Source organism: Hordeum vulgare, chromosome 3H (genome assembly GCF_904849725.1).
Source record: "Hordeum vulgare subsp. vulgare chromosome 3H, MorexV3_pseudomolecules_assembly, whole genome shotgun sequence".
NCBI classification, from domain to species: Eukaryota; Viridiplantae; Streptophyta; class Magnoliopsida; order Poales; family Poaceae; genus Hordeum; species Hordeum vulgare.
The window spans coordinates 604,254,837-604,326,383 of NC_058520.1; the positions used below are offsets into that span (position 1 = coordinate 604,254,837).

Below are 71,547 nucleotides of genomic sequence, written 5' to 3' on the forward strand. Positions count from 1 at the left end.
GCAGACATGGCCTCGGAACACGTGAGACCGAAAGGTCGAGCATGAATCGTATAGTTGATATGATTAGCATAGGGATGCTTACCACTGAAACTATTCTCGACTCACGTGATGATCGGACTTGAGATAGTGGATTTGGATCATGTACCACTCAAATGACTAGAGAGATGTACTTTTTGAGTGGGAGTTCTTAAGTAATATGATTAATTGAACTAATTGTCATGAACATAGTCTAATGGTCTTTGCGAATTACGATGTAGCTTGCGCTATAGCTCTACTGTTTTTTTATGTTCCTAGAGAAAATTTAGTTGAAAATTGATAGTAGCAACCTTTGCAGACTGAGTCTGTAAAACCGAGGATTGTCCTCGTTGCTGCGCAGAAGGCTTATGTCCTTAATGCACCACTCGGTGTGCTGCACCTCGAGCGTCGTCTGTGGATGCTGTGAACATCCGACATACACGTTTCTGATGACTACACGATAGTTCAGTGCAAAGTACTTAATGTCTTAGAAGCAAGGCACCGAAAACGTTTTAAAACGTCACGGAACATAAGTGATGTTCTAAAGAGATGAAATTGTGATTTCATGCTTGTGCCCTTGTTAAGAGGTACGAGACCTCCAACAAGATTCTTTGACCACAAAGTAAAGGAGAAAAGCTCAATCGTTGAGCGTGTGCTCAGATTATCTGAGTACGACAATCACTCGAATCAAGTGGGAGCTAATCTTCTAGATGAGATAGTGATGGTTCTCCATAATCACTGCCACCAAGCTTTGAGAGCTTCGTGATGAACTATAACATATCAAGGATAGATACAATGATCCTTGAGCGATTCGCGACGTTTGACACTGCGAAAGTAGAAATCAAGAAGGAGCATCAATAGTTGATGGTTTGAAAAACCACTAAGTTTCAAGAAAGGGGAGGGCTAGAAGGGATACTTCGTGAAACGGCAAAACAGTTGCTGCGCTAATGAAGAGACCCAAGATTGAACCCAAACCCGAGTCTAAGTGCTTCTGTAATAAGGGGAACAGTCACTGAGGCGGAGCAACTCTAGATACTTGGGAGATAAGAAGGCTGGCAAAAGTCGAGAGAAGTATATTTGATATACATAATGTTGATGTGTACTTTACTAGTACTCCTAGTAGCACGAGGGTATTGGATACCGGTTCGGTTGCTAAGTGATTAGTAACGCGAAATGAAAGCTACGGCATAAGCGGAGACTAGCTAAAGGCGAGGTGACGATACGTGTTGGAAGTGTTTCCAAGGTTGATATGATCAAACGTCACACGCCCCCTCTACCATCGGGATTGGTGTTAAACCTAAATAATTGTTATTTGGTGCTTGCGTTAAGCATGAACATGATTGGATCGTGTTTATTGCAATACGATCATTCATTCAAAGAGAATAATGGTTACTCTATTTGCTTGAATAATCACCTTCAATGGTTTATTGAATCTCGATTGTAGTGTTACACATTGGTGCCAAAAGATACGAGTTAAATGATGATAGTACCACTTACTTGTGGCACTGCCGCTTGAGTCATGTTAGTATATAAATTGCATGAAGAGGCTCCATGCTGATGGATCTTTACTCACCTGATTTCGAATCACTAGTGACATGCAAATCATACCACATGAGCAAGGCCTTGTTTTCATTGAGATGAAACAAGATAGTAACTTGTTGGAAATGATACATTTTGATGTATGCAGTCCAGTGAGTGCTGAGGCACGCAGTGGATATCATTATGTTCTTACTTCACTGACGACTTGAGTAGATACAGGAGTATTTACTTAATGAATCACAAGTCTGAAATATTGAAAAGTTCAATTCTGTTTCAGAGTGAAGTTCATCGTAACAAGAGGATAAACTGTCTACGATATGATCATAGAAATGAACATCTGAGTTGCGAGTTTTTGGTACACAGTTAAGACAATGTGGAAATTGTTTCACAGTTCGTGCCACCTGGAACATCATGGTGTGATGATGTGTCTGAACGTCATAGCCACGCACTATTTAGTATGGTGCATGCTGTGATGTCTCTTATCGAATTACCACTATCGTTTATGGGTTATGCATTAGAGACAACCACATTCACTTTAAATAGGGCACCGCGTATTTCCGTTGAGATGACACAGTATAGACTGAGGTTTAGAGAAATCTAAACTGTCGTTTCTTGAAAGTTTGGGGCTTCGAAACTTATGTGAAAAAGTTTCAGTCTGATAAGCTCGAACCCAAAGCGGATAAATGCATCTTCATAGGATATCCAAAACAGTTGGGTACATCTCCTATCTCAGATCCAAAAGCAAAGTGTTTGCTTCTAGAAACGGATCCTTTCTCGAGAAAAGGTTTCTCTCGAAAGAATTGAGTGGGAGGGTAGTAGAACTTGATGAGGTTATTAAAACCATCACTTCAACCAGTGTGTAGCAGGGCATAGGAAGTTGTTCCTGTGGCGCCTACACTAATTGAAGTGGAAGCTGATGATGGTGATCATTGAGCTTCAAATCAAGTTACTACAAACCTCGTAGGTCGACAAGGTCGCGTACTGCTGCAGAGTAGTACGGTAACCCTGTCTTGGAGGTCATGTTGTTGAGCAACAGTGAACCTACGAGTTATGGAGAAAGCGATGGTGGGCCCAGATTCCGACAAATGGCTGGAAGCCATGAAATCCGAGAGAGGATCCATGTGTGAAAACAAAGTGTAGACTTTGGTAGAACTACTTGATGGTCATGGGACTATTGGGTAAAATGGATCTTTAAAAGAAGACAGACGATGATGGTGATAAGTCACTATTAAGAAAAGCTCGACTTGTCGCAAAGATGTTTTCGACAAGATCAAACAGTTGACTATGATGAGTCTTTCTCACTCGTAGCGATGCTAAAGGTCTGTTAGAATTATGTTAGTTGTTGATGCATTATTTATGAAATATTGCACGTAGGATGTCAAAACATTGTTTCCTCGACGGTTTCCTTGAGCAAACATTGTATGTGATACAACCAGGAGGTTTTGTCGATCCTAAAGACACTAGCAAGTATGCAAGCTCCAGCGATCCTTCAATGGACTGGTGCAAGAATCTCGGAATTGGAATATATATACTTTGATGAGATGATCAAAGATTTTGGGTTTGTACAAGGTTTATGAGAAACTTGTATTTCCAAAGAAGTGAGTGGGAGCACTATAGAATTTCTGATAGGTATATGTGGTTGACATATTGTGGATCAGAAGTAATGTAGAATTTCTGTAAAGCATACAAGGTTGTTTGAAAGAAGTTTTCAAAGGAGTACCTGGATTACGCTACTTGAACGTTGAGCATCAAAGATCTATGGAGATAGATCGAAAGCGCTTAATAGAAGTTTCAACAAGATGCATGCCTTGACAAGTTTTTGAAAGAGTTCAAAATAGACTAGCAAAGAAGGAGTTCTTGGTTGCGTTGTGAGGTGTGAATTTGAGTAAGACTCAAAACCCGACCACGGCAGAATAAAGAGAATAGACGAAGGTCGTCTTCTATGCCTTAGCCGTAGAATCTAAAGTATGCCATGCTGTGTACCACACCTGAAGTGTGCCTTGACTCAAAGTATGTTGAGAGGTACAGAGAGTGATCCATGATTGAATCACTAGAAGCGGTCAAAATTTATCCTTAGTAACTAATGGACTAAGGAATTTTTCTCGATTATGGAGGTGGTTAAAGAGTTCGTCGTAAAGGGTTACGTCGATGCAAGCTTTGACACTAATCCGAATAACTATGAGTAGTGAAACGGATTCATATAGTAGAGTAGATATTTGGAACATTTCCGAATAGCACGTAGTAGCAGCATCTATAAGATGACATAAAGATTTGTAAAGAACGCACGGATCTGAAAGTTTCAGAACCGTTGACTAAAACCTCACTCACGAGCAAGACGTGATCAGACCCCATAACTATATGGGTGTTGGATTCGTTGGAATCACATGGTTATGTGAACTAGATTATTGACTCTAGTGCAAGTGGGAGACTGTTGGAAATATGCCCTAGAGGCAATAATAAATTAGTTATTATTATATTTCTTAGTTCATGATAATCGTTTATTATCCATGCTATAATTGTATTGATTGGAAACACAATACTTGTGTGGATACATAGACAAAACACTGTCCCTAGTAAGCCTCTAGTTGACTAGCTCGTTGATCAAAGATGGTCAAGGTTTCCTGGCCATAGGCAAGTGTTGTCACTTGATAACGGGATCACATCATTAGGAGAATCATGTGATGGACTAGACCCAAACTAATAGACGTAGCATGTTGATCGTGTCATTTTGTTGCTACTGTTTTCTGCGTGTCAAGTATTTATTCCTATGACCATGAGATCATATAACTCACTGACACCGGAGGAATGCTTTGTGTGTATCAAACGTCGCAACGTAACTGGGTGACTATAAAGATGCTCTACAGGTATCTCCGAAGGTGTTAGTTGAGTTAGTATGGATCAAGACTGGGATTTGTCACTCCGTGTGACGGAGAGGTATCTCGGGGCCCACTCGGTAATACAACATCACACACAAGCCTTGCAAGCAATGTAACTTAGTGTAAGTTGCGGGATCTTGTATTACGGAACGAGTAAAGAGACTTGCCGGTAAACGAGATTGAAATAGGTATGCGGATACTGACGATCGAATCTCGGGCAAGTAACATACCGAAGGACAAAGGGAATGACATACGGGATTATACGAATCCTTGGCACTGAGGTTCAAACGATAAGATCTTCGTAGAATATGTAGGATCCAATATGGGCATCCAGGTCCCGCTGTTGGATATTGACCGAGGAGTCTCTCGGGTCATGTCTACATAGTTCTCGAACCCGCAGGGTCTGCACACTTAAGGTTCGACGTTGTTTTATGCGTATTTGAGTTATATGGTTGGTTACCGAATGTTGTTCGGAGTCCCGGATGAGATCACGGACGTCACGAGGGTTTCCGGAATGGTCCGGAAACGAAGATTGATATATAGGATGACCTCGTTTGGTTACCGGAAGGTTTTCGTGCATTACCGGAAAAGTTTCGGGCTCATCGGTAGTGTACCGGGAGTGCCGGGAGGGGTGCCGGGGACCATCGGGAGGGGTGTCACGCCCCAAGGGGTCTCATGGGCTATGGGAAGAGATAAACCAGCCCCTAGTGGGCTGGAATAAGTTCCCACTAAGGCCCATAAGGTTTGAGAAGGAAAAAACACAAGGTGGAAAGAGTTTCCAAGTGGGAAGGTGGAATCCTACTCCAAGTAGGATTGGAGTAGGACTCCTCCACCTCCAATTTCGGCCAAACCTTTAGGTTTTGAGGCTGCCTCCTCCCCTCCCTCCCACCTATATATACGGAGGTTTTAGGGCTGATTTGAGACGACTTTCTCACGGCTGCCCGACCACATACCTCCATAGTTTTTCCTCTAGATCGCGTTTCTGCGGAGCTCGGGCGGAGCCCTGCTGAGACAAGATCATCACCAACCTCCGGAGCGCCGTCACGCTGCCGGAGAACTCTTCTACCTCTCCGTCTCTCTTGCTGGATCAAGAAGGCCGAGATCATCGTCGAGTTGTACGTGTGCTGAACGCGGAGGTGCCGTCCGTTCGGTACTAGATCGTGGGACTGATCGCGGGATTGTTCGCGGGGCGGATCGAGGGACGTGAGGACGTTCCACTACATCAACCGCGTTCACTAACGCTTCTGCTGTACGATCTACAAGGGTACGTAGATCACTCATCCCCTCTCGTAGATGGACATCACCATGATAGGTCTTCGTGCGCGTAGGAAAATTTTTGTTTCCCATGCGACGTTCCCCAACACTTTTTCCAGTATTTGCATCGCGCTGCCGCGCCGTCCATCACCGGCCGCGGCCGGCCACCAACAGCGTGCCATAGCCGGGCGATGGCAAAGAGATGCAGGGCAGGGGACAAGGGGTGAGGTCGACGCCACAAGGGAGCGCACGGTCGACATGTGGTGGTGAACCGGCCGGCCAGCCGATGGCCGACTGGTGCCCTTCACGGCATTGTCTCTTTTCCGATGCTGCGGCGCCGGCCATTGGTGGCCGATTACCTAAGGTTTTGGTCTTTACGACCCCGAACATTAGCAATCGCTCGCCGCCGGTCTCATGAGGTGGGGAACCGGCGGCAATTTTCTTACTTTAAAGCTGACGCCTTTACGACCCCGGACATCAGCAACTGCTCGCCGCCGGCCGGTCTCTCTCATCGCCACCGCGCGCCGAGTTAAGTGACGTTTGGACCGAGCATCATGTCAAGTCGGCCGTCTACAGAGCAGCAAAGGGCCTTGATCTAGGCAAAGGCCCATGCCCAACAGCAGGATCAGCGAGGGTGAGGGGGAGAGGTGTTAGAGGGACATCGACCGGCAAGCATCGCCATTGCTGCCATCAGGATGAGCCAATCCTGCCTTCTGATGCTGGGAATATCAGCTACTTCATGTCCCTCTGGTAGTCATGAGCAGAGTCCCCTGTTTGTACTAGTACAAACAGAAAACCATAGGTATGTATGAAATCATACGTACCTATTGTTTTCCAGCATCAGCATCTACTGGGTCAGCAAACTAGCGTGGTTGTATATGTATGTTATGTATGTATTTACATATAAAATGAAGAATGGAGTAAACTCAAGAGCTAGTAATACTGATGCCCCAAGATCTAAGTGTTGTTTGTTTGTTTGTTGCAGACTTGCAGTAGTCTTCCATAATTGAGTTCCTAATTGACAATTCACTTTGTTTCCAACAGTTCAAGCCATTAGGGATTGCTATCGTTTTCTGGGGACAATCAAAGGCAACGTTAAACTACAACCCTGTGATAATGATGAGGTCCTTGATTTTGATGGCACGAAAATGGAGTTCCAGAAGTGCAATTACGAAGTTGGTACATTGAAATTAACAAGATTTGTCAAGAGGGGGGGTCAGAAATTCAAAGGATTGGGCTATGAACTACCATTTTGTCAGTGCTTTGCAACATCCAGCAGCTATGCAAGTGGAAAATTACTTCCATTCAGAGTGTGTGGTCGTTTCTGCAGTGGATGGCTCATTGGACAAATGACTGGATACCAAGAAAAGCATAGAACTGTTCGATGAAGGCGATATGCGCCCTATCCTAAGAAATATGCTCAGGTGAGTTTTGCCTTAAACTCTGCTATATATGCCTTCCGTTTTCTACACAATTGTTAAATTTCTTGTTGTTGCCCAGCCAACTTGTAGGTCTTGTGCAAAGCATAATTGCCCAGAAAAAGTGTCCCACGGATCTTTCAATGGAAGACTTGTATATCAAGCGGCTTTCTGGTGATATACCTAAGCTACACGTGTTGATACTTAATGGTAGGTGTCTTCTTAAAACAGGAAAACTTTATATGCGTGGATGTTTGGCACTGATTTCACTACACATTAAAATTAACATAAAAAGTTGGTTTTCAGTTTTTGAACAGATATATGATGAAACAATTTAATCATGTGCACCTTGTTATAAAAGGTCATGAATTTATGTTTGAAACAAGCATGGTTGTTAAGAACAACTATAAGATGTATGCCTTAATATTTTGTGCTACGCAAAATAATTAAATTGGTTCAACCTAAACGATGAATATTGTGCTAGCTATTCAAAACATGTGCATTTTGGTCTTTTTGTTAGGACACATATGGTCATTTTGATGGTAGCCTGGCTTGCAGCAGGCTCTGTAACACAGCTTTGGGCATTTACATGTTTTAGCACCAAACCGTGTACGAGTACATTACATTTTGTAGCATTGCCACAATCCATATTTCTTTTTTTACAGTTCCTGCACATTTCTTGTAGTGGAAAAGAGAGGGAGGGGGGGGGGGGGTAAAGATTATTGGAGTATATCCAAATAAATGCAGATGTGCATTTGCCATGTGCAAGTACTATATGCACTTGTATTGAGTTTGTACAGATAAATGTTGTCCTGTGCAGAAAAAGACAAGGATGAACAGATAAAAATAATAACTCCCAGTTTGTTTGAACACAACATAATGCAGATATTTGCACAAAAACGAGTAATGCGCATAGCACCCAAACTAGCTCGACGATTGTGAGGTTTTGTTACGATGCAAAAGAAGAAAAGGAAAATCATGTGGGTGTGGTGTTTGTTCAAGTGCCGTTTTAGTATGTTCTTTTTCTTTTGGTATTCTACGATGATACATGTACTAGTAAAATTCATAATTTTTGCTTCTTGATTTTTTTGGTTTATCGTAGTTGAAAACTCGAGCACTATAGCCGAGGAGCAGGCTTGGAAAAATGTAAGGGGGATTGTTAAAGAGTGGTTTCTCAGGCATGATGTCGATCCAAGCTCGGGCAGTGCAGACTTCATCTCATGTATTAGGAGTCGGACAAGAAACACACAAGCTCTCTTGGAGGACCACCCGGTGGAGTGGGATAACATGAAAAAAGGCCTATTTCTCGCGGAAACTTACTCGTACTCCCAGCAAGTGTCTCGTAGGATCAATTCATCAGAACTGAAGTGGCCTGTGGAAGCAGATGGAGTAACTACTCCACGGTTGCTGTCGGATTTACTTTTTCATGGAAGGAAATACGCGATGTACAACAAGGAATATGCAAATGACTACGTGAGGCTGCTGAGGAACAGCTACAAGCACTTCAACGCGCTGCCAAAACACATTAAGGTGCGTGATTTAAACTGCCTTCATTTCAGCTGAAGTAGAGTAGTGTTTATAGTGTTAATTGTAGCATCCAAATGGTGAACGGAGTCATCCTAAGTTGGAGGAGGAGCTTGAGTGACAAGAGATTGGATATTAGAAATTCAGCTGAATGTTGTTTTGTTGCAGGAATTGCTTGGAGGCAATACGGATGGACTCCTACGTCAGATCGAAGAGTGGTCGCCTCGTATCTGGCACATCCTGTATGTGGCACTTCACATGCTCTGAGCTCGCTGTAAGTAGAAGACCATGAATATCATACAACATACTGTACTAAAAATTTCTGTATCTATCTGATCACAAGCCCTGAAATGTATGTACTCACTCTGTTTTTATCCATATACACAGGATGTGTGGTTGCTGACCAAGAAGCCGGGTTGGTGCATGGAATGGAGATGAAATTAAGAGTAGCTTAACTAATTATAGACTAGATCGCACTGGTTATTGTAATCCTATCTATCTATCTATCAATAGATCTAGTACTTTGTCTTTATTTGGCGGGCTGGTAAACAGACAAACACACAAATGGCCAAACAAACAAACTAGAGGAGGATTCTGCTGCCCAGCTTGGCGCGACCAACACCAATGTCTTGTACTGGGATATCTCCATCTCCTGGCAATCGTTCCTTGATTGATGGTGCGACATCGTACCGGGGCATCTTCTAAGCAACGATGAATGAATGTATTGGTGTTGGGGGGTTGAAAATGAAACCAGGAATTGTGTTTGTTTCGTGTCTCAGTTTGAATCAACCTGCAACTGTCTGTCGCAAACACCTGCTCCTGCTCACTCTTGAGGTTCCAACGCAACGGGCACAAGTAGGGAGGGAGATATTCAGCGTAACAGCTACCTACACTGCTGCTGAGATACGATTAGGCGCTTATGGAAGTTGGAACTGAATTTTTTTGAACTAAAGCAGCCACGACACATATTTTGGGACGGAGAGAGTACTTCAATGCTTGTTCTGCTGTCTAAGTCTACATACATATACTACCACTTGAGCATTGTGTGCTGCGTTCAGAGGTACTATTTGGTAAACAGGCATGGAGGAATACTCCCTCTGTTCAAAGCTCACATTCTCATTTCTCAAGCATGGAAGATACTCCCCCTGTAAACTAATATAAAACCGTGTAGATCAAGCATGGAAGGTAGTACTCCCTCCGTCCCAAAATTCTTGTCTTAGGTTTGTTTAGAAATGGATGTATCAAAATACTAAAACGTGACTAGATACATTCATATCTAGACAAATCTAAGACAAGAATTTTGGGACGGAGGAAGTACTATTTTGGTACTTGCCTGGCTGGCTTGCTGTTTGGGACAGCAAGTGACTTTTCAACATGAATCAAGTGATTGATCCTTTCACTCCAACATACATCCATTGCATAATACTAGTATATTGCTACTCAGACAGGTCCAAAAAAGACCTGCTCATTATGTGACCACTATCTTACTATTATTGATGGCAAGTACAAAAAACAAACCAAGCATCACACATACGTACTAGTGAATAACATTACAACAGGGGATGTCCACTAATTTAAAAACATGAGCCAATCATCATCCACAATGTCAGACTGCTGAGCTGGGCTAGTTATGTATGTAATACAATCTTCGTAATACTTCCGTCTTGCTGTTATATGAGAAAACAACGGCTCATTTCAGGCCAAAAGGGACAAATCTAGTTTTTTCCTTGCTCAATCGTAGGGTCTAAAGGGAACAAATCCACCCTGCAAAGTGGCACGCACATAAGTTACTGGGTTTTTTTATCTCGGGAGAGAATTAACCTTACTTTAACAATAAATACATTTATTAGCATACCTTTTTGTCCAACTTCAACTGATCTGCTATCTCCACCTTCTTCTTAGCATAGTCAGCCATGTTCATTGATTTATGCTGAAACAAGGGATCCAATTATATAACAACAACAATCATGACCACATATAAATTCATAGAGAATTTTTTTCAAAACGAAAATAAAACAAAATCATAGAGGATTCATTGAGACAATACCCTAGTGAAAGATAACTCATTAAACACAGCCCGAGCCTTTTCCTCTTCATCCTACACAAAGGCCTTATCAATGTCAACAACCTATTGCAGTTAGGTATGTATCACCATGTCAAACATACATGTACAATATCCTACTTACAGTCCGCTTAATGCCACCCTCCAGGGCAATAGAGTAAATCTACAAAGGAAAACAGATGAAATTAAACATTTGGCTATATGTTGCACATTCCATTTTCACAACATAAAATCACAGTTAGTGGCTATACCGTTTGTTGCATTGTTACAAAGAGGCATGCGCCCCCATTGAGTTCAGCACGTAGTTTTGGTTTGTGCACATGGAAATTGTCAGACTCATATACTTCCCTCACAGCATCTTTGTAAGTTCTCTGAAATATTTGTGAAACCGTAAGAAACACGCAAAATCACAAAAGCATGTCAGCCGTGCTCTATTGCACAAACGTTTTGATGTAGTAGGATGCTAACATATCCTTTATAGACAAGCCTCCAGATCTCAAAATAGAGGAGATCTATGTCCTTGAGGGACGCATCCATTTTCAGCTCCATAATGTACTCCTGAATCAAATGGACCAGATTGTGAGTACCACCAGCAAATAACACCACCTCAATTAGCAGAAGACAACATATCCTACATCATAAGCATAACCAGCTAAATCTGCAGTCATATGAGGAATGCCGGTTGCAATCCTCAATGCTTGCCTCCATGCTCTAGTATCCCATTTTATCCACTGAAGTGAAAAGAAGTTAATGATCATGTGTATGTATATGACTAATTTTGTAATTTTCTGTGGGGCATACTTACATCCTTAGTCCTGTGATCCAGATGCAAATAATCTGCAATCCACTGTTACAAGAAGAAATCTATCACTTTAAAAACATTCCAGCCACTCGTAGTATTTTTCATTCCAACAGCTTGATCACATAATGCATACCTTGATTTTCTTTGAAATTTCTGCATAGTACTTGACATAAGCATCATCAATTTTATATGTATGATAACGCGAGCGGTACTCATCGTGATAGCCGTACAGGATTTCACTCGTATCAGGCAGCTACGAAAAAGAAAGGGACAAGAATCAGATGACACGTCTGAAAAGGCACAAAAGTGCAGATACTTAATGGCTACAGTGTAGTGAGACGACATACTGTCTCTAGAAGTAACTGACTAAAGATCCACATTTTTTCCTTCTACTATAGTCTAGCTTGCTAAAAAATAGTAATGTATAACTAAATGACCTTTAACAAGTTAATCCACTGAGACACGGTCGTGATATAATTCAGAAGCAATTCAAACGTCAACTAACTTCAGCAGCCAAATTTAACGGCACAAAATCAAAGAGATAAGAAATTTGAAAATAGTAATGTTTGTCAAAACATATAAGGTAACATAGCTTTGAACCTTGGACTGCTCCCCGCAGTCACAGAAATCATGATATTTTTATCTTCTAATGCTAAACCTCAGCTTTAAAACTAAGGCAATCAAGGAGGTTCAAGAACTAAGTGGGATACCCTTCCTAGCATTTCGCCCCGAGTTAAGGTTACATATGAAACGGCTAAGAACCGACCGATTTTAAGGGATCACTCATTAAAATCAGCAGGAAGGCTTGCCCAAAGTTTGAATAAACACAAAAAACTGGCCACCTTTTCGAATCCAACACCACAAGTACTAAGCATCCATCAGTAGCCACAAAGCAAGGGCTCAATCATCATCATCATCATCCTCTATTAAGAATAAGCTGTCGAAAACAGTTTTAACTCATACCATAAACCCATGGCTCAATATTCTATACTAACGTTGCAGCTGTTGTTGGAGCCACTGAAGCAAAATGAACTACCTCACTGATTGCCGGTTTTCACGGTGTGTTTCGAAATGGTTTCTGAACACCCATGGTTATGATAACGAAACTAGTCAATCGGATGACCAAATGTAGATATAGACAGTACACTTACAAAATTGCGAGGAACAATCCGTTGGTAGTCATTCAATTCAATGTTCTGGATGTCATCAAGATGGGTGTACCACTCAAAATTTTCATCATTCTCTAATGCCTCAAAGTATGACTCGCGGAGAAGTTCCTCATCAGTGTATTCTTCTGGTTCCTTGAGTTCACGTGCGCGCTCTGGATTTACAACCTACACACAGATGATAAAAACACGAGATAAAATCACCCACGCAAACCAAACCAGAAGACTGAATCAGCTACTATGGCACACAGGTATAAAGTTTAAGATGCACGGTGACTGATTGATAGGGCATGTAGGTACCTTGTAATGAGCGATGCGATAGCGTGCAAAGCGCGCTTTTATCTTGTGCCGTTCCTCCCATGTCAGATAAAGTGGCAGGTCAGTAGGATAATCGTCCTCCGTCTGAATATTGGCAAGCAAAAGTTGAGAATACTTGGCACGGTCTTCGTCGCTGATAAGGAAGTGCGGCCCGAAACGCTGCTCGCTTTCTTCTTGTGCCGGCTCTGTGTTCAGCAGAAGATCATAATCTTGGCCCGCTTGGAAGGTGTCCTCCATGTCTGTCGCATGAGAAATCTGATCTTGCCCCCCTTGGATGATGCCCTCCATATCTGTCGCATGAGGAATCGGATCTTGACCCCCTTGGATGGTGTCCTCCATGTCTCCATGGCCTTCCTCGCTGATAAGGACGTCCGGCCCGTATCTTTCTCCTTCTGCCGAATCTGTTCTGAGCAGCAGCTCCATGTCTGTCGCATGAGAAATCGAACCTTGGTGCCCTTGGATGGCATCCTCCATGTCTGCCGCGTGGTCGTGGGCAGTTGCAGGAGATGGGGGCAGGTGCTTGCGGCGCCTCTTCTCCCCTGTCCACGCCTTGTTTGTTCCATCGTCGCCCTGCATGTCGATCCAAGGAAGGATACGGCCGCGGGACGGGGGACGAGGTCGAGCTGGGCGGCGGCGTCGATCTGCTGGAGTAGGGGACGTGGCGGGAGGCGACTGTAGCCGGCAGAGGACGGGGTCGGGGGGATGGGAGGCGACTGTAGCCGGCAGAGGACGGGGTCGGGGGGATGGGAGGCGACTGTAGCCGGCAGAGGACGGGGTCGGGGGGATGGGAGGCAGCGGTGGCGGGGGGTGGGTGGCGACGGCGGCGGCGTGAAACCCTAGGCGCTTGTCGAGACGGTAGGGGCAGACGACGTGGTCGGGGTTCGGGGAGGGGCGGCGGTGTGGAGGACCGACGGGGATGGGAGTCAGCGGCGGCGGCGGCGGCGGCGGGAGGAGGCGGCGGCGGCGGGAGGAGACGGCGGTGCAACCCAAGGTAGACACTTGTCGAGAGATGGAAGGGAGAAGCAGAGCGTGCGGGCTCGAATATGGCTTTGCCTAACTGGTTGCGCGCGCAAGGCGCCGTCGCATTCGCCTGTGGATCAGCGCCACGCGGGCCCACTTGAATCACTCTGTTTCGATTTCTTTCTTTTATTCAGCGCATACGAGAGGAATACATGCATATCGTATCTGTTGTACTACCTACGCGAGCCTCGCCATAGATACGAGTTGCGCGCCGCCCCCAAAGCTGCAGATCGATGTTGCTGCAATTGCTGGCTGCTGCACCCGTCGTCGCTGCAAGGGACGTCTCTTGCAGCTGGCCGTTCTCGTCGGCGGTGCCTCCTCTAAGCACCCATCATTCTGCGATGCGGAGCGGCGGTGTGGTAAGCTGCGGGGGCATCCATCGTGCTGCGAGCAGTGGGGCTTCCTCCCCGGCGACGCAGCAACACGGTTAGGGCGGTACGTGCTTGTAGAAGGTGTGGTGATGCAAGCGCTGATGTACAACGCCGACGACATCGGTGCCCCCCCACCGCGCCCCACCAAGCGTTTCATCTCGGCGCCGGTGTTGCGATCGAGCTTCGTCGGAGTTGCAACGGGCTTTGCCAGAGTCGTCGGCAAACAATACGGCAAACAAATTCCACACAGTAGCATATACATTTGACGAGAGACAGAGACAATACATCTTGGCCAAATATATAGTTACAAGCACGTTCTGAAGTGCAAGTAGAAATACATCAGCTAAGTAAGAAACTACTCCCTTCGTTTCAAAATATAAGTCTTTCGACAAGTTCCATTAGCGGACTACAGACATACATTAGAATGTTGATTTATTTATTTTGCTCTGTATATAGATTTCTAGTAAAATATCTTAAAAGACTTATACTCCTTCCGTTTTAAAATTCCTGTCTTAGATTTGTCTAGATATGAATGTATCTAGTCACGTTTTACTATTTCGATACATCCATTTCTAGACTAATTTAAGACAGGAATTTTAGGACGGAAGGAGTATTTAGGAACGGAGGGAGTATTGCAGAAAACAAATTCTTGTACACAGGGGAAGACTGGTTGCAAGAGTTACTGGACACTGAAAATGAGGACACTCGCGCAAAGATCCTTGTTACTACTCCGGCGATGCTGGCATTTGCAGTTAAGGAAAGGAGAGGTTCAGTGCAGTTTGTGCGGAAGTACGAGGAGGAGCTAAAAATTGCTATGTCTACTGATGCACTGTCAGATGGGAAAGGAACAACTCTTCTGCCTGATTCAGCGACGCGGAGGCCTGAAGCCACTGGTCGCCACCAATACAAGGTACTGTCAAGCTAAATATACAGATGCCGCTTTTTTTTTTTGAAATAAAAGGGTTGCCTCCCTGCCTCATTTTATTGAAAATGAAGCAGACATCTACAGATGCCGCTTTTGTGACAGAGACGGGAGAAGGAGCTGCGGGTGCGGTCGCTCCGGATTACCGTGGCCTGTTTATCCCGTCGGCATGCATAAAATTGCCGGCAAGTAACAGTACGGATTTTTAAGTAATAGAACGTCCCTTTTCAAAAAAAAATTAACAGTATGGAGACAGCTGAGGACAGCTTGGATTGCCGTTTTCCAGCGGATTACACGTGTAAAACATACAACTGTAAGAAAAAGCGAGCGATCTACTTGAGACATCGTTTTGACGTTGAAAACTTCACACCCGGTTTCGCTTTATAATTGTATTCAGCTCGTAACCCACCGGTTTACAAAACACTGCTCAAGTCATCGTTTTCTTCCGTATTCCCAGTCTCGCTCGATCAATTGACTGGCCAAAGCGCCACAACGGCTCGCCGGAGCACGCCGAGGACATTGCCGTTCGCCGAAGGCACCACCGCCAACCTCTGCCGTCGTTGCCTCCTGCCGTGATGGCTTCATCACCGCGGTCCGTCATCGACGTCCAGCGTCCGCCTCTGCTACCATTGATGCCTGCACCCCGTCGAGCTCCGGGCCGCCGCCGCCATGTCCGCGACGTCGCCGGAGCGTCACCAAAGCTCCTTTGCGCGCCACCGCGGAAGCGCCTCCGTGCGCCGCCACTACGTCTTGTCACCGCCGCCGCCGGATTCCGCGTCCGGCGCGGCGTCGTTCTACCACAGGGGAGGGCGAGGGATAACGGGGCTGTCGGGGCATCTAGCTGGCTAGCTGGTCCCTGGTGCGAGAGGTATGCAGGGCTAGAGATTCCTGGCGTCGCCGGAAGTGCAGGATTCCTGGTGCGAGTTGCGGCAAGGACGGCCATGGAGGATGGTGGTCGTCGGCTGCCTGTCTTTTTGGAGTTCCTGACAGACAAACCGAGGAACCAAGCGCACCGTACACATATGGAATATATCCGGTTGTATTATACTAATCTCCAGTAATATACAGGGGTAATCCTATACAGATGTAAAACTTCTACAGGGATTCCAAGCGCGACCCAAGGGAGTACGCGAGGTCCACCAGGCGTCGCCCCCGCGTCGGGCGACTCGAGTGGATCCAATCGCTGCGGCCGCTCGGGTCGCCGTCTCGTCTTTTGCTTCCCTTCATGGCTGCTGGAGGACGCCTTGGGCTAAGCCCATTTGGTCGACGGTGGCGGCATTGGCTTGGGCGGCGGTGTGGGTCGCGTGTCAGCCTGGACACGGTCCGGTCCGGTCCGGTCCGCCGTTTGGACCGGTAGCCGTCGGTCCGCCGGACCGGACAGAGCAGTGCGGCAGTCCCCTTTTCCTGCACCGGACCATCGGAGGTAAAGCTCGGGCCAGACAAAGAGGACCGACCATGGCGGCGGCGACAGACGACTCTGGCGAGCTCATGGTAACGATGGAGACAACTAGATGGTCAAGATTTTCGACGGTTCACACATAGCAGCGATGAGACGATGTGGCGCCGGTTAGGGCGCAACTGTTAGCCGCGCATGTTTGTTCTTGCAAGTTTTCTGTTACATGCAAGTAATTTCACGCGTGCATGAGCCCACGATTTTGTGTGTGCGGGCCTTTCCTTGATTAGCGGATCAATTTTAACGTGGAAATAATCGTGGATGACGCTTAGGTTAACGGATCAAACCTCGTTTCCTTTGCTGTTTCTGTTTTGTGTTCGACGGAATGTTTTGTGTTCGACGGAATAAAAGGAAAGGAAAATCATCCACGATTTTTTACATGCAGGCAGCCACACAACCACCATCACCGTCCTCATCATCGCCGCAACTAATGATGAAAATTCTTACTGACGAAACTGAACTTTTAACAGGACAGTCACGCCTGACGAAACTGAGTGTTTCTGAAACTTTGACAATAACTTTTAACTGACACTGCGGTCATCGCAGGAACGACATATGGTGTGTGTGCGTGTGCGTCGACCCCGACCGTCGCTTCCTTGGGTGTGCATCTATCGACTACGTGTTGGGTCATCCATCCGATAACCTCGCCGTCATGGACGTAGAGCCACTCGCTGAACGGGCTGCACTCGGCAAACTACAAGTATACAACAACATGTATGTGTAGCCGTCGTGCGCAGTGATGTAGAGATAGACAGGCGAATGAGGTTTGACTGGTTGACGCGGCCCATGATGCTCACCTCCATGCAATGCCCACGTCGTCGGAATGGAGCGAGGAGAGGAGGAGGCGTCTATGTTAACGAGGAGGGGGAATCGAGCGAAGAGGAGGAGACATCGAGCGAGGGCCGAGAGAAGACACCAGATCGACCCTTGTTGCGCTCGGTCCGCTCGTTCGGCCTGGTTGAAGACCGGACCGGACCAAACTTTTTTCGGTCTGGATTACTAGGCCCGGACCGGCCTGTTTTGTTGTTGGGCCTGGACCGAGCGGGCCAAGACCGAACGGGCCGCGAGCGGGCTAAAAGGCCGGCTCGGTACGTCCAGGCTGAGTCGCGTGGCGGCGGATCTCATCGCTCCGATCCTTGTAGAGAATTCTCGACTTGGAGCGGCGGCTCCGGTATGCATGGCGACGACGCCCTCGGTTGGCGGCGTTCGCGGATGGTGGACGGATGGCATCTTGACTGCGTGGGCGATGAGTTGTCGGTGGATCTCCTCCCCGCTGCAGGCTCTCTTATGTCGCACTTGGTGGCTTGTGGTCCCGAAAGTCGGCCTCGGTGCGTTCGTGGGGCTGGTAGAGGTGATATCGGATCGCAGAAAACTCTGGATGATTAGCTCATCCCGACGGTGGCGACGACCGAGGTCTCCGTTCTCCTCCATGCAAGCGTCGTCGAGGTCTCTTCCCTTCACCCCAACCCCATGCCCGAGTGAAGACCAAAAATCTCCTAAGATTGGAGGGTGGCGACACTACGTGTGTCATGCCCTTCTTGGAGGTGTCGTCTGGGGCGTTCGGGTGCTTGGTTAGAGGAACTGCAGGAGGGGATGAGACGAGTGGTAGCAGGTGGTGTTCATGAAGGATGAGCGGCGTGGCATTGGGCATGTCAACAACGACGGGTCTCGATGACATGGAGCAGCCAGGTCTCAGCGATGGGTGCGCAATGATGGACAAGCGCAGGACGGCGGCGGCGTGTGATGTCGTGGTGCCAACGACGACAACTAGGCCTGGCAAGGTCAATGCGTCAGTACATCTCTAAAGATGAATTGGTGTAAGATGACGACGACGGCGTATGAGAATGCGTTGAACCGGTGTGTGGGGGGGGGGGGGGGGAGAAGAACGTGGTGGTGGGGGGGAGGCATCGGGCGGGGCAAGGCGGGAACGGTGAAAATCGGGGACGAACACGGCGGCGCGAGTCCGTAGTGGTAGAGGACGTTCCGGTCCTCGGCGCCAAAATTTCCCCATCCTTCCGCACCCGTGGGCACCGCCAATTGGGCCGTGGCACGGACCACGTCGTGGATCTGCCTCCCACTCATGGATCCGTCTGGTGAGCCTCTATCTCCGGAGCTTACCGTCGATGATATGTCATCCTCTCCTCCATGGCAGTCTGGTGAGTATCCACTCTCGACGTCAACTCTGCACATCCACTACCTTCAACGCGCGTGACCTCTTGTGGTATGCTTCATGCAATTTGGAGTTGTTAATTTTGCAGGAGGGAGGAGCGCGGGAGGACGTCCGTCGGCCACGCCGGCATGCAGTCTTGGGCGAACGTGGGTTACAGACTTGCAGTTTGTGGCTGAAACCGGGACTAAAAAGCTCTCCTATATAACTGCCTATTGTCCCGGTGCCAGCCACCGTCGGGGAGAAGGAAAGATTAGCGCTGCCACACAGCTGACCCTGACACTGAACGCTCGTCGTCGTCGCCACCGCTCGGTGCCCCGTTGCCGACCAACACCGCGCCACCCCAACCCCGTGCCCTATTACACGCCGCCCACGTCCCGATGCTGACACCCACACTCAACGTCTCCACCGTCAGCTACTCCGACCTCCTCCTCCATGCCTTCGCGATCTGCCACTCCGACTTCCTCCGTCGTCGGCCACTCTGACCTCCTCCTCCACGCCTCCGCCGTCGGCCACTCCGACCTCCTCTGCCTCGCCCATGAGGTTATTTTTCTAGGGTTCATCCGAAAATTGAGGGTTCCATGATTTTTCTAGGGTTCATTTGAAAATTGGGGGTTCTAGGATTTTTCTAGGTTTGATCGTTTGCACGTTAGATTATTATGTGTAATCACAATACTAAATCATTTGAATTCCAATAGAAATTTGTACTAGAAATTTGTACGTGCTTTGCACTGGGAAAATATATATGCTTTTATTCCAATAGAACAAGTTATTGGCTGATGTTTAGTGAATCTTTTTGCTGATGTTTTGTATTAGATTGTTTTATTAGTAGATTTAATCTGAATATTTTTAGAATTAATTAAATTTAGGTTTTAAACAAAATAGTGCAGTTTTAGTTCTTTATAGGCTCGGTGATGGTTTCTTTTTGTTTTAATTGTCTTAAGTTGTCCTAATTATTATTTACCTCAATTTTTTTATTAAATCATGAAAAATGCTCAAAAAAAGTTTGTTATGTATTCAAAACATGTTAACATCTTATTTAGAAATGCTAAAGTTTATTAAATATGAGTACTACTATATAGTTAAAAAATTATTAAATATGAGTAGCATAATAAATTGATAATTACTGTATAGATTTTTTGTATAATTAAGTAGTACTATCTAGGTCAACGCATCTCTTTAATTCTAATTTCAATATTATTATGATGCTTGATTATTATCTGATTGAATTCTATTCTCGTTTGCGTCAGAAACAGGGAACTAATTTATGCGCAGACAAAATGACGCAGAGATGAACAAAAACATCAGGTACATAAACACCATCCACAAGTTTTCATGTATATTCTCATCTAACGTATCATGCCAAAAAAAAATACTTGCAGTGGATACATGAAGACGTACTTCCATTGTTATATGCACTCAATTTCAAATAGACGGACTACTCAGCAGTCAGCACCCGTGTGTTTTCTTACCTGCTTGCGCGGCTCAGCCGTAGAAATAGTGCAGAGACATGAAGACCACAGGGATGCGGTCGCAGGAAGCCAAAGGAATTGTGGGTGGTACGTAGATTGCTTTCGCCTTGGGATTCATGTATCTGTATTCTGTATTCGTCCTGCATCTAGTTTCCTGTATCTGTATTGTGGGTGGTACTTAGATTGCTTTTGCAGGCGACGGCCGCAGCAGAGGAGTCCAGGAAAACAACGTCTGAAAGGTAATACACGTACGGACGCTAACTTCTAACCTGACTTAAACTAGTATATATATGATCAAGGCTGCTCACCAACGAATATGATCGAATCAAATCAAGCAGAGAAGAACAACATTACGCTTCTCCAGCATGGGCGTGGCGTCGTCGATTCTCCGATGTTGCGGCAACGTAGGGAAGATCCTCCACATGGTGCTGGCCAGCCTTCCTGACCCGGCCAACTGCGCCCGCTGCCGCGCCGACGGCCACGTCTCCCATCCATGGCGCTCCGCCGTGCGCCACCATGCCCCCCAAGCGCGCCGGCTACCCTGGATCGCGCTCTGGGACACCTTGGTCATCGCCCCCTACAGCGGCCACACCCACTTCCTCCCCAACAACGCCACCTGCGTCGGGTCCACCGACCAATGGCTCGCCCTCGGCCTCGGACATCGCCGCACCAGTGACAATAAGCAGTCGAGTTACTACGCCGTGCGCAACTATGTCCTCCACAACCCTTTCTCAAACAGGACCCTGCCGCTGCCCGAGCTTGACGCCGTCGTCATCGTCCAGGACAGGCCTCTAATCCGCAAGTTCCTCATGCGCTCGACCATCGACGACTTCATCGCTGTCATCACCAACAATAGAAAGCATCCGCTCATTGTGTTCCAGCGAGGGAAGGGTGTGTGGTCACCCGAGCCATGGGAAACTCTATATGCCTACATCATTGACATCGCGTTTCTTGAGGACAAACTATATGCCCTCACCATGTTCGACGACCTCCTCCCCCTTTATCTCGAATTGGATCGAGACGGAAGGCCCGAGGTTACAATGGGTGCACGAGTCATCAAGCTAACGCTCCGCGATGAGGAGCACGTCGAAGATGATGGCAATGACCAGAATGAAGGTGATGAAGATGAGGAAGAGAAAGAGAAGAAAGCAGACAACGGTGGTGAAGAGGTGGAGGAACATAACAGTGGTGAAGAGGATGATGGAGATGACGGAAATAACCAGAATGAAGGTGAGGAAGAAGAGGAAGATGAAGAGGAGGAAGAAGACAATAGCAGTGAAGATGAGGAAGAAGATAATGACTTGACCAATATCAACTGCTCAGTGCAATACATACCAAACGCCCAGCCTGATGGTGTCACCTTAATTAGTCGGCACCTCATCGAGTCGAATGGGAAGCTACTCTTGGTAAAGCATCATCGGCACTTCCATCCAGATACTTTCTGGGTCACTCTACAAGTGGATGTTTTTGAATCAGACTTCAGCACACATGCTTGGGTGCCACTGATAGGAGGGCTAGGCGGCGGTCGAGCACTCTTCATTAGCATGACATTCTCCAAAGCTGTCCCGGCGCCTAATGGAGAGGTGGAGGAAGATGTGATTTATTTTATGGACACGGACGATGTGTTCAACATGAAGTCCGGTACTTCTAGCCCATCAAAGTTTGGTGGGAATTGTATTGGGGCAACATGGCTATTTCCTCCCGAGTCGGAGCTTTGACATGCGAAAATTTTATGTTACAATGTTGCAACATATCTAAGATTAGATGTCGGAAACAATATGTTTTCAAGTATTTTCTCTCATAACCTATCATATGAGAAAAATGTTTTTAGTTATACGTAATTTTTATCGATGTTGGCCACACTATGAATAAAGTTTAGCGAGTTTTCTTAGAAAACATTTACAACCAGCAATAATGTGTGCTCAATTGCAGGTCCATCTACATGGTTGCCTCAATTGCAGGTCCATCTACATGGGGACACAACCGACTAAGACTGCCCTTCTCTCCCTGTTTTGTCGCTTCATTTTTTAGCTTTCTGTTTCCTATTGAATTATTTTACTATTAGTTTTTTGTTTATTGTTGCATTTAAAAATCTTTCACTTATTTATTTTAGGAATCATGAAAGTAAAAGAATTGTTTACTGTTGGTAATAAGAGTTGTTTCGTCCAACAAATTGAATGTTATTATAGAGTACACCTCCCAAAATGCTCCTTTTTTGTTAAAAACTTGTACTCGTAGCCCAAAAATATTCATGGCACTAGTTTTTTAAGATTACGAGTCAGTGTTGTTAACTAATTCTTTTATTTAGATGCATGGATATTTTCCATGAGCTATAAGAACAAACATTTTTTCGGAGATTGTGGAAACAAACAAAAAATATCTGGGGGTCACATAGTATGTCATCTGAACTATCAAACAATTCTTGTGAACTACAGAACAAATTCCGTGAACGTGGGAATACATCTAGTGTACATGAACATTCTTTAAATGCTTTGGGACTATTTTTGTTAGATGCAAACCATACATTTTATGAATAAGAACAATACTGACGCAATAGAAGTTAGGCCAGCACAGATTTTGTTCCATAGTATGGTGAATACTAAAACCCCGAAGTATGCAATGATATACTACAATGGATAATCGAAGTATAGTTATATAATTTATGTAACTGAGAATACATATGCACAAAAGGGCTAAGCCAGCTTGCCAGTTACATCTGTACCTTTTTTTTTTGCGGAAGGGTTACATCTGTACCTTAATATACATAAAAAACACACCATTATCAAATAGTCATGCATAATGTTCTATTATTTTTGTCATTGTTTGTTCAATGCTGATTACCCATTCTTTTAAAAAAATTGACTACAGAAAAACTGTTCATCCATCATAGCTCCTCATAATTAGCAGTGTTTCTATTTTGTTTTACACCTGAGATTTGGGATGAGAAGGATAATAAGTCAAGTTAATAATTCTATTGTGTGCTGAAATATTATACTTCAGGCCATAATTTTTTTGGCTACGGTTTGGTCACTTATCAGTTAAACCCTTTTGTAAAGTGAGGCGGAGTTCGGCCTTGTGGGATAATTTGCCACGGGCTGATAAAATTAAGGATGGCTGCACGGTTCTGCATGAAAGGTTATCTATATTAAACCAACAATTGACCAATAAAAATCAGGATGGCCCATCGCATGCGGCTATGGTATTCTAGGGAGAGTAATCCCACGATCACTCCATCAGAGCTCCTTCCTCTCTTTTTTTGCGGGAGATTACTTGTATTACTCTCATGTAGCATTCACACAATAAGATTTGGGCAGTACTGGGCGTCGGTGCGCCGGCCCGAGCGCTCGTGCCGGTCGCAGCTCAGTCGTCAGATCCACGGACCGCATCGTTAGATCTCACATGCAGCAAAAATCTCACGATGCAACAAATTTAGGCAACGACGTAGCAAATTTCGTCCACGGTTGCAACAAAAATATGATTGTAGCAAAAAAATATCAACGTGGTCGTACAAAAAAAAAGGACGCTGATGATGCGTGGTAGCAAAACAAAATGTGGGTTGTAGAAAAACAATCCGGTGAACTCGGGTTGCAACTCTCACGGACGTGTATACCACTTTTTTAATGAACAGTTGCAGCAAAAAATGATATCAGTTGTAGCAAAAATTAACACGGTTGTAACAAAAATCAAACGCCGGTTGTAGCAAAAAAATCCAACAAACTCGAGTTACAACCAAACGTGGATGTAACTTTTTTAATGGACAAATTATAGCAAAATGAGAAACGATTGTAGTAAATTTAAACGTGGTTGCAGCAAATCTGGACGAAAAAATGTTGCAAGCCCTGGCCAGCCGGCCGTGCGGACCGAGCGCGACCGGCCGAACGATTCGGCCGGCGCGCCGGCTAGAAGCGTTTCACATAAGATTTACACTGTCTGGCAACTTAACATGTTCAGACACATTTGTAGAAGTCGTGGATAAAAAAATCAAAACTCTGAAAATGCTACTTTCAAAAGCATTTTGAAGCATTTTTTTTTTGCCATGACTTCAAAAAATATGATCTCGTACTGAAATTTTGCGAGATATTAAAACATTTGTTAAAGTTTGCTGTAAAAAAAACTTCAAATTTTTTAAATATTTTTCGAATTTACTGTTCACCCAAGCTTTACAAGATCGGGTGTAGAAGAGCACTTTCCCGCTCCAAGCCCCCCCCCCCCCCCCCTTATAAAATTGTTGCCCCTGGTTCCTGCTTTTCCAACAGAAATCGAAAGACATAGTGAGCTCGGAGAGAAAAGGGAGAAGGCAAACTTTACGTTGTAGCTCTGCCTAGCTGCAGCCATGGGATTCTGCGGTGGGCCTTCGGATGTCAAGGTGCTCCCAGAGAACACATCCTCTTCCTCATCCTCCTCCTCTAAATATTAAAACTCAAATTAATGTTAATTTTGTAGAGATTCTTTTTAAGAAAGGTCATCATGGCTAGCTTTATTAAAACTCAAATAATGTTTACATCGTCTATGAGCTTACTGACAATAAAGTCAGGGGGCTCGTCCAACCAACTAAATTGTAATGCCCCAGAGTGTAAGTTGCCATATTTGGAACCTTCATGTATGTGGGTCCATGATGTCATTGCCTTGCGAGATATATGCTTGTGTTATTTCATGTGATCATACCTTGTCTACCCTTGCATTCATGCATCCATATCATCCATGCCTTCATTGTGTTTGTTGTTGTTGTTGATCCATGTATGTGGCAAGTGTTGTTGATGAGCTATGTGATGATGAAGTGGTGTTTGCAAGTTGGGTTCCATCTATGTTAGTTTTCAACTAGATTTCAAAATCCCCCTTCTTTATTTTCTCAAGCTCAAGATTTACTTGCTCTAACCCTGGTTCAAAAATGTAGATCATTTAGGGTGTTTTCTGGTGGATGTGGTGCTAGGTCTAATGTGTTTTGACACTATGTTTGAGAGGGGTGTTTATTCACAAAACAGATTATTTAATTCTGTTTTGTAAATATATTCAGATCCTTGATGCTATTCATTACTCCTCTAATCATGAATATATTTATGCTTTGTGAGTAGTTACTTTTGTTCCTGGGAACATGGGATAAGTCTTGCTATAAATAGTCATGTGAATTTGGTATTCGTTCGGTATTTTGATATGTTGTATGTTGTCTTTTCCTCTAGTGGTGTTATGTGAACGTCGACTACATAACACTTCACCATATTTTGGCCTAGAGGAAGGCATTGGGAAGTAATAAGTAGATGATGGGTTGCTAGAGTGACAGAAGCTTAAACCCTAGTTTATGTGTTACTTCGTAAGGGGCTGATTTGGATCCACTAGTTTAATATTATGGTTAGACTTTGTCTTAATTCTTCTTTCGTAGTTGCAGATGCTTGCGAGAGGGGTTAATCATAAGTGGGATGCTTGTCCAAGTAAGGGCAGTACCCAAGCGCCGGTCCACCCACATATCAAACTATCTAAGTAACGAACGCGAATCATATGAACATGATGACAATTAGCTTGACAGAATTCCCCATGTGTCCTCGGGAGCGCTTTACCTCCTATAAGACTTTGTCCAGGCTTGTCCCTTGATACAAAAGGGATTGGGCCACCTTGCTGCACTGTTGTTACTTTTGTTACTTGCTACTTGCTATGAATCATCTCACCACACAACTACTTGTTACCAATAATTTCAGTGCTTACAGTTATTACCTTGCTGAAAATCGCTTATCAGATCCTTCTGCTCCTCGTTGGGTTCGACACTCTTACTTATCGAAAGGACTACGATAGATAACCTATACTTGTGGGTCGTCACATTATTTGCTCAATTTGTTTGCAGGAAGGATGCAAGTTTTGATATTAAGAAGAAGAATACATCAAACTATTGGTTGCACGAAATTTGATAGATGTGCATGTACTCATTGCAATGATCAAGACTATAGATGAGACTAGAGAAGAGACTAGAGGGGAAATAGCTTGTACTTCTTTAGAATCGAAGAAAGAAAGAAGTGTAAAACCTCGAGAATCCGCAGATCAACAATAAAGACATAATGAAGATATTAATCGATCTAGTGTGAGCAGTTTTGAAACTTTAACCGAACATGCACATCATCCTCAGATTGACGAAGTCGTCACAAACGTTTTCGTATTCAACGAAAATGTGTCCTCGCACTAAACACACATTGTTAGAAGGCCTGATGGGTTCAGGATACCAAATGTTCCCCTAACCATCCAACCACAAACACTCTGGGATTTAACGATGTAATTTCCGTGGGCCATAAAAATTTGGTTATAGCGAGGCTTTTCGGGTGAGAAGAGATGTGACACATAGAACCCGTCGACATCGTATAGTGCACTTCTTGTTTTCCTGATAATTCTGAAAGGCCATTTAACCATAAACAATATAAAGATAAACTTATCGAGTGAGCTTCTTATTTTCATTTACATTTTAGGGGGTCGAGTGCAACCTAATAATTATCTATGGATAAACGTGATGCATGAGACAGATAAATCAAACGGCTTTCCACCCGGTTTCCATCTCAGGAGATGATTAATTGCCAGGCCTTCATTTTCATCCACGTGTTCAAATCATTTTTCCCTAACAAAAAATATAGAGAACAAATGCAAGTCCATATCATGAGGAACTTTCCGTTCCGGCCAAGCAACCTCACCTCTGCGCTGAGTCCGCGGTCAATGTTGCATCTTGCACGACCCCCAGTATCCTATTCCTATCACCAAGGCCAAGGAAAATTCAACAGGACCATGAGAGCCTGCGCGCATGGCGCGCGTACGCTACAGGTGCGTACGTAACTGTCAATGGAAGGTCAGATCGCTGTCGTTGCGACGGGTGCAGCACAGGCGAACATGTGCTGCCATGTGAACCTTCCGATGCAAGTTCCAAGGCTATTCAGAGTTTTGAGTAGCGAACCTTCGGATGGGAGTTTGTGGCGCCATGCTCTCCTTCCCTATAAAATAGTCGCCGGGAGCCCTGCTTTTCCAACAGAAACAGACACACACACACACACGGATCAGCAGCGGAGAAGACCTGCGTTCTCCGTGAGGTGAAGAACACTAGAGCAGACTGAGCTGAGAGAGCAGGGAAACAAAGGAAGAAGGGGAAAAGATAGTGCAGCAGTAGCTTAATTAGCAGAGCAGGGCGGCCATGGGATTCTGCTGTGGGCCTTCGGATGTCAAGGTGCTCCCAAGTAGCACCTCCTCCTTGTCCTCGTCCTCCTCCTCTTCCTCATCGGCTTCTGCTAAAGATTCTGGCGATGGTGGCAAGAAGAAACAGCAGCAAGGTGTGAAGAAGGAGCAGTGCAAGGAGAAGAAGAGCAGCAAGCTTGACCGGGCTGCCATGGCGACGCCCCGCTTCCCGTTTCATTCTCGGCCCGGTCTCATGTAATGTTAACTGGGAACAGTAAAATATGCTCCCGTACGTTCTTATATTAGCTTATGGTCAGGTCAAGGTTGGAGCTTACTTCGATTACGTGGTTAAAGTTTTGAGATTTCAACGGTGATCACATGTTCTATTCATTCATTCATTGGTTGGTTGATTTCAGTGATCCAGATTGCAGGTGTTTTGTGTTTACCTAATTACAAGAGATTCTGTTGATTATCACGCGGGTACGTATTATTTGTTTCCCTGCTTCTTTCGTTGGGTTAATTACTATTCCCCCACTTACTCACTTTATTATATATGTCACGCTCAAAAAGTCTAAGGCATCTCCAACGATGTACCCTTAAAGCATCTCCGAGCATCTCCACACGTTGTCCCCCGAGGAGCCATTTTTTCAGCCCGTTGGGGTCATGTCGCCGAAAAATTTAGCATGGAAGGTAAAAAATAATTCACTCATGCCTCCACCAAACACTAAAAGACAAAAGATGAGAGAAAAAAAGATGAAGAGGGCGAGGACATGTACGTGGGTGGGCATGTTGCATGCAAGAGAGAGAGGGAGTGGGAGGCTGACAGTGGCCTGTTGCATGTAAATAATAGCGCCTGTGCTCCCGACTGACCCCAGCGCGCTGGGTTCGGCCTGTGACCGTCGAGGCCAATTTTGACCCTAACCGGCAAAAATGAGCTCCTGGGACGTGAGGTCATTTTTTCTCCATCGATAACAAAAAAAAAATGGCCTGAGAGAAGCCTGTTGGGGGCGCGGTTGGAGATGCTCTTAAGTGAAAACACTATTTATCGGCGGACTAGTCCAGTCCATGGATACCGATGTAGTATCCGACGATCTAAATGTCCTCTACATGTACGGCTAGGTCCAAATGAATTCAATTCAAATGCGTAGGTGTTCGTACTGCCCGATCACAATCAAAGAGAGATGAATGTTCATAGCATTTACATGTGTCGAATCAAAAAAAAAATAGTCCGACGGTCCATGCAAAAAACCCAACATTTTTACCTGCCAAACCGATTGTTCGAGCCTCCTGGCATACTCTTCCGCCGGCTCCTCCTGACGAGCCACCTCCTTCTCGGCCATTTCCATCTCGACCGCCATGCGCTTCTGAATCTTGACACAAATGGTGCGTATGATCACCGCCACTTAAGGATCCAACTCATGGCTCTTCGTCATCAACATTTCTGTCTCCGTCGAAGCGTCCACGATCTCAACTCTCTTCTCTTTGAGCTTGATCTTCTTCTCTTCAAGGTTCATCTTCTTCTCGGCCGTTGACATATGTTAAACATCTCCGCCATGTTTTCCTCCTTTAATTTGGAGCGCTTGACACATGCCTCCTACTTCATTGTTAAGATGCGCTCGAACCTCTCTATCCTCTTGGTGGTCACCCTTTCTCGTTTCTCGTACTCCTCCCACTTCTTTCACTTGAACCCCTTTCTAACCTTCTTCATCGGTTGTTTTGTACCATCAAGTTCTTCCATATTGTTGATGCCGACGGTCTTGATGGAATTGGCTCTGCCATTTTGCCACTTGTTGCCTATTCAACTTCAACCAACAATTCATCAGAACGAAACTCTTCTCTTTCTAAGAGACGGCATGTCTCGTAATGTTTCCCCTCCTCCTTTCCGTTCTGATTCATATTTTTCCTCTCAGCTCTTGTATTTTCACCGGTTTCCTTCAAAATTGTCTTAAATATCCCATGATTTATTGAGTTAACAAATAAAATATACATTTATTTGATAAACCAATAAGTTCCTAGCAAAATAAAAGATTAACAAATAAAATCCTACAATTTATTTAGCTAGGTAAATTTAACTAGAATTTGATAAAGATCTATTTGGATGACTACGTTAATCTAGGCAGGTAAATCAGAAGCTAACGTTAATATTTATATCTTCTTGAAATGCACGATCAATTAAAATAGTACTTCCTTAGTTTTAAAATAAATAATTTAAATTTAGTATAACTTTATATCAATTTATTATAAAGTTGAAACAGTTATTTTGGGATAGAGGAGTATACAAACGGAAGTCTGTAATCGTAGAACCTTGCCAGCCAAGGAAGCTCACCTCTGGGCTGAGTCACCCGTCAACTACTACATGATCGCCATTTGTCCTACCCTATCAGCAGCGAGACCAAGGAAAATTCAACATGCCAGGAGAAACTGAACGCACCAGCCGCAACACACACTGCACTGACTGACAGGTGGACCAGGGTTAGCCCCTGCCCCCACCAGTCAGTGCCCCGCCTGCCTCAGGACACTGCTAGTACAGCCATACGCGACGCGTGCGTGGGTGCGTCACTGCCGATGAAAGACGAGATAGTAGGCCGTTGTGGTTACGAGAGGTGGCCACCATGTGCTGCAAATGAAGCCAAATATATACAGTATTAATACTACGAATGATTTTATAATTGGGGAGCGTAGAAACCTTCCGCTGCAAGTTTGCATCGAGCCACTCTTCTCCACTATATATAAAAAGGTCGCCAAGAACCACACACACAGGTCAGTTAGTCATCACAGAGCAGCTGAGTTTTTCATAAGCTGAAGAGCAGAGTGAGTGAGAGATAATCAGAGAAAGGAGCAACAGAGGAGCTGCAGCCATGGGGTTCTGCTGCGGGCCTTCGGATGTCCAGGTGCTCCCCAAGAACACCTCATCATCATCTTTTTCCTCTTCGTCTGCCAAAGATACCGTTGATGGCGGCAAGAAGAAGCAGCAACAAGGTGTAAAGAAAGAACAGGAGAAAGAGAAGAAGAGGAGCAACCTCGACCGGGCCACCCTCACCACGCCCCGCCTCCCCTTCCATTCTCGACCCGGTCTCATGTGACAGATTACACAATAGAGCTTGGGTGCTCTTCTGTTAGCTTATTCAGGTTTGGAGCTTAATTAGGATATCTAGTTTCGGTTCTTGCATTGAAGTTTCCAGATTTGTACTGTTGCCACGTGTACTATTTATTCATTTGTTAATTTACTGTAGGTTGCGTTCACTATCATCAACGTAATACTTGTTTTCCCTTTGGCATAATCTTTGCTGCAGCAGCAGGGAAGAATGAGTCATTTCTTCGTGCTGAAGGTGAAAGCGTGACCCAGAACCAAGCAAAAGCAAAATAATAATAAAATGTTGCGCCCAACAAATTAAAGACAAGTCAAGACAAAGCATTTTACACAGGGAAAGAGCATTGACACAACCAAATAGTTTTACTTAAGGAAGTACACTCACATGCCCGGATGATTTCACTTTGGAAACAGGCTCTCGCTTCTTCGCTTTGTATTACTAAAGCCACACAACCAAGGTTCATATGGCACGGAGGAGATCCTCTAAAACCGATCAAACATGAAAACACCACAAAATTAGCCCAGAACGCTAAAAACACACAAGCATGCACAACTAAACGCATCATGTGAGTCGACGAGCTCGAGGGACCACCACACTCATCGACAACACCCCCCTCCCCCCTCCCCGAGAGGAACAACACACAAAGCATGTCGCGGCACCCAAAGCGAACAAAGTGTTTCACCTTGAGAGTCAGAGGATATAGAGAAGGTCTAGGGGTGCCCGAACCCCTAAGAAGAGAGTGACACTCACATGCATCACCACCGCTAGCCGCAGAGCTTTCGCTCAAACCTTCACTAGTAGAAAGCACACCTTTCGTCCGCAGCATTAGTCCCGGTTGGGTTTTGGATCGGGACTAATGTAACCATTAGTATCGGTTCCAACGGCTAGGAGCGGACGGGGGCACAACCAAGATTAGTCCCGGTTCGTTTATGACCTTTAGTCCCGGTTGGTATTACAAACCAGGAATAAAGGGGTGGTGGGAGGCTGGCGCCAGGCTGGGGCCCCAACAAACCCATTTCGTCCCGGTTGGTGTTACCAACCGGGACTAGAGGTGGACCTTTAGTTCCGGTTTATACCAACAACCGGGACTAAAGATGTCCTTGTATAAACCCCCATCGTCCAGCCCGAGCTCGAGCTCATCCTCTCTTTTTTCTCCTCTCTCTCTCCCCATGGCTCGAGCTCTCATTCTCCATTTTTCCCAACATTTGTCAAGATTTGAGGCACCCCATCTATCCGAGGGTTGTAAAAGGTTAGCAACTTCATGCTTTCACCTATGATTGCCAATTTAGCTTGTTTCATGCTCTATAAGTATAGTGAGTTGTCGGTTTTATTTTGGGAGTAATTATGTGGGAGTTTATTTGATTAATATGCAATTTGAGCTCAAATTAACTTCTTAGTTTGCATATGTGTAGGTGTGATTTACTTAGTTCCTTCCCGTCCCCGTCCTCACCATCGTCAATCACCCGCGCCGGCCCATCTCTGGCACCACCTTGGTGAGGCTCTTATTCTTATCCTTTTGTAAAAAGAAACCTTATTTGTATGATTTAGATAGTTGCTTGTATAATTTTCTTACTTGCATGATTGTTTGTTATACGTAGTGCCATGGTTTTGATATCTATCCCCATCGGCCCTCGTTCGGTTTATGATTCGGATGTGGTGTATAATTTTTAATACCATTTGTTTCATTTCGTGTTTATGACAATTATGCCCATCAAGTTGGCATATATGTTTTTATCTAGGAGGTATGTGAACCGGAAATTGCAACCGACCCTCTTCTCAAGAAGTTAAATTTAGTTGAAAAAGAAAACCAGTATTTGAAAGAAAAAAATTAAGAACTTCTACAGTTGTGGGATAGTAAATGTGTACGAGTGTGTGGGATGAGCACAAACATGATGAATTTGACATACGAGCGTTGTTGTTTGTAACCATCAATGATTGGCCTGCTCTTAGAACCCTTTCAGAACTGACAAACAAGGGATACAATGCATGCACACACTATTTAGTTGAGACCGAAATTATATATTTGGATAAATGTAAGAAGAATATGTACCTGGGACATCATTGATTTCTTCCGATCAAGCATCTCTTAAGAAAGAAGGGCAAGCATTCAAAAGGTGGGGCAGATCACCGGAAGAAGCCTGGCCATCGTACTGATGATCATATACTTGATATGGTCAAGGATTTCAAAGTAATCTTTGAAAAGGGTCCTAGCGGACAATCTGTTCCGAATGACGCTGATATGTCCATTTTGCATCATGTTTTATTACTGTTATTTATAGTGTTTTTATGCATTTTCCCACTTGGTGGAGTAATTCCAATGTCTTTTCTCACATAATATGCACCGTTTACATCAAGAGGGAGAATGCCGACAGATGGAATTCTGGACCTGAAAAAGATACGTCAAAGGTACCTATTTTGCACATCTCCAAATGGGTTGAAACTTTACGGAAATTTATTTTGGAATAAAAAATGAGCAAAGAAGTACCACACGGGGGCTACCAGGCGCCCACTAGGCACCAGGGCACGCCAGCCCCCCTGGCGCGACCTGATGTCTAGTAGACACCTGGCCCACCTCTGGTGACCATCTTCTGGTATAAATTTCCTTTTAAGCTGAAAAATCAGAGGAGCACTTTCGGGACGAAGCGCCGCTGTCACGAGGCGGAACCTGTGAGGAGCATTTTTTCCTTCGGCGGAGCGATTCGACCGGAGGAACTTCCCTCTCGGAGGGGGCAATCGAGACCATCGTCATCACCAACAACCCTCTCATCTTGAGAGGCCAATCTTCATCAACATCTTCATCAGCACGATCTCCTCTCAAAACCCTAGTTCATCTCTTGTGCTCAATCTTGTAGCGGAACCTCGGATTGGTACATGGGATGTAGCTAGTAGTGTTGATTATATCTTGTAGTTTTGTTTTAGTTGATCATAACAAAATATTTTAATTGATTCTTTTTGGTTGATTTTTTTGCTTTTAGAGTTTTATAAAAGCTTTTTAGTTTATTATTTTAATGAGTTTTCTGAGCTAAATGACTCTCAAATTGAAAAGCACTACAAATGAAGAATATTATAAAATACTTTTTGTTAACCTAATAATGTTATTTTTTTTCTTAAGTAATTAGTTTAACCTAATGCTTTTTATTAACTTAATTTATTTTGATGCATAGACACATAGTGATTCAAAAAAGCTGACACAATTGTTCTATGTTAAGGAGATAGACCCTTGCTACGAATCTCAAGAAGATTTGTAGTAAGAGTCCATATCCTTAACAAAGGATGCAATGGCGCAGAAGCATATCCCTTCTCGATGACCTGGACATTTAGTTTAATATATTTTATTTTTCATGCATTTAATTAAAAAATTGAGTTTAATGACCCTAAAATTAAAATGCACTACAAATGAACTCTCAAAAAGTGGAAATTTAGAATGGTATCATAATTTAACCCACATAACATGTGCTAAAAAGTTAAGAGAGTTACGACAAAAATTGGATGCACTTCGTGTACAAACTGGACAATCTCTTTCGAAGTATGAGGGTTTCGGACGAAAACTCATGTATTACAAAAGGATTTCATTTTTAACATATTTTAACTCCAGAGTTTTGTGCGTTCAATATGCATCATTCAAAGCCACATCATCAATTTTCAACCTTTTGTGACTTCATTTCCTATTTTTCATGCGTTTAATGAATTTTTTGAGCTAAATGACCCTGAAATTGAAAAGCACTACAAATGAGCGCGCAAAAGGTTGAAACTTGGCATGGTATCATAATTTCACCCCAACATAGCATGTGATACAAAGTTGAGAGGGTTACGGCAAAAATTAAAAGCACTTCGTGTATAAACTGGACAATCTCTTTCGAAGTATCAGAGTTTCGAACGAAAACTCATCTATTACAAACGGATTTCATTTTTTTAAACATATTTTAACTCCAGACTTTTTATGCGTTCAATATGGACCATTCAAAGCCACGTTATCAATTTTCAACCTTTTGTGACTTCATTTGCTATTTTTCATACATTTAATTTATTTTTTGAGCTAAATGACCCTCAAATTGAAAAGCACTACAAATAAAATCTGAAAAGGTTGAAACTTGGCATGGTATCATAATTTCACCCACATAACATGTGTTGAAAAGTTGAGAGGGGTACGATAAAAATTGGATGCACTCCGTGTACAAACTGGACAATCTCTTTCGAAGTATCAGGGTTTCACACAAAAACTCATCTAGTTCATTATATAATTAAATACATAAAAAATCATTACATAACATCATGAATAGAGAAGTGACCAAATTAATACAAGGTCATCATCACATTAAACCAAAGTACAGTAGTGATTAAATGTTATTACTAAAAAATAAATACATAAAGTTCACACATATAGTTCTCATAGAACAACATACAACTCTCTGAGCATCTAATTAAAACATATATTGAAACTAACGTACAACTATATAAAACATTTAAATGCAACAATAAATGCAATCAAAATCGCAACTAAGGTAATATTGATCCAAGAGGATAATGATACCAAGGCCCATTGTCCATGGCATATTTTTTAATCTTTCTAATCTTCAAGCATATTGCATTCATCTGGATCTTGTGTAGATCGACGCCATCGGTAACATGCAACTTCAATTTCATCTTCTCTTTCTTCAACTCTTTTCAGTTTTTCTTTCAAATAATTGTTTTCTTTTTCAACTAGATTTAACCCCTCGACAAGAGGGTCGGTTGGAATTTCTAGTTTACATACCTCCTAGTTTACATACCTCCTTTTTGTCGGCAATCCCTACAAGAACAATTCGTAAAGTATTTGGGCCCACGGCCCGAAAGTGATGAAGCATCCGAATTCTCCATAGGGTATAATTTGTGCCATCAAAGTCAAAGATACCATTGTGCACTAATCCAATAGTCGACATCGATACTCTCTAGGTCGTGAAACCTAATTAAAGAGAGACCTAGCTCTGATACCAATTGAAAAGACCTCGATGACGCCTAGAGGGGGGTGAATAGGCTATTTAAAAACTTCTTCGGATTTGGCTTGAACCTAATGCGGAAATAAACTAAGAGGGTACTTGTCAAGCACAAATCCTAAATGCACTAGGCACTGCAACGTGTATCAACAACACGATCTACCAAGATGGACACAATACAGTTACTAACAAGCACAAGTAAGTTACACAAACTTACTTGAGCTATATCACACAACAAGTAGGTGAACAACACAAGATACTAGATCACACTATATCAACACGACATATCAAGGGCTGCAAGTATGAACGTGTGGATATAGAGGGTATGCTTGAATGATTAATCTTGTACAAGAAATAGCCAACACAATATAATGAGCACAACCAATATGCAATGTATGTATGCTCAAATAACACAAGTAAACCACAAGTAAGGAGTTAGGGTTAAGGATAACCAAGGTCACTCACACGAAGATGTATCCCGATGTTCACTTCCTTGGAGGGAAGCTTGTCACCGTTAGAGAGGTGGATGTTACCACGAAGGCACACCAACGCCACGAAGGCTCACCCTATTCTCCCTTTGAGATAACACCACGAAGGCGTTTCTCAACCACTAGTGGTAAGCCTTTGAGGTGGCTTCCAAACCCTCACAAACTTTTCCGGGGGGTAATCACACGGATTGATTCCTCTCCGAAGAACTCCTACCGCCTAGGAGTCTCCAACCTCCAAGAGTAACAAGATCACGGAGAATGCTCAAAACTTGCTCAAATCACAAATAGCTTGGGTTGAGACAAGGAGAGGGAGACGATCTATCTTTTGATTGGAACAACTCTCAAAGGGGCTCACAAATGCTCTTGGGATCTAAGAATTGGAGTGAGCAAATGTGTGTGAGGTGGAAATGTGTTCTTATGAGGATAAGGCTGTGTTGGGCTGCCCTCTCACGAAGTGGGAGGGGGTATTTATAGTGTGGAGTGAAATCCAGCCGTTGGAGGTACTTTAAGTCACACAGGGTCCGAACGTCCGACAGTTGCCGGAAGTCCGGGCGTCCGCGAGGGGTCGGACGTCCGACAAGGGTCGGTCGTCCGAGGCCTCTAGATACGACTGAAACTATTTTGAATTAAACAGCCACCAGACGTCCGGGGAGGACCGGAAATCCGAGTTATACAACTCAACTTCTACTGGTGATAGGTTCCGGATTTCTGACGGGGGTCGGACGTCCGGTCCTCGGACGTCCGGACGGAGCCGGAAATCCGAGTTATAGAGCTCATGTTCTTCTGGTGCAGGGCTCCGGATTTCCGAAGCTGGTCGGTCGTCCGACCCTTGACCGGCCCTTGGACGTCCGGAGAGAGCCGGACGTCCGAGTTATATGGCACAAGTTTCTCTGGTGCATAGTTCCGGAATTCCGAAGCTGGTCGGATATCCGGGCCTCGGACGTGCGGAGGAAGCCGGAAGTCCGAGTTATATGGCTCTGATTTCTCTGGTATAGGATTCCGGATTTCCGAGGTAGTCGGTCGTCCTGCCCTCGGACGTCCGGAGGAAGCCGGATGTCCGAGGCACTAGTTCTGTTTTCAGATAACAACAAAGCAGTGGAGATGTGGTCTGAGCAGAAAGTGAAGATGTAGTTTGAGCAAGTTCATCACAAAACCTGTGATCCCCTCTTAATAGTGCGGGATCCCTAAGGACTCAAGAATCATAAAAGAGTATTGATCATCCATACTTGAGTGTATACTTTTATTCGTTGATCATCACTCCGCACCACTAACGTCAAATGAACTGATACCTTTGAGGTAGCCCTTTCACCTGAGCTTGATGTTGTTGTTCCTTCTTGGCTCAAGTTGAAAGCAAGACATGATGAAGTCTTCAAGTAGCTTTCCCATACACAATGCAGAAAGCCTAGCTTATGTATTCATCTTCATTTGTCCACCATGTGAACATCCACAAGAATCAAGCATGTAGTGCTCAGGATGCTTATCTTGATTTTGTCCTTGTTAGCACATGAGGTTGTCCTTATCAACACATGATCATTGACAATAGTTTCAATGATATATTCATGCTGATCCACTTGAACTTGCACACCACAATCTTGATGACGATCACCACTTGACGTCATCCTTCATGGGTTGTATGAGATCTTCCTTTTGACGCAAGCCCAATGGAAGCACACCTAACCCCCACATAGGAGTCTCACAAAGACCATGGGTTAGTACACAAACACGTAATGGACAATGCTTACCATACCATGGGATCACTTGATCCCTCTCGGTACATCTTATACGCTTTGTGTGTTGATCATCCTGATTTACTCTTTGTCTGAGATCTTGATCAACCTAGTGTTTCTATGACCATTCTTTGGATAATACCTTGAATAGCATCTTGGTCATCATATAAACTCCTTGAACCCAACAGATGGACTTCAAGAAGTGCCTATGGACAAATCCTATAAATATAACTTAAGGCAACCATTAGTCCATAGGAATTGTCATCAATTACCAAAACCACATATGGAGATATATGCTCTAACAATCTCCCCCATTTTGGTAATTGAAGACAACCACTTCAAGAGAGTTTATATAAGGAAATAAGCATAACCAAGCGCACACATACAAGGTAATAGTGCATGTGAGCAAAATGTAAATGCTTACGCAATAAAAGCAAAACCCTCTAAACATATCCAAAGTAAACTCTCTAAACTTCTCCCCCATTGGCATCGATTGCCAAAATGGACGAAAAGTTTAGAAAGCCTAAATAGTAGGTGGTCCTCCAAAAAGTGTGTACTTCTCACCAAATGAGTGCAGAAAAATACACAAATACAATGATAAGTAGTTGGAGGAAAACGAACTATATTGAGGACCCAAAGATTGCAAATAAAAGGATCGTATGCCACAAAGACATACAAAGATAGAGGCAAGCAATCAAAGGATTCCAGATGGAACAAACTATCATATGGTCCTTCGAACCACATGAATAAAAGATATTATGATAAAGGCAACATAGTGCTTTATCAAAAACTAGAGAAGCTTCCCATGATTTGTGCACTAATATGAGATTTTTGTATTTGACACAGGTGCACAAAATAGGATCGTTGCTCCCCCAGAATTTATAAAACACACAATGAGTGCAAGAAGATAGATGAGACAATAAGCATATCAATTGCACAAAACAAATGGTTGAGCAACATGTAATAGAAGCAACTTAAGAATAGGCTCAAACAAAGTAATGTGTATGAGTCATGGCAAAGCACTTGAGAAGACTAAGATAAGGATGAGCATTACTCATCAACATAGTCTTGATGAAATGAGATACAAAGTGCAAGACATATCATTCCCACACGCACATACTAGAAAATGGGTTCACAAGCTTACTAATAAACAAAATAAGAACCAACACTTGTGACAACCCATTGTGAAGATAGGAAGCAAGAACCTTGTCAAGAGGAGGGATACTAATTTAAAATGGCAAAACCCTCATCAAGACAAGCATGAGGAAAAATAATCTTCACGGCCAAAGAGTGCATGAAGATGTAGGAAAATAAGATACGCACTCAATACAAATCCTTTCACGAAGCCACCAAAACTGGAAAAAGGGAATGTAACGATGGACGTGAAAGAAAAGAGGATATCAATTAGAGATGTACTTCTCTCATGTGTAACAGATTCTAAGTAGAATACAATCATGATGATATTTATCCACAAAGAAGGATATACACACAAAATGGTTACAAGAAGGAACAAACTAGATATCCAAAAGGAAGTCATAAATATATCAATGAGATCTTTTGCTTGGAAGCATAGCACATGGCCTAATATTTTATTATTGTATAATATGAACTTCCAACATACGAACATCAAAGACATCCCAACTAGTAGTAAGACATCATCGTTCGGATGCTTTGAGAAAGCAAACAAGTACTACAGGAACGAATCAAGAGATTCATGCCATGATGCAACCTGGAAAAGAAAAGACAGGTTGGGTCCTTTGCAAGAAAAGAATGCATGAAGTGGATACTTGTTACCGAGACAACATTGGATTGATGTAGTAGATAGTTGTTCTTTGATCATCCTAACTTGGCTCCAATAATCACATGGTCTCAACATCTTCCTTATAGGTGAGCCGAGCATCCAATGCATCTCCCGTTGTTCCTGGAACAACAAAACAAACAAAATGGTGCCCAAACTCATTGGGACCAAAGAGTTAGAAAACCAGCAATACATAGGACAAACTCCACATACATATGTGCATATAGATATGAATTTGAATTTCATGCACACTTTAGCCAATTTATGACAAGGTAGAATTTCCCCTATATATTGGGTCAAAGAAGGAAAGCAAGCAAAAGAAGTTGTATATAGTAGATATGATACGCATGCTCAAGACTCTTAAGAATCAACTCAACACAAAGTTGATAAGTCACCAAAAGACAAGGTATCAAGTGATAATAAGATCCTAAAACAAAAGGAACTATCACTTGAAGGATATCAATTAAAAGATACATCAAGGAATGAGATATCCATTGACACATGCCAAATAGAAGGCAACAAGAAACCAATTGAAGGAAAACAAACACGAGGTATCTAGTTTCCAAGAGAGAGCTAGGTTCCAACAAACAAAGCCCTCTACAAATTTTCATGATGGCACAAAGCATCATAAAGAGCAAGACTTGCCTCCCATCAACACACACTTGATGGGGATCAAATGATTTTATGATGGGTGAATAAAGAGAGTGTTTTAAAGAGAATAGGATAGCTCCCCCAAGAGACGTGCATTATATAGAATTTGCATTTGAATACAAAACGCACACGATGGGGTCATCACTTTCTCTATATCTATAACCACACTAGACATGTTAAAAATAGATTCATAAGAGGCAAGAAACACAAACGAAACACAAAATCCAATGTAAAGATGATTATCAATTCCAATCACATGATGGGAATACCAATTGTCAAGGACAAGAAGTATTTTTGAAATGATACTCATTGGTAGATCACAAATATATCCAAGATCATCTTTACCCATAAAACGCAAGCAAATGACACTTGTAGAGCTAACATGCCACCTAGGAACAAGATAATTTACAATATCAACACTAAGTGGCAATACGTCAAATGTACACATTTTCTAGGTTTGTAATATGCACATAGCATATTACTCCCCCATAATGTGATAAACCAATAACATTAACAAGTGGCAAATTAAAACCAACAAGAGATACTTAATGGACCATATAGAATTTGAATTTCTCATGAGTAAGACATACCACATAGACACTAGATAATCTTGAAGCATCAAAACTAAGTGGTATTCCCCATGTATACACATTTATAGGATTGTGAGGTGTGCAAAGCACATCACTCCCCCACAATGGGATAATCCATTAACCTCTCACAAGAGCCAACAAAAATACAGACAAGATGCAAATAGGCTCAATACAAGACTCACATGTACATGATGTGCAAACCAACATACACATACTTGATTACTCAAGATAAGCAAGTTGGAGGCACAACATATACAAACGCATGCAAGGTACAAAACCACAACATGCAAAGGGGGCAAGCACCTAACAATGTAAACAGTTTAAGTATAAGTTACCGTAAGGAGGCACATTGGATATAAGATAGAAACTCGATAATCCAAATGACTTGGCTTGAGATAATATGAATGATGAAGACCCCTTAATTCTTCATTAGTATCCAAGTCTCTAATGTCCTCCATAGTCACCTATTGATCAAGTTTGAGTTTGTTGGTCCCCAACTACGTTGGGTCCTAAGAGGTTAATCACAATAGGCTTGGCAACCCAAATGGTTCTTTTCTTGACACCATTTTGAGTACCAAAAAACTTGGCAAACACATTGCTAACCTTATCCTTCCCAAGGGAATAGATATCATCAATAGTGATTGGGTTGGATAAGTTACCTCTTGTGCAAGACGAAGCGACGTGATCCTTCTCACGACATAAGTAGCAACATCTACCCTTTTCTTTCTTCCTAGTTGATTTGTCACCTCGGGGAGTGTTGGCTTGGGTCTTATTGGGAAGAGGCCTTCCTTCAACTTGTAGTTGAATATGTGATTGAGTTTGTGGCCGCTTCCCTTGTTGCTTCTGACTTTGAGACTTCGTCTTCAAAGGGCAAGATCTAACATGGTTCCCTTTAACTTTGCACTTGAAGCAAATGATTTTGGCCGAATTCTTGACTTGTTCTAGGCCCCTCTTGTTCTTGTTTGAGTTTACTCCAAACTCATTTTTGTCATTCGGAGATGTTTGCTCACACAGGACGTTGTTGAGTGTGGGCATCCCTTCATGACACTGTTCCAAGTCTTTCTTCAAGGAAGTGACTTGGGCCTTGAGCTCTTTGATTTCCTCTGCACGGTTAGTATCAATGCAAGTACTAGAGGAAGTGTAAGCTTCAATGTTAGAGCAACAAGGCAAGGAAAGTAATTCATCACACGATGTAGCAACATTATGAGTAGACGAATTACGAGGACTAGCACATGGAAATATAGTACTTTGACTAGAAATAATGCCATTGTCCACATGAGGCTCGCTTGATGTTACCTTGGTGATGATAGCCTCATGAGCTAACTTTTGCACATTATGGGATGTTAGAAGATCGGCATGAGAGCTTGTGAGCATTACATGGTTTTCTTCCAACTTCCCATAATTGCTAGTTAGTAAATCAAGTTGAGCACGTAGCTCAACATTCTCCTTCAATGTTGATACTTCAAATGAGGTAGAGTTAGATGTACAAGTATCATCAACAATATGAGAGGAGTAAGTAGCAAATAGAGACTTCTCATTAGTAGATTGAAGCTCCTCATAGATCTCCGAGGTTTTGATGAGCTCTCCCTTGAGATTATTGCATTCAAGGAGAAGGACCTCAAAATCCTTTTTAAGTTTATCATGAGCAACTTCAATCTCTCCTTTTGAAGATATTAAGTCTCTACATGCTTGATGACTCTTCTCAAGTTCATGTTCAAGTTGTTCACTTTTAGCTTGTTCATGATTAAGTGAATCATTACAATTTTCAAAGTAAGCAAGAACATCTTGGAATCTTTGAAGAGCGTTATTTTTAGCTTTATGAAGAATTTTACTGATCACATAGATATTTTCAGTCAAGTCATCATCATCATCCTCATCGCAAATATCATCGTTATTGCACAGGGAAGATGATACCTCATTATTACCTCTTGCCATGAGGCACATGTGAACTGGAGGAGTTGATGATGATTCTTTTGGTGAATCAGATTCTTCATTAGTCAAAAGTACTTCATATTTCTTGATATCCCCTAAATGATTAGTCATAGAGCAACTAGGGAGAAACAAGATATTTTGATCAAGAGGACACGAGGAAGCAGGCATATCACCACAGACATTTGTCGAGGAATCTTTAGGTGAAATGCATGACCTATCAGCACAATAATTTACACTATGTGTGGTGCTAGATATGCTCGTGTCCATAGAGGCTATGACATTTTCATCAACATATATTTCTTCACTCACCATGTCATTACCTTGTGAGATTGAAGATGCTGAGGTGTGCAAGCAATCGGATACAGAAGTAGCGGTGGACTCTTTAAGATCGAAAAGAGTGAAGAGCTCATGCACCAACTCCTTCATCATAATACCGTCTTCGTCAAGATTGGACCCACCATATATATCTTCAAGTTTAGTCCAAACTTCATGAGCTGACTTGCAAGTCAAGATAGACTTAAACACTTCAGGACTTATGGTTCGATGAATGGCAAGAAAGGCCTCACAATCAAGATACATTTCATTAGTAGATGAAGATGCATCATCCTTTTTGTCGGCAATCCCTACAAGAACAATTCGTAAAGTATTTGGGCCCACGGCCCGAAAGTGATGAAGCATCCAAATTCTCCATAGGGTATAATTTGTGCCATCAAAGTCAAAGATACCATTGTGCACTAATCCAATAGTCGACATCGATACTCTCTAGGTCGTGAAACCTAATTAAAGAGAGACCTAGCTCTGATACCAATTGAAAAGACCTCGATGACGCCTAGAGGGGGGTGAATAGGCTATTTAAAAACTTCTTCGGATTTGGCTTGAACCTAATGCGGAAATAAACTAAGAGGGTACTTGTCAAGCACAAATCCTAAATGCACTAGGCACTGCAACGTGTATCAACAACACGATCTACCAAGATGGACACAATACAGTTACTAACAAGCACAAGTAAGTTACACAAACTTACTTGAGCTATATCACACAACAAGTAGGTGAACAACACAAGATACTAGATCACACTATATCAACACGATATATCAAGGGCTGCAAGTATGAACGTGTGGATATAGAGGGTATGCTTGAATGATTAATCTTGTACAAGAAATAGCCAACACAATATAATGAGCACAACCAATATGCAATGTATGTATGCTCAAATAACACAAGTAAACCACAAGTAAGGAGTTAGGGTTAAGGATAACCAAGGTCACTCAGACGAAGATGTATCCCGATGTTCACTTCCTTGGAGGGAAGCTTGTCACCGTTAGAGAGGTGGATGTTACCACGAAGGCACACCAACGCCACAAAGGCTCACCCTATTCTCCCTTTGAGATAACACCACGAAGGCGTTTCTCAACCACTAGTGGTAAGCCTTTGAGGTGGCTTCCAAACCCTCACAAACTTTTCCGGGGGGTAATCACACGGATTGATTCCTCTCCGAAGAACTCCTACCGCCTAGGAGTCTCCAACCTCCAAGAGTAACAAGATCACGGGGAATGCTCAAAACTTGCTCAAATCACAAATAGCTTGGGTTGAGAGAAGGAGAGGGAGACGATCTATCTTTTGATTGGAACAACTCTCAAAGGGGCTCACAAATGCTCTTGGGATCTAAGATTTGGAGTGAGCAAATGTGTGTGAGGTGGAAATGTGTTCTTATGAGGATAAGGCTGTGTTGGGCTGCCCTCTCACGAAGTGGGAGGGGGTATTTATAGTGTGGAGTGAAATCCAGCCGTTGGAGGTACTTTAAGTCACACAGGGTCCGGACGTCCGACAGTTGCCGGAAGTCCGGGCGTCCGCGAGGGGTCGGACGTCCGACAAGGGTCGGTCGTCCGAGGCCTGTAGATACGACTGAAACTATTTTGAATTAAACAGCCACCGGACGTCTAGGGAGGACCGGAAATCCGAGTTATACAACTCAACTTCTACTCGTGGTAGGTTCCGGATTTCCGACGGGGGTCGGACGTCCGGTCCTCGGACGTCCGGAGGGAGCCGGAAATCCGAGTTATAGAGCTCATGTTCTTCTGGTGCAGGGCTCCGGATTTCCGAAGCTGGTCGGTCGTCCGACCCTTGACCGGCCCTCGGACGTCCGGAGAGAGCCGGACGTCCGAGTTATATGGCACAAGTTTCTCTGGTGCATAGTTCCAGAATTCCAAAGCTGATCGGATATCCGGGCCTCGGACGTCCGGAGGGAGCCGGAAGTCCGAGTTATATGGCTCTTATTTCTCTGGTATAGGATTCCGGATTTCCGAGGTAGTTGGTCGTCCTGTTGGAAATATGCCCTAGAGGCAATAATAAATTAGTTATTATTATATTTCTTAGTTCATGATAATCGTTTATTATCCATGCTATAATTGTATTGATTGGAAACACAATACTTGTGTGGATACATAGACAAAACAATGTCCCTAGTAAGCCTCTAGTTGACTAGCTCGTTGTTCAAAAGATGGTCAAGGTTTCCTGGCCATAGGCAAGTGTTGTCACTTGATAACGGGATCACATCATTAGGAGAATCATGTGATGGACTAGACCCAAACTAATAGACGTAGCATGTTGATCGTGTCATTTTGTTGCTACTGTTTTCTGCGTGTCAAGTATTTATTCCTATGACCATGAGATCATATAACTCACTGACACCGGAGGAATGCTTTGTGTGTATCAAACGTCACAACGTAACTGGGTGACTATAAAGATGCTCTACAGGTATCTCCGAAGGTATTAGTTGAGTTAGTATGGATCAAGACTGGGATTTGTCACTCCGTGTGACGGAGAGGTATCTCGGGGGCCATTCGGTAATACAACATCACACACAAGCCTTGCAAGCAATGTAACTTAGTGTAAGTTGCGGGATCTTGTATTACGGAACGAGTAAAGAGACTTGCCGGTAAACGAGATTGAAATAGGTATACGGATACTGACGATCGAATCTCGGGCAAGTAACATACCGAAGGACAAAGGGAATGCCATACGGGATTATACGAATCCTTGGCACTGAGGTTCAAACGATAAGATCTTCGTAGAATATGTATGATCCAATATGGGCATCCAGGTCCCGCTGTTGGATATTGACCGAGGAGTCTCTCGGGTCATGTCTACATAGTTCTCGAAGCCGCAGGGTCTGCACACTTAAGGTTCGACGTTGTTTTATGTGTATTTGAGTTATATGGTTGGTTACCGAATGTTGTTCGGAGTCCCGGATGAGATCACGGATGTCACGAGGGTTTTCGGAATAGTCCGGAAACGAAGATTGATATATAGGATGACCTCATTTGATTACCGGAAGGTTTTCGGAGTTACCGGGAATGTACCGGGAATGACGAATGGGTTCCGGGAGTTCACCGGAGGGGGGCAACCCACTCCGGGGAAGCCCATAGGCATTTGGGGGGGTCACACCAGCCCTTAGTGGGCTGGTGGGACAGCCCACCAATCCCCTATGCGCCAAGAGAGAAAAAATCAAAGGAAAGAAAAAAAAAGGGAAGAAGTGGGAAGGGGGAAGGACTCCCTCCCACCAAACCAAGTAGGACTCGGTTTGGGGGGGAGAGTCCTCCCCCCTTGGCTCGGCCGACCCCTTGGGAGTCCCTTGGACCCCAAGGCAAGGTCCCCCTCCCTCCTCCTATATATATGGGGCTTTTAGGGCAGATTTGAGACGACTTTCTCACGGCTGCCCGACCACATACCTCCATAGTTTTTCCTCTAGATCGTGTTTCTGCGGAGCTCGGGCGGAGCCCTACTGAGACAAGATCATCACCAACCTCCGGAGCGCCGTCACGCTGCCAGAGAACTCTTCTACCTCTCCGTCTCTCTTGCTGGATCAAGAAGGCCGAGATCATCGTCGAGCTGTACGTGTGCTGAACGCGGAGGTGCCGTCCGTTCGGTACTAGATCATGGGACTGATCGCGGGATTGTTCGCGGGGCGGATCGAGGGACGTGAGGACGTTCCACTACATCAACCGCGTTCACTAACGCTTCTGCTGTACGATCTACAAGGGTACGTAGATCACTCATCCCCTCTCGTAGATGGACATCACCATGATAGGTCTTCGTGCGCGTAGGAAAATTTTTGTTTCCCATGCGACGTTCCCCAACACGTCCGGCCCTCGGACGTCCGGAGGAAGCCGGATGTCCGAGGCACTGGTTCTGTTTTCAGATAACAGCAAAGCAGTGGAGATGTGGTCTGAGCAGAAAGTGAAGATGTAGTTTGAGCAAGTTCATCGCAAAACCTGTGATCCCCTCTTAATAGTGCGGGATCCCTAAGGACTCAAGAATCATAAAAGAGTACTGATCATCCATACTTGAGTGTATACTTTTATTCGCTGATCATCACTCCGCACCACTAACGTCAAAGGAACTGATATCTTTGAGTTAGCCCTTTCACCTGAGCTTGATGTTGTTGTTCCTTCTTGGCTCAAGTTGAAAGCAAGACATGATGAAGTCTTCAAGTAGCTTTCCCATACACAATGCGGAAAGCCTAGCTTATGTATTCATCTTCATTTGTCCACCATGTGAACATCCACAAGAATCAAGCATGTAGTGCTCAAGATGCTTATCTTGATTTTGTCCTTGTTAGCACATGAGGTTGTCCTTATCAACACATGATCATTGACAATAGTTTCAATGATATATTCGTGCTGATCCACTTGAACTTGCACACCACAATCTTGATGACGATCACCACTTGACGTCATCCTTCATGGGTTGTATGAGATCTTCCTTTTGACGCAAGCCCAATGGAAGCACACCTAACCCCCACATAGGAGTCTCACAAAGACCATGGGTTAGTACACAAACACGTAATGGACAATGCTTACCATACCATGGGATCACTTGATCCCTCTCGGTACATCTTATACGCTTTGTGTGTTGATCATCTTGATTTACTCTTTGTCTGAGATCTTGATCAACCTAGTGTTTCTATGACCATTCTTTGGATAATACCTTGAATAGCATCTTGGTCATCATATAAACTCCTTGAACCCAACAGATGGACTTCAAGAAGTGTCTATGGACAAATCCTATAAATATAACTTAAGGCAACCATTAGTCCATAGGAATTGTCATCAATTACGAAAACCACATATGGAGATATATGCTCTAACAATTGTTTCTCTAAAAAAAGATAATTAAGAATAAGAGGCTCACCACGATGGTGCTGGCGACGAGATCGACACGTGCGATCGACGGGGGTGAGGACGACGGGCATGGGGACGGGACGGCATCCTACACATGTGCAAACTAAAAAGTAAATTAGAGCTTAAATTGTGCATCTAAATAAAATAAACTCACACATACACTCGTCCACTAAAACCAACAAACCACACAACTTTTGGAGCATTTGAATTGAGCTAAACTAGTAGTCACAGATGAGGATGAAGTTGCTAACCTTTTTAGAACACTTGGATAGTTGGTGCACGGCCAAACCTAGACAAATCTGGGGGGAATGGAGCTTGGAGGTCGAGCTTGGAGAGGAGAAAAGCTTAAGTGTGGATAGGGCATTTCGTCGAACACTTCATGTGCATAGGAGGTGAGAACAGAGTAGCACACACCTCCCACATGCAGGCCAGTCAAAAAACAGAGGAGTGAACGGGCAAGGACGAGCATATATATAGGCATTCTTTTTGTCCGGTTGGTGTCTAGAACCGGGACTGCAGACACACCTTTAGTCCCTGTTCTAGACACGAACTGAGACTAAAGGGGTTGTAACAGGAGCCAGGCTCTTTAGCCCCGGTTAGTGGCTGGAACCGGGACTGAAGGTCCCAGACGAACCGGGACTGAAGGTCCCAGACGAACCAGGACTGGTCCCCGCCGAGGCCCGACCGGCATCCTGTCCGCTCGAACCGGGACTAATGCTCGCAATAGTCCCGGTTTGTAAAGCGGCCGAGACTATTGCTCAATCGGGGCTAGGAGGAACGCTCTGTTTTCTACTAGTGTGGAGATGCCCTACCAATTACATTGTTACAAGACTAGTACATGTGTTCAGATTGTTGGTCGAGCTATTTAAAATTTATAAAACCTAAGAGCAAGAACCTCATATCCTCTTTATCGGCCTGGACGCATAGTCCGGACGTACAATCTAGTCACTACCCGGGCAGAATAAGGAAAAAATAATAATTTAATCGAACCCTTCACTTTATCTTCGTACGTCGGGGCCTTGTGCAAAACTTCATATGCATCCTATGTATGGTCAGGATATGAGGGTTCATGGACACGTCCGGTCAGCCCTGTCCAGAGCATAGTTTATCTTTCTTCATTTTTTTCTTTGTTCTCTCTCCATGTTCACAAATTATATGCATGTGAATCGATAATTTCAGGCCAAACGAGAGACATGGCTACATACATGCATAAATGAGGGGTGAAACGAACACATTTGGAAAATGATCGAACGCGATCTTGGACGTTTGAGGAGCTAAATTTGAAAGGGATGCCTAACATATCTATATACAAAAAAATGCGAGACACGAAACATGGAGAAATCAAACGGCTTCCAGCCAGTTTCCCATCCAGGAGATGATTGGCAGGTCTTCATTCTACTCCACACGAATGTACTCCCTCCGTTTCAAAATATAAGACTTTTTAGGGATTCCACTAGAAGACTATATACAGAGCAAAATGAGTGAATCTATACTCTAAAATATGTCTATGTACATTCGTATATAGTTTATAATGCGATCTCTAGAAGGTCTTATATTTAGGAACGGAGGTACTAGAAAACAGAGAAAACGATTGAAAGTCGTTATCGTGAGGACCTTGCCAGCCAAGCAACCCCTCCAGTCTCCTCTACGCTGGGTCAATGGTCAATGTTGCATGAGGAAAATTCAACAGGCCACTATAGACAACCAGTACCACCTACGGCGCTACACTACAGGCTAACAGGTGGACCATGAGAGACCTGGAGCCCACCCGCCAGGCACTTGCGGCCGCATGACGCGCGTAAGCTACACGTGCGTGCATAACTGTCAATGGAAGGCCAGATCGTCGTCGTTGCGAACATGTGCTCCAATGTGAGTGCTAGCGAACCTTCCTATGCCTGCTCATGCACAGAGTTTTGAGTAGCGAACCTTCCGCTGAAAGCTTGGAACGCCATCCCATGCTCTCCTCGCCTATAAAAAGGTCGCCGGGAACCCTGCTTTTCCAACAGAAACATACACAAAAATAAAAAGTGCTGAGTTCTCCGTGAACACTTGAACAGACTCAGCTGAGAGAGCAGTGAGCAGGGGAAAGAAAGGAACAAGGGGAAAAGATAGTGGAGCAGTAAGTTAATTAGCAGGGCAGCCATGGGATTCTGCTGTGGGCCTTCGGATGTCAAGGTGCTCCCAAATAGCATCTCCTCCTTGTCGCCGTCCTCCTCCTCTTCCTCATCGGCTTCTGCTAAAGATTCTGGCGATGGTGGCAAGAAGAAACAGCAGCAAGGTGTGAAGAAGGAGCAGTGCAAGGAGAAGAAGAAGAGCAAACTTGACCAGGCCGCCATGTCGATGCCCCGCTTCCCCTTCCATTCTCGGCCTGGTCTCATGTAATACTAGCTTACAGCCGAGGTTGGAGCTTAGGATATACTGTATAATATACTCCCTCTCTATCACAATACTTATAGTTGTGGGTACCTGTGTTAATATTTCTAACAATAAGTATTTAGATACGGAGGAAGTATATAGCTTCGGTTGCTGGGTTAAAGTTTTGAAATTCCTAGTGTCGTCACATGTTCTATTATTCATCGATTGGTCTGTTGTATTCTATGATCTAAATCATGGGTGTTTTTTTGTTGATTTACAAGGGATTATATATGTTCATTGTCACCCGAATACTATTTGTTTCCCTATTTCCTTTGTTCGATTACTATTCCCATACTTGACAAACTTCACCAGTTCAGGCTAGCAAAGACTAAGCCTATATCACCCTCAAAAAGACTAAGCCTACATCGACTTGTAAACATCCTCTATAACACTATACTCTCAAGTTTTAAAGACCTCACATTTAATTGAGGTCTTCAAATGAAGTTGAGTTGTCCGATTTTGATCAGGTCAACAATTCCTCAAAGCTCTCTCATTCATTTTTTTTATTATATACACTAGGATTTTTTAATTTTAAGGCCTCATAATTAATTTATACTATTCTCTATCCAATAATTTCAAATGATTGGCTCAATTTAGAACTGAGTCGCTTGATTTTGACCGGTCAACAATTTCTCAAGGAGCTCTCCCATTTAATTCTTTTAATTCATAATGTTGCCTAATTTTGAACCTCTTTCATTTAATTGAGGTATTTAATTTTGAATTTGGTTTATGATTTTGACCGAGACAATGATTCAATCAGCATCTATAAAAATGAAGTGCCACCATGTGATATTGTAGCACCAATATAATACATGCGTCCACCGACACAAAGAAAATCCCATATAAATATAGGTTGGTAGCGGATAACACAAAATCACAACATGAAAGGTCCGCCAAATCACCATATTCCAAATAAAGCAAAAGACACTCAATCATCTTCCCCATCCGCCAAACTAAATATACCATAATTTCTAAAATATAAGGGATATTAGGTTTTTTAGTGAAATAAATCCTAGGTCATCCAACCATTTCATACGTGTTACCGAAGTCCTCGAACTATATATGGAAAATGTCATCCAGGTCCTCAAAGTGCAATCAGTTTGCAAATACGCGACACATGAATCGTTTGGGCACCTACATGACGCCTCTAAAACATTTGCATTTTGGGGAAGTGGATAACATTTTTTATAGTTTGAGGGCTTACATGACGCCTCTCAAATAGTTCAATGACCTAGGATTCACTTCACTCCGGTTTTATGGAAAGTCAAATTTCTATAACTTTGACCAAATTCAGAGCAAAAAAACCACATTCACAATATTAAGCAGAAAATACAGAACGTTATTTCATGATGAATCTACTCATAATGGTTTGACATTGTTGATTTTGATATATTTCTCTACATATCTAATCAAACTTAAAAGATTTGAGTTTTTTAAGTAATACATGTTATATATTAATACAAAGTGGGTCTGTAAAAAAACCAACAACACCAACGACCTAGCAAAGCGTGCGAAACCCTTCTACTCTTTTCTATATCCAGTGGCAAAAAACCATAGAGAGTTGGCTGGGGCACTGGGTACTTTCTCCTCGAAAGTACGTGTAATGAGGGCATCTTCAAAGCTAACCTGCAAATTGACTCCCACACCCATTCATGGATGGGGCACCAGTCCGCAGACTCAGATGCGGGAGCCGACAATCTAATATTATTTGCATACATTTCAAAGCAAATTTAAATAAACTGGACAAAATTCACGCCAACCGGCTGTTTTTCATATAACACAGGAGCACATTCATTACAATTCTGACATTTTTCATTATAAAAATTGGCCGAACATAAACCTATCCTATAGTGCCCATCGTGCACTTCCTTTGTATTCCACATCGGCAACCACATTCTCCATTTTCCATCTACATGAGCGGCAATGGGGTTCAATACCCTCGAAGTGATGGCGTGGTCTCCAACGAGGAAGAGTTGAACATGAAACACGGACCGGCCCACTTGAGACACAATACATGCCGCCTTCCATGCCCTGCACGACTTCGGAATAGTCTGTGGTTTGTGTGTCACCGGTGCCGATGGATGTGAAGTCGATGATGAACGTGGCTGGTCGGTCACTGGCCACCTGCAGACACATCTACCCCCGAAAGTTGAACGGGGACGCGTGGAACGTCCGCGGCGTTCTCATCTTCGACCACATGCGCCCACGAGTCGATGCGTGTTCGGCCACGTACGCGTCCAGCTGCACTGCTTCTATGTTGCGAGCGCGCCTTGAGCCTAAATGTCCCATGATTTATTGACTTAACAATTAGAATATACATTTATTTGATAAACCAATAAGTTCCTAACAAAATAAGAGATTGCCAAATAAAATCCTACGATTTATTTAGCTTGGTAAATCCCAACCATAATTTGATAAACATCTATTTGGACGTCCACATTAATCTGGGCATGTAAATCAGAAGCTAACGTATGAGCAGAATATTTTTATTTTGTTGCAGTGCACGATCAATTAAAATAATAGTGTAGAAAAAACAGCTCCTCAAGCAAATGGAGAAAACAAACGGAAGTGAGCTGAGACCTGAGAGAGAAAGGAGCAACAGAGGCGAGCTAAGCTATCTGCAGACATGGGGTTCTGCTGCGGGCCTTCGGATGTCCAGGTGCTCCCAAGAACACCTCCTCATCATCATCCTCATCCTCTTCGTCTGCCAAAGATTCCGGTGATGGCGGCAAGAAGCAGCAGCAAGAAGGTGTGAAGACGGAGCAGTGGAAGGAGAAGAAGAGGAGCAACCTGGACCGGGCCGTCATGACGACGCCCCACCTCCCCTTCCATTCTCGACCAGGTCTCATGTGATAGATTACCCGAGCCGAGAGCAACGGAGTTTGGAGGTTAGACATGTAGCTTTGGTGGTTCCGTTGAAGCTTCGAGATTTCTACTGTTGCCACATGTACTGTTTATTTATTTTGTTAATTTACGATAGGATATGTTCATTGTCATCAAATATTTGCTGCATTACTTCTTTTGTTGGATTATCCATTTCTTCCTGCAGAAGGTGTCCACCTGAAGGTATAAACGTGATCCAGTACCAAGCAAAATGCAAAAACAATGTTGCATCCAACACATAAAAGACAAGTCACAACAAAAGCATCTTACTTGGGGAAAGAGCACTGACACAACCAAATAGTTTTACTTAGGCATGTACACTCACATGCCAACACAATTTCACTTTCGAAACAGGCTTACACTCCGCTTTGTATTAATAAAGCCATACAACAAAGACTTGTGGTATAGAAAAAATCCTCAAAAGCTGATCAAACATTAAAAAAATGAAAAAATTAACAGAGAACGGTAAAAACGCACGAGCATGCACAACTAAACGACTCAGATGAGTCAACGAGAGAAGCACATGAGACACACCGGCACGCTTGAGGGATCACCATACTCATCGAACACCGTCAATCAAGAAGGGCACAACACAAAGCGCGTGGCGTTTACCAAAGTGAACAAAGTATTCCACCCTGATTGTGAGAGGCTAGAGAGAAGCTCTAGGGATTCCCGAAGAGAAGAGTGACACCAACCTGCATCGCTCAACCTCCCCTACCCACCACATAGCGCGTGGCGCAGAGCTTTCGCTCAACCTCCCCTTCTCACCACATAGTGAGAACATGTTATAAACCCATCGCAACGGGGACCCCGCACCAAAGGCCCGGACAATTTTACTTCGAGAAGCGCAGTGTCACAAAGGATATTATTGGCTGATGGTGCTTTTCGTTTGACTAGAGATTTGTTGATTAAGTTTCCCAACACAAGGGGTCTTATTTGATGACCCACAAAGGAGATCCAACTATCAACACTATCTGTCGAAACGACAATGGAAATGGATTTTTCATAAAAAAGCTATATGTTGTCCCTATATGTTACTAATTATTATCCATGTTATCTATATGCTAGTTATAGGAGGAAGTATAACACCACTTATAAGGGTGAGGGTGACCCTTCATATATGCCTAATCTTTTAGAGGAGGAACCAAAATCTCATATAAGCCCATGTTACTTCGTCGTTTGTTCTGGACGAGCCAAGATGCTGGTGTTGGGAAACGTCGCATGAAAAACAAAAAAAATCCTACGCACACGCAAATATCCAGGGAGATGCATAGCAATGAGAGGGGAGAGTGTGTCTACGTACCCTCATAGATCATTAAGCAGAAGCATTTAAAACGCGGTTGATGTAGTCGTACGTCTTTACGATCCAATCGCGATACGTCCCGATCAATCGTCAAACGGACGTCACCTCCGCATTCAGCACACATACGGCTCAATGACGTCTTCGCCTCCTCCATCCAGTGAGCGAGAGCGGAGTAGTAGATGGGTTCTCCAACAGCACGACGGTGTGACAGAGGTGGTGGTGGAGCTAGTCCAGTAGGGCTTCGCCACACACACTACTAGAACGAGGACAGAGGAGCTACGGAGTAACGGGAAAGAGAGGGGCGCCAAAGGGTGTGTGTCCTCTTACCAGTCCCCCCCCCTCTATATATAGGTGGAAGGTGGAGGGGCGTAGTGGCCAGCCCTCCAAGCCCTTGGTCTGGCGCACGAAGGGGGAAGAGTTGGACTCCTAGTTCAATTACAGAGGTGGCCTTGACGGACTTGTACACCTCGCCCAATAAGGCTAGGGCGCCTCCCCTCATCCCATGTTGAACCTTGGGACGTGGTCGAACCTTTGGTAGACTTCTCGACTCCACTGGAAGTTTCTAGAACCTTCCGAAAGCTTCCGAGTACAATACCAAAAAAAACTAAAACTTTTTCTGGAACCCTGCAAACAAATTTTCATATATAAATCTTTACCTCCGGACCATTTTGGAGCTCGTCGTCATGTCCGGGATCTCATTCGGGACTCTGAACAACATTCGGTCACAACATACATAACTCAGTAATACTATAACATCATCAAACGTTAAGTGTGCTGACACTATGGGTTCAAGAATCATGTAGACATGACCAAGACAACTCTATGGTCAATAACCAATAACGGGACATGGATGTTCATATTTGTTCATACATATTCCACGAAGATCTTCATCGATCGAACCACCATGTCAAGGATTCAATCAATTCCGTATATAGTTCTCTTTGTCTATCGATATGTTATTTTTCCGAGATTCGATCATCGATATCTCCATACATAGTTCAATCGCGTTACCGGCAACTCTCTTTACTCATTCCATAATACAAGATCTCATGACTAACTATTTAGTCACATTGCTTGCAAGCTTCTTGATGTTGTATTATCGAGAGGGTCTAGAGATACCTCTTTCTCATACAGAGTGACAAATCCCAGACTCGATCTATGCTAACTCAACAGACACCCTCGGAAATATCTGTAGAGTACCTTTATAATCACCAATTACAAAATGACGTTTGATTTACACAGGGTATTCCTCCGATGTCAGTGAGTTGCGTGATCTTATGATCTTAAGAACAGATACTTGACATGAAAAAAGCGGTAGCAACAAACTAAGTGGTATGATCAAATGCTATACTTATGGTTGGGTCTTGTCCATCAAATCATTCACTTAATGGTGTGATCTCATTATCAAATAACAACCCATGCCTGTGGTTAGGAAACATTTAAGAAAAAATCGACTCTACAAGGATAATCTGCTAATTCTTGTCCATGCAAGCTTTTTCCTATAACTTTACATTTCTTTACCGTGCTGCACTGCACATGCTAACTTCTATCACTCAATTGAACACTTTTGTAGCTCTGAAACTTTTAGCTATTTGCTCCTTTTGGAGACGCCCAATGTTGTGCCCACCTCGACAAGAGTTTCCAGTGATCTTTCGCTGTTGGCTAGAAGATCAGCATCGAATTGTATTGCATCCTGTTGATGAAAAGAACATTTTAGTTTAGAGCCTTGAAGCAAGAGATAATGAATTGTTTATGAAGTTGATTATCAGCATCTAAAAAAAAGGAAAAAGGGAGAGAAAGAATGCAAACCTTCTCAAACACGCAGATTACCGTACTCCCTCCAAAAGAGAAATATCCAAACTGGGAGAAAGAAGATGAGTTAGATAATTAATACACTAGCATAAGCAGCAGAACAGTTGCAGGGATGGGTATAAAGGAAACCTCGTCTCCCTTGTGGACGTAGTCGCCCTCTTTTTTCACGAATGTGATGCTTCCTACCATAGTTGCTCCGATGGCAACAAATGCCACCTGAACCACGTGTTATTAAGAAAAAGTGCATGATCAGTTTAGGTAAAGTTCAGAAAGCTACTGGATGTTTACTAGGTACTAGACTGTTGCATCAACTAAGAATTGATAATTAATGAGAAGCGTGTGGAAGTAAGGCCCTGTTTGGGACCTCTCCAGCTCCCAGCTCCTCCAACTCTGCGGTCAGAGCCAGGCCGAACGGCGTAGCTCCACAGAGTTGAGAAGGAGAACCTGGCAACCTGGGTGCAATTTTGGAGTTGAAGCTGCTCATCCCTGAGGATCTGAGCTTAAATATGGCAATGCTCAAGGATGTTCTCCATGCATTAACTCATATAAATGGAAATGGAAAGCACAGACCATTGTTAAGAAGCAATAGACATTGATATTTTGACATGCAGTGATAATCAGTACGATCTTAATAAATTATACTGGCGACCTCCGTAAATGTGATCCTTACAGCTGTATGATTTAGGCACAGTTGCAAGGGTCACGCTATTAACATCAGACATGCCTTCAGCCTTCTCCGTGTTAAAGCTTTTCAGCCAGAACAGGGAAAAGAGTACAGGCCATATGAGGAGTCGCATTATATTCAGTAAGTTTGGTCATGACAGGAGAGGCAAAACAAACTCAGATCTTCAATGGTAGAAACAGCAGTAAGCAGTTGCATCATACTCCCTCCCTCCCAAAATAAGTGTCGTTGCTTTAGTACTGTATTTGTACTAACTTAGTACTCCCTCCGTCCCATAATTCTTGTCTTAGCTTTGTCTAGAAATGAATGTATCTAAATACTAAAACTTGACTAGATACATTCATATCTAAAGAAATCAAAGACAAGAATTTTGGGACGGAGGGAGTACTAAGTTAGCGACACTTATTTCGGGACGGAGGGAGTAGTATACAACAAAACAGCGACAAAAGACAAACCTTCCCAAACTCCGAAGTTGAGATTATTGAGATAACTCTTTTATTTTCGGTGAATACATTACAATACTTGCTGTTTACGGCGATGGGATTAACCTGTCAATACAAGGATATAAGCGCCAGTCATTTAGTGCTGAAAATTATAGCAAAGCACACAAATGCATCCCTTTCCACACGTGAGGAAGCATGTCAAGATGAGTATTCTTTACCGTGTACAAGCATCCAGGAATTTCCACAAATTTCTCTACAGTTCCTGACACGGGTACATGAAACCTATGGTAATCCTGAAAATTGTACATGAAACCTATGGTAATCCTGAAAATTGTACATGAAACCTATGGTAATCCTGAACATTGAAAAATGTAGATTGCAAAATGCAGTACATGTGCACGGGTTCTTGTAATGAGATTAAAGATTTACCTGAGGTGCAAGCCGAAAAATTACCAATGATCCATCTTTAAAAGCATTATAGTGTGCATCCGCCCCTAGGAGACCCTCAATTGAAAATTTGCGACCCTGGGAACAGAAGAAGAAGGGTACAATGAGATTTCAACCAAAGATGTCGTCACTAATCAGAGTTTAGACAATTTTACTGTAACCTTCACATACTACCCTAGCGTATAAAATAATAACTTTGTGAACCATGTTATCTTTAATGTCCTGAGAGCACCAGATCAATCAACTTATCATAATTATCAGTACCAAACATGGCATACGTCTGCATGGATCAAATGCCACTATGATAATAGAGTATCAGAAAGTCACCGACTATCGGCTTCAATTCAAAGAATGTTAGGAATGTCATTTAGTAACAAAAACTATGCCTTAAATGCAATACCTAACAAGTAACGACAGACAAGGGGCATTGAACACAAGATAAAAACTAACAGAAAATGCACTCTATTTTAGTTCTTATGATATGCACCAATGTTGTAGGTTATTTCCAATATAATATTGTCTTCCCTTTTACCATGCAGGCATGGACCTGTCAAATCAGAATGCATTGCATGGAATGCACATAAATATTCAGTGAGATTAGATGAGTCAACATCATATTTGACAAGTACTTATAGCCTTATCTATGGACATGAAGATACTTATATCTTGTGATTTCTTGAATTGAAAAATATATATATATGTAGTAGTAGTAAAGCAATGACTTACCTTAATCCAAAATCTTGTGCTCTCATCGACAGAACTATAAGCCATCAAACGGCAGTCAGCAGCACAGGTAGCAATACTATCATCATCAGTGTGTGCAATGGGCCTGGCACTGGGTTTCAATTGTCTTATGAAAAATTCATTAAATGTCTGCAGAGACAAGTATGGATTATAGTAACCTTGTAAGTACATACTTATACAAGGATAATAATGACGAGATACTTTTCTCAAATATAGATATGAAGATAAGCGTATAGCAGAATAAAGTGAGCCTCCTTGAGTACTTCATAAGGACAACTACACAAGGTTAAGAATGGATAAGTCGCACTTAGAACATGCTGTGACATTGGTAACCTTTTGAGGCAATGAAAACAAAGATAAACAGGCTAGTGTAGATGCATGGGCTATGATGCTGACGCACAACGGGAACAGGTGTCAGTAACTAATGAGTCATTTCAAATAGATGATGCATTCCTAGGCAATTTCATGTTGGCTACTTACTGCTACAACAAAGGAAAACATTACTGTTTCATGCTTCTAGTGGTTAAGCTAGGGCATCCACTATAAAGACGAGAAAAAAAAACCTGATTATTATTCCATTCAACATACCATTAAGACATTATTAAGATACGATGCAATGAACAAACTTGACTACAAAGAGAATGTATGCACTGACATACAAAGCTAGGACAAACAGCGGGGTAACATATGTCAAGAGGAGTGGAGACATATATTGCATACCTTAAAACTTTCAATAGGGTCCTTAGTCTCATCCATATTAATTTGACCCTGTATTCATATGCAAAAGATGTCAAGGATGGCAACAGTTGTTTTATGAAACAAAGCCATAATAAACATTTTAAATGGAAGTGAACGGTTCAAAAATAGGCGATTCCCAACCAGCTTATAGAAAATAAAGAACTTTGAGTAACCATAAATCCATAATAAAGGTGATGGGTTGAAGACCCTACTTTGAATTACAAGATGACATGCTTAAAATGAGCTTTCCATTCAAAACACAGTCTATGTATTTCCCTACTCACCATTTGAAGGTACGTGATCCAAAAGAATAACCATTATGACATAAGAGATGCCACAGAAGTTTCATAAAACAACACTATTTTAGGCAAGTTATTGCAATTCAACATTTTCCATGTTTATCACTGTGGAGGGCCTTTGAACCACATTGCCTATGTTGCCTGCAAATGAGAAGTGAAAACTATTGGTTGCTACAACCAAAGTTCCTCCAACATTTCTCAAAAAAAAAAAGTGCTGCAACATATATAATGTTACTTGCGGCCTTAAATCGTATGCCATGGAAACAAAATGGAGAAAATGTATATAGGTTATCCCACAGAGTACAGGAAAATAAACATTCCATACCGCAAATAACTCAAGGAACTTTGGAATATCTTTGGCAGATTCTGGTGAATTCATCTTCTTTCCTTGCTTCTCAGATAGGTTCTTCAAGATATCTTTGACACCTGCACATGAACAGTCTCAATTAGACAGGTAGGTGTTAATGCAAAAGAGTCTCTTTAGTGCCAGCATCCATCAAAAGACATAATACTAAGCCATGATAAAGACCAGATGTGGGTAAGAAAACTTTGCTGGCATAACCGTACTCTCAAATAGTGGCTCTCTGACGTTGTAAAAAAGTTATACCTAGAATCATAACAGCTTCATCGTCCTTGCATCAATTTTTTTTTGTTGTTTTTTTTTGTACATTTTTATACACGGTCGTGAATCATCGATGGCTCCCCCCTCCGCTCCTCGCAGCTCCCGCTCCTAGCCAGCGCCCGCGCCTAGACGAGGAGCCCCGCCGCCGTCCTGCCCGCCGGTCGCCCCCGCTTCCGCCGCGCCATGGCCACTTCCGATGACGGCCGCGACCCGCGCCGCCACCACCGCGAGGACCGATGGAAGGACTCGGACAGCTCCTCCTCCGGCACGCTCCTACCGCGACGTCGCCCGCACCGCCCCTCCTCCTCCGCCGCCGGTGCGCCAGCCGCAGGCGGCCCCCATCCCGGCCCCGCTTCTACCCGCCTGGGCCCCCGCTCGGAGGTCCACCGCGTGGAGGACGCGACGCAGCCAGCGCCGGACACGGGCGGAGCCTGGGAGCAACCAAGGAGCCGGCATCGCCGAAACTACCGGCGTGCGGACGCGCCCACGCCGCGGCTCCGCCGCAGCCCTACGCCGGAGGAATCGGCGGGCCTCTGCTTCCGCTGCCTCGACCCGGGCCACACCGTCCGCCACTGCACCAACGGGCTCCGCTGCCGGCGTTGCCTCCTCCTTGGCCACGATTCCCGAAACTGCACCCCTACGAGTCGGGCTCGCGACCGCGCTCTCCTGGCTTCGACCGCTCCGCCCCAGCGGCGTGCGGCTCCGACGCCACCCCCTCCGCCGCCCCGCGCCGCAACGCCCCCACCCCCGCCGCCCCGCGCTGCGACGCCCGCTGTTGACCCCCCCGGCCCAGCGCGCGTCATCGTCCCCCGCTCCGTTGAGATCGAGGAAGCCGAGGCGGTGCTGCAACATGGGATGGTGGCCACCATCACCGGCCCCAGGCCGCCCGTCGCCGCCGACGAGGTCGCGGACGCGCTCTTCAACAACCTCGAGCTGCAGCCCGGCGACTTCTCGATCCACCTCCACCACCCCGAGGACTTCCTCATCGTCTGCGCCTCGCAGGCCATCAAGGACAGGATCTATGGCGATCACCACATCGAGGGCCCTTCCTTCTCGCTGTCTCTGCGCCCCTGGAGCAAGCTCGCCCACGCCGGCTATGATAGCCTGGGACACCGCGTCGAGCTCGAGCTCCGCGGCATCCTGGCGCAAGCTTGGAACTTGAGCACGGTCGAGCGCATCCTCGGCGACTCCTGCTGGGTGGAGCGCCTCCATCCCGAGACTCGTTCCAGGTCCAACCTCGCCACCTTCCGGCTCTCTGGCCGCACCCGCGACCCGTCGTCCATTCGCCGCCACGTCGTCCTCGAGATCGTCGAATGCATCCCGGCGCGTGCCCCCTCCCAGGCCCCCACAGTGCGCTCCCTCACCTACCAGATCGCCATCAGGGTGGTGCACGATGAGAACAGCCGGCACGCGGCCCCTCCCGCCCGCCACGCCGGCGACCCTGGGGACGACGGAGGGGATCCTCCCCCCGGGCGCAATGATGGTCGTGGCCCTGGTCACCGCTACGGCCGTAAGCGCCGACGCCCCAACGCGCCGGGTGCGCCCGCTGGCCATGCCAAAGGTGCGCCGCTCGACTCCCTAGCATGGGCCACCGCCGAGGGCTCGCGCCGTTCTGACGGGGTCGCGGTCGACCCCTTCTGGAAGTCCGCCGATCACCGCTTCCGTACGATCCGGCCGCCGGCGCCGGCGGCTGCCACTGCGCGCATGATAGGCATGTTGCCATGGCCCGGGAGGACTGGGCCCCATTGCAACCGTCATCAGCCTGCAAAAGATAAAGCAACCTGGCAGAGGAATGACCGATCTCCTGTCCAAAGTGCGGCCGGGCCCTCCACGGTCCAAGATGCGACCGGTGTTCTTTCGGCGGGGACAGCTGGCGCCCCCCCAATTGATCAGCCGCCCTTCCTCGCCAGGGACAGGGCCCGCCACCCGCCGGCTAGGCTTGTTGCCTTCCGCGCACGAGCGCGATCCGCTCTGCACCCCGCCTGGCTCGGCCGCTGCGCCGGCCCCACCGGCCCCAGATCCAAGGCGTGCTTGGCACGATGAGACCCCTGACCCGCTCGGGGACGAGATGGTCCCCGATTCCCTGCCTCCCCCGTCCGCGGCACCCGAGGAGGATATCCTGTCGGGCCAAAGGGGGTCTTTGGCAGCGTCACCCGCTGCCAGCCCACGCGATGACGTCTCCGAGGAGGCCTCGCCCTCCCGCCCTTTCGACCCCGAGGACGACCCCGCCCTCGTGCCAGACGCGGGCTCCCCTCAGCTGACGCATGGGCCACCCTCCACTCTCGGGCTGGGCCTTGGCAACACCTCGGCTGGGCCGAGCCTTGGCGACAGCCTTGCGCCCAGGAACGCGCCCCTGCCAGCCAGCCCACACTCGATGGAGACCCCTCGCCCCACTGCATGCCGATTCGCCTCGCCGCCCATCACGCTGCGGAGATCGCGCCCGAGACCCGAACAGCGCCCCATCGCCTGGACGCTGGGGGACTTCCTCGCGGCTGCCACTGGCCAGCTCAAAACCGCCCTGCCTACTCCCGGGAAGCGCCCTCGTCGCCCCACCCTCTGCTTCTCGCCGCGGCCGCTCAGCCACCCCGAAGGTGGCGACCTCGGTGCCCCCCACAGCTGAGCGGCAGGCTCGCGTGCAGATTCTGCGCACCCTGGGCATCATCGACGCCAACCAGGTGATCACGGCGGACGCGATGAAAGCTTACGACGGCGTGTTCGCGACAGAAATCTCGGTGGACGTGCTCGCCGCTATCGCCAAGCTGGTCGATCGCGAGCTGCCCGCGATTGTAACCCCGATCCCATGCATGTCCGTGCACGATGGCTGCCTCGCGGAGGTCTAGCCCGCTGTTGTATCCCGCTGTCGAATTAGTTCTTTATGTCTCACAACCTTAAGTTGCTGATCTGGAATGTGCGCGGGCTGAACGCGAGGGCGCGCCGCCTGGCGATCCGCTCGCTCGTCGCCACGACCGACGCATCGATAGTGTGCCTGCAAGAAACGAAGATGGCCCTCATTGACCCCTCGATTGTTCTGGAGACCCTGGGCCTCAACTTCGACGGCTTCTTGTCCCTGCCCGCGGAGGACACACGCGGAGGCATCCTCCTTGCTTGGAAGAGCAGAGTCGTGACGATCTCCGACCCACTGCTCACCACCAATGCACTCGCCGCTAGGGTTGCCTCTCCCGCGGGCACGCCGTGGTGGATCTCCGTTGTCTACGGCCCCCAAGACGAGGATGGCAAGGTCGCGTTCCTCCAGGAGATCCGGGACGTGCGCCGCGACTGCACGGGCCCGTGGATGCTTTGCGGCGACTTCAACCTTATCCTGCGCGACGAGGATAAGAACAACGGGAACCTTAACCGGAGAATGATGGGCCGCTTCCGGCGTTGCATTAGCGATCTGGCCCTGAGGGAGGTATACCTCAATGGCCGCCGTTACACCTGGTACAACGTGCAATCTCCGCCAACGCTGGTGCGCCTGGACAGGGTCCTGTGCACGTCAGACTGGGATGACGCCGTCGGCGACTGCCACTTACGCTGCCTCGCCTCCGTGGTGTCTGACCACAGCCCCCTCCTGCTGGATTGCTCCCCCACACCCCCAACTCACCGCAGGTTCCGCTTTGAGGAGTTCTGGTTGCGCCTTGACGGATTCCAGGAAACGGTGGCGCTAGCCTGGGCCTCGGTGCACGACGATGACCCATTCCGTCGCCTCCAGCTGCGCCTGCAAGCGACAGCCAAAAGGCTCACTAGCTGGAGTGCCAAATCAGTGGGCAACGTAAAGCACAAGCTCGCGCTATGCAGGGTGCTCGTCCTCAGTTTCGACAAAGCCCAGGAGGACCGGACGCTCTCGCCACACGAGGTCTGGCTGCACAAAAGTCTAAAACTTAGCTTCCTAGGCTTCGCCTCTCTCGAGCGCACGATGGCCCGGCAGCGTGCGCGCATTGCATCGCTCAGGGAAGGGGACGCCAACACTGCCTTCTTCCATCGACAGTGCTCTTACAGGCGCCAGAAGAACTCCATCTTCAGCCTGTCCTCTGGCCAGCAGACCCACACGGGGCAGAACGAGATGGCGCAGGCCGTCTTCGGCCACTTCGACGACCTCATTGGCACGGCCCCAGACCGCGAGCGCGCGCTTAACCTCGAGCACCTTATCGAGACGGATCATGGCCTGCATGACCTCGACGCCCCATTCCCGGAGGAGAAAATCTGGCACACGATCACGCGCATGCCGGCGCGTAAGGCGCCCGGACCAGACAGCTTCACCGCGGAGTTTCTCCGCGCTTGCTGGGATACTGTAAAGCCGGACTTCATCGCCGTGTTCCAACAGCTGCATCAGCTTCGGGGCCGAGGATTCCAACGCCTCAACCAGGCCATGATCTCCCTCCTCCCTAAGCACGCGAATGCCCAGGCAATCGGCGACTTCCGCCCCATCAGCCTCATCCACCTGGCTGCCAAGGTCTTCGCCAAGACGCTCTCGCTCCGCCTATCCCCAAAGCTCGACAGGCTGGTTAGCAAGAACCAGAACGCTTTCATCGTGGGTCGTTCCCTGCACGACAACTTCGTGCTCGTCCGACAGTCGTTGCGCCTCCTGCACCAGCTGCGTTTGCCCAGGATCCTGCTCAAGCTCGACCTCGCGCGCGCCTTCGACACCATCTCATGGCCCTTCCTGTTCGAAGTTCTCCGTCAGTACGGCTTCGGGTGCAGGTTCTTGGATTGGTTGGCCATCCTACTGTCATCCACAAACTCTCGGGTGCTGCTCAACGGCGAGCCAGGCCCCCCCATCTGGCACCGCAGGGGGCTTAGGCAGGGCGACCCCCTGTCACCCCAGTTGTTCGTCCTCGCGGTGGACACGCTGGGCCACCTCTTCCAGCGGGCTGCGACCTTGGGCATCCTGGAGCACCTCCACCCACGCCGCCCCATCCCGATCATCTCGCTCTTCGCGGATGATGTGGTACTGTTTTGCCACCCCTCCCCCAGTGATCTGGCCGCGATCATGGCGATCCTGCAGCTCTTCGGGCAAGCTACGGGCCTCCACGTCAACTACAGCAAGAGCTCTGCAACTTTGCTCAACTGCGCCCCGGGCGACTCTACAACGGTAGCGGCCAAACTTGGATGCAGGATTGCAGACCTGCCAATCACATACCTTGGAATCCCGCTCACCATTAGACGGCCCACGAACGCGCAGCTGCAACCCTTGGTCGACAGGGTCGGAGAAATGCTGCCAAACTGGAAGTCCCGCCTCATGAACAAAGCGGGCCGGCTCGCGCTTGTCAAGTCCGTACTCTGCGCAATCCCCATTCACCAACTGCTCGTCCTCTCCCCCCCGAAGAAGACTTTGAAGCTCATTGAGAAGATCGAGAGGGGATTCCTTTGGGCAGGTCGCGTCGCCGCCAACGGTGGCAGCTGCCACGTCAACTGGCGCCGCGTCTGCCGGCCGCTTTCCCTCGGTGGCCTCAGAATCCAGGACATGGAACGCGATGGACTAGCCCTTCGGCTGCGCTGGCTTTGGTTTAGCCGCACCGATGAGAGGAGGGCCTGGCATGGCCTTGACCTCCACTTCACCAACGAAGAGCGCGCCCTGTTCTATGCCTCCACCTTGCTTGCCGTGGGCGACGGGCGATCGGGCAAATTCTGGGAGGATCACTGGATTGACGGCCGCTCCATCAGCGAGCTCGCGCCACAGCTCTACGCTTGCGTCCCCAAGCATTGGCGCAAGCAGCGCACCATCGCAGATGGCCTCCAGAACCATGCCCTGGCGCGCGACATTCGCGGCGACTTGGGCATTCATGAGATCGGCCAGTACCTGCTGCTCTGGCGCACCACCCAAAGCGTCACGCTCCACGACCAGCCGGAACAACTCATCTGGAGATGGACCCCGAGCGGAACATACTCCGCGCGTAGCGCCTACCTAGCGACCTTCCACGGCTCCGTTGCCTGCGGCTCCTCGCAACTGACCTGGAGGAGCTGGGCTCCCCGCGCATGAAGTTCTTCCTATGGCTCGTCAGCCTGGACCGGTGCTGGACTGCGGATAGGCTGCGCCGCCACGGCCTACAGCATCATCCGCGCTGTGTCTTCTGCGACCAGGAGCCCGAGACTATGCGCCACCTGCTCGTCACATGCCCCTTCTCACGACAGGTGTGGCACGAGACGCTCTCCTGGCTGCGGATGACATGCTGGCCACCGGACCATGAGGCAACGCTAAATGACTGGTGGTTGCACGCCATGCGAGAGACTCCCAAGGCCATGCGCAAGGGATTGGCCACGATCACCCACCTGACGGCGTGGCTACTTTGGAAACACCGCAACTCCTGCGTGTTCGACGGCGAACAGCCCTCCATGGCACTGCTAACCGCTAGGATCAGAGAGGAGGCAGCCCTTTGGGCTCGGGCTGGGGCTGTTGGCCTGGGGGTAGTCCTGCCGATCACCTGGGATGCTCACTAGCCTAGTGTTTTTTCTTTCTGATTGAGCCTCAGGCTCGGACCCTTGTACAGTTTTTACTATCCTCCTTTTCAATGAAATGAAACGCAAAGCTTTTGCGCTTTCCCGAAAAAAAAAATTGTACAAATATGGTGTCTTAATGGCTCAAAAATAGAGTTATGTGTTGTCACCAGCATACGCACAGGGGTATATTAATTGGTCGCTAGAAGTACAGTTAGTTTCAAGATCACGTTGTCGCCAAGTGAACATTTATTGGGAACTCATCATTGCTCTAACTAGTAACATCCACAAAACAAGATTCTTGAAATAATGATAGAAGTACAAACTTCAGCTGTTGCTTGTTTAAGACAATGGGGAGCATTCAAATATATTTGAATAATGTTCATTATGTGTATAATGTTCATTCTTAAAATGATGTTTATTGTTCAGCATACCTGAATCAATAAGAGTGAGCCCTACTTTCGATTGATATAATGCCCTCATTGACAACACTATCTTTCCATCTATTGCTTCTTCAACTAGCCTCTTTGTTCGCCGATCGAAAACCTAAATCATCGTCTTGAGTTAAAGAAAGAAAAGAACAATGCAAATATGCAATTGAAATCTATATACAATATCACATAAAACACTTCACACACCACTAAGAATATGACAAGTCAATATAACTAATGAAACATACCAGAATATGCGAGGCAGTAGAGCCAGAGCGCAAACCAACATCATACGAGGAAAAATTAGCCCATTCACTAAGCTTAAACATCCACCTGCACACAACAAGTATTATTATATGACTAAGTATAAATTGCTCTTGCTAAAATAAAATTTAAAGAAGAGAAAAACGTATGTGATAGCTAGAAGGCTAGAATCATCAGTACATGAAACGCCTTACCCATATGCAGCTTGCTTATCCGTGAGGAATCCTCCAGTCATAATCTGATTGCCAGTGCCCTCATCAAAGCAAAGTGTCATGTGTATCATATCATTTATTTTATCGTACTTCCCAAGACTTTCACCACAGACAGGACAGTTACTGATAATTGGTTCTCTGAAATAAGGGGTAGAGCATAACAAATGATACTATTAAATGTTACAGATAATCAATACGGTTAAACTTGGAAGCAGAACTAAATATGGAAAAGGTAGCTATTAATTACTTCTCTTGCTGATCAGCTAATAGGGCAGCTAGTTCATCCATGTCAACTATGCCATCACCATTTGTATCTGCTCGGCGGAAAAGCTCTTCAATCTGAAGTATTATAGCAACTAGTAAGATATACTAACCACTTCAGAAAAGGGACCAGCTAAAACTAGAAGGCACATAACCCCCAAGAAAATGAGAATAAAGTTCAACCTTATTAACTGCTAGGCCATTACCAAAAGCTTTCATCAAGTCCGAGAATTCAGATAAGGAGAGCTTTCCGTCTTCGTTGTAGTCCTGCCATAACAAGAGTAATGTTGCGCTTTGTAGGGTAGAATATAATTACATACGGAAATTAACACAATACATGCAACATGGAACTGAGCTGTAAGGCATTTTAAAAAAATGTGGTTCTGCTCAAAGATTAGTGGCTCAGAGACACAATAAAGACTGAAGAAGACTGCCCTCGATAGTAGTAGCAACGGCAACACCAAAAGTAAATGATGAGCAACAATAATAAGACATCTATGAACAGACATCAATTCATTTTGTAAAACTGATGAGAATAGATACAAGGAATAACTGACGATTGTGAAGAGCTTTCAAATGATTTTTACTACTATATCTTCAATAGATCCGATTCTCAACAACTCTGCACAGTTTATCTTGCTTCGCTATGTTTGGATGATTCTAAGTTCAGATCAAATTTTCTAACCACTTTCAGTTGCAGTATTCAAACGTCAATGTCTAAAGTTACTTAAAAAGACCATATGAAACTAATGGTGCGCTCCATTGTTCAAGCGACAAGATAATCAAGTATCAATCATATATGAAAAAGAGAATATGATTAACCAAGACTGCAAGCATACCACTATAGCTAAGACCCGGCGTGCAAAGCTTTGTTCTGTTTCAACAGGATCCTGCAACAGAACTACAAAATTCAGTACTTGAAACCTGGGAAATTCTCTGCGAGTGCTAATAACAACACACAGGAAACAGAAATAGTGGTTACTTCAATGTAGCAGGATACGGATATGGTTCCCATGGTGGTAATGGACGATGATGGGTCCAACAAAGCAAGGTCCTCAACATGTTCCTCCTCCAAGTCCTGCTAGGTAAAAATGTTAATCGAAAATATTCAAAATATCAAAACTAAAATACCACCAGAAAGTTGTAAACATTATCAATTTATCTATTATGTTAGATTAAGATCTGTTGTACAGAAATACTAGAAAGTTCCAGCCTAGATCTATGAAGTAGGTAGGCACGATATGGAAATAAATTATGCATACACACATTTGAATCAAGATATTCTACACAGTGCCGCTCTCTTGAATCTTCAATAAAATACTATCACAGTCTTCCCATGAATTAAGACAAAGAGGATATGCGTTTCCTCACAGGTGCATGCAGAGAACCAAACCAGAGATATACTATAACTAAAGACTGAGACGGCAAAAATATCAGTGTTACCTTAGTGAGCAAGTCAAAGAGATCAACTTCACAGTAACCAACCAAGGTATTCTTCGAGAACCGGTTAGTCTGCAAAGTTGCCAAAAACATAATGTCACTGAACTGAACTGTTGCCTCGATTTACGGTTAAAAAAGAATCTTCAAAAGCTTCCAATCAGTAATTTGCTTATGCTGAAGCATACACGTGTGGACTGCTCACAGCGGAAGTAACACAGTTAGCAGCATACCTCAAAAACAGATATTCGTGCAATATGAGGTCCATTTGTTTCTATTACAACTTTCTTTTCCTGCATATTCACAAAAAAAATATGTAAATCTACACAGCTCCATAGTTAATAAAGGAAACCATGTTATTACCGGATAAAGAGCAACAGAAAAGACAGATTACTCACTGAATTCCATACAGGCCTGTGAGTGCTGCAGACAGTGTTTGTAGTTCAAAAACATGAGCAAGGACAAGTAAGAGAAAGAGAGGAAAGGATGTTAGATGTGTGTCATACAAGCGTACATGCTGTATATTTTAAAACAGAAGAAAAAACAAATGAAATCAGATTCACTAGGTGCAGCATGTTCAGCACTTTTCATATCTCGCTGTCATATACTTGTGATGAGAAGAATATTCGTGAAAAGCCTGCTGCGACCAAAATGAGGTGGGATTTCTGCCTGTCGCAGAACAGATTCCGATTCCAAGAACATTATCCTGATTCCCAAGTCCTGTACTACTACTAGCACTCGCTATCATAGGAAGACCGGGAGCTTATCTGCTTGCTCCCGAACATGTTGTAGATTGATAGTAACACTTTCTAGGCACATCGATTCACGAACCACGAACGGCAGGGAGGTTCATGGAAGCATGGAGAGCAAAGGGGGCAAACATGGTACTGAAACAGTGTTTGTGGTTAAAAAACATCAGCAACGACAAGTAAGCAAAACAGGGGGAAAAAAGGGCGTTAGCTGTGTATCATACGAGCATACACAGGGTATATTTCGAAACAGGGGAAATTTGAGCTCACCCAGATTCACAAGCTGCAACAGTTGAGAATTTTCCTATTTTGCTGCCATAGATCATCTGATTTCAGACAGTTGCGATCAAGAGAAAATTCAGGAAATGGCCTGCTGCAAACACGAAAATAGGCCGAGTTTTTTTGCCTGTCAAAGTTTTTCGTATTTCGGTGCCATGGATCTTCTGAACTCAGACACTAGCGGTGAAGAGAATATTCAGGAAAGGGCCCTGCTGCAACGAAAATAAGATGGGGGGTTTCGCCTGTCAAAGTTTTTCGTATTTCGGTGTCATGGATCTTCTGAACTCAGACACTAACGGTGAAGAGAATATTAAGGAAAGGGCCCTGCTGCAACGAAAATAAGCTGGGGGGTTTCCGCCGTCGCAGAACAGATTCCGATTCCAGGAGCAGTATACTGATTCCCAAGCCTTCTAGTAGTAGCACTCGCTGCAGTAAGTAGACAGGGAGCTTATCCGGTTGCGCTGGAACGTGTGACGGACGGTAAAACTTTGCTAGGCACGCCGATTTCACGAACCACGGACGGCGTGGAGGTTAACGGAGGCATGGACGAGCTCGGATCAGGACAAGCATGGGCAGAGATTAATTAATTGATAGTAGTAGTAGTGTGGAAAAACATGGCGGTGAATTCCACCTGTCGGAGGTCTCGGTGCGGTAGGTGCGCTCCCCGAGCGAGAGGCAGGCGAAGAACTTGTCCTTGAACCGCAGGTCCGCCTGCGCCACGCCACCAAACCGAAATCAAACAAGGTAAAATCGAAGCGGAACCGCCGATTACCAGGCCCACTCAAGCCCGCCCGCCCGCCCGCACGCGAAAATCGAAGCGGAACCGCCAATTCACCCGCACACGGTCCCTCGTCGGGGCCGGCGCGGGCGGGGAGGGGAGGGGAGGGGGAGCGCGCGCACCTTGACTATGCGGATGCGGGCGATGCCGGCGAACTCGTCGGCAGCGACGCCCTTCCCCGAGTCCCCGGCGTCCCCGGCCGCGGCGCCGCCGCAGCGGTCGCGGCCGCGGTGGCGGCGCAGGCGCAGGCGGCTGCGGAAGCGGGAGAAGCGGGACGGCAGCTGCGGCTCGGCGCCGTTGGCGGCCCCGCCGACGGCGCGGCCGTTGTGGCGGGAGGTCGAGTGGGCGTGGCCCATCCTTGAGCGG

At 45.3% G+C, this 71,547-nt stretch overlaps 5 protein-coding genes, 1 long non-coding RNA gene and 1 pseudogene across 6 annotated transcripts; 5 read left to right on the forward strand and 2 right to left on the reverse strand.

Annotated features, from left to right (window-relative positions):
- The first annotated feature begins 8,798 nt into the window (after window positions 1-8,798).
- On the forward strand, window positions 8,799-9,391 carry LOC123445579. The gene is made up of 2 exons (XR_006631119.1): window positions 8,799-8,900; window positions 9,014-9,391. It is a non-coding gene; the product is annotated as an uncharacterized LOC123445579 (long non-coding RNA).
- A 583-nt stretch (window positions 9,392-9,974) lies between these two features.
- On the reverse strand, window positions 9,975-13,697 carry LOC123445578. The gene is made up of 11 exons (XM_045122579.1): window positions 12,957-13,697; window positions 12,642-12,824; window positions 11,624-11,743; window positions 11,494-11,535; window positions 11,324-11,419; window positions 11,157-11,246; window positions 10,940-11,059; window positions 10,813-10,851; window positions 10,674-10,724; window positions 10,482-10,556; window positions 9,975-10,390 (listed from the first exon to the last, which is right to left on the reverse strand). The coding sequence occupies exons 1-11, from the start codon at window positions 13,548-13,550 to the stop codon at window positions 10,358-10,360; spliced, it is 1,443 nt and encodes a 480-aa protein (XP_044978514.1). The 5' UTR covers window positions 13,551-13,697; the 3' UTR covers window positions 9,975-10,357.
- Window positions 13,698-27,352: 13,655 nt separating this feature from the next.
- LOC123441030 (ADP-ribosylation factor-like protein 6-interacting protein 4) lies at window positions 27,353-27,906 on the forward strand. The gene has a single exon (XM_045117559.1). The coding sequence runs from the start codon at window positions 27,536-27,538 to the stop codon at window positions 27,773-27,775; it is 240 nt and encodes a 79-aa protein (XP_044973494.1). The 5' UTR covers window positions 27,353-27,535; the 3' UTR covers window positions 27,776-27,906.
- Window positions 27,907-30,235: 2,329 nt separating this feature from the next.
- LOC123441031 lies at window positions 30,236-30,789 on the forward strand. The gene has a single exon (XM_045117560.1). It carries the CDS (start codon window positions 30,375-30,377, stop codon window positions 30,597-30,599), a length of 225 nt encoding a protein of 74 aa, XP_044973495.1. The 5' UTR covers window positions 30,236-30,374; the 3' UTR covers window positions 30,600-30,789.
- Window positions 30,790-49,967: 19,178 nt separating this feature from the next.
- On the forward strand, window positions 49,968-50,614 carry LOC123441032 (ADP-ribosylation factor-like protein 6-interacting protein 4). The gene has a single exon (XM_045117561.1). The coding sequence runs from the start codon at window positions 50,093-50,095 to the stop codon at window positions 50,330-50,332; it is 240 nt and encodes a 79-aa protein (XP_044973496.1). The 5' UTR covers window positions 49,968-50,092; the 3' UTR covers window positions 50,333-50,614.
- Window positions 50,615-52,991: 2,377 nt separating this feature from the next.
- LOC123441033 lies at window positions 52,992-53,240 on the forward strand (annotated as a pseudogene).
- Window positions 53,241-55,918: 2,678 nt separating this feature from the next.
- LOC123445581 (phosphatidylserine decarboxylase proenzyme 2) lies at window positions 55,919-71,389 on the reverse strand. The gene is made up of 21 exons (XM_045122581.1): window positions 71,304-71,389; window positions 71,035-71,114; window positions 69,774-69,798; window positions 69,609-69,668; window positions 69,382-69,450; window positions 68,921-69,016; window positions 68,778-68,828; window positions 68,122-68,205; window positions 67,925-68,016; window positions 67,660-67,815; window positions 67,450-67,534; window positions 67,205-67,316; window positions 60,042-60,142; window positions 59,400-59,447; window positions 58,662-58,808; window positions 57,918-58,013; window positions 57,707-57,781; window positions 57,501-57,593; window positions 56,493-56,579; window positions 56,361-56,411; window positions 55,919-56,244 (listed from the first exon to the last, which is right to left on the reverse strand). The coding sequence occupies exons 6-21, from the start codon at window positions 68,951-68,953 to the stop codon at window positions 56,140-56,142; spliced, it is 1,416 nt and encodes a 471-aa protein (XP_044978516.1). The 5' UTR covers window positions 68,954-69,016; window positions 69,382-69,450; window positions 69,609-69,668; window positions 69,774-69,798; window positions 71,035-71,114; window positions 71,304-71,389; the 3' UTR covers window positions 55,919-56,139.
- Window positions 71,390-71,547: the final 158 nt, after the last annotated feature.

Bases quoted from the DNA above. Each gene is read 5' to 3' on its own strand.
- LOC123441031 (XM_045117560.1), top strand. From the start codon at position 30,375: ATGGGGTTCTGCTGCGGGCCTTCGGATGTCCAGGTGCTCCCCAAGAAC.
- LOC123441030 (XM_045117559.1), top strand. From the start codon at position 27,536: ATGGGATTCTGCTGTGGGCCTTCGGATGTCAAGGTGCTCCCAAGTAGC.
- LOC123445578 (XM_045122579.1), bottom strand. From the start codon at position 13,550: ATGCAGGGCGACGATGGAACAAACAAGGCGTGGACAGGGGAGAAGAGG. The intron at 11,420-11,493 runs GTAAGTATGCCC...TTTTCACTTCAG, and splicing joins TGGATCACAGGACTAAGGAT to TGGATAAAATGGGATACTAG. The intron at 11,060-11,156 runs GTTAGCATCCTA...CAAATATTTCAG, and splicing joins GGCTTGTCTATAAAGGATAT to AGAACTTACAAAGATGCTGT.
- LOC123441032 (XM_045117561.1), top strand. From the start codon at position 50,093: ATGGGATTCTGCTGTGGGCCTTCGGATGTCAAGGTGCTCCCAAATAGC.
- LOC123445581 (XM_045122581.1), bottom strand. From the start codon at position 68,953: ATGGGAACCATATCCGTATCCTGCTACATTGAA. The intron at 67,535-67,659 runs GTAAGGCGTTTC...TGTTGTGTGCAG, and splicing joins GATAAGCAAGCTGCATATGG to GTGGATGTTTAAGCTTAGTG. The intron at 60,143-67,204 runs GTATGCTGAACA...GTTCATGTGCAG, and splicing joins GCTCACTCTTATTGATTCAG to GTGTCAAAGATATCTTGAAG.